We start from the raw sequence: 72,089 nt of genomic DNA, 5'->3' as shown, positions 1-72,089 counted from the left end.
TGGTTCACACCCATCATACCAACTCCAAAATTATGGAGTAGGAAAGTTAAGGTTTCATGTATAGAGCCAGAGACAGATGAGTTTTTAGCAAGATTACCACATCATTCCTGCAAGATTGGCACAGAGTTGCAGCCATTAGATTGGTTATAGGCAGTGTTTTTGGGGGGAAGAGTACATTTAACAATTTTTTTAAACAGAGGCTGTAACAGTCACGGATTTTCTTTATCTACTCTCCGTGAAGCTGGACAACCCAGGGGAGCTTAATCTATCACAAGTATCATTAATTAAGAAAGGCAGAAGGGGGCCTGGCGTGGTGGCTCATGCCTGTAATCTGGAGGCTGAGATGGGCAGATCACAAGGTCAGGAGAACAAGACCATCCTGGCTAACATGGTGAAACCATGTTAAAAATCTACTGAAAAAAAAAAAAAACAAAAAATTAGCCAGGCGTGGTTGTGGGTGCCTATAGTCCAAGCTACTTGGGAGGCTGAGGCAGGAGAATGGTGTGGACCTGGGAGGAGAAGCTCGCAGTGAGCTGAGATCATGCCACTGCACTCAGCCTGATGTTGCTTAATTCTCCCTAGTCTTTTTACAGAACACGGAGAATTAAAAAGTGAGTTAATCTATAATCTGAGAACAGAAGTTGCTACCATATGTGACTCAGATAACAGTCACATCTCTCTCATGGCTTAAAGTGCTCTTGTGGGGGAGTGCCATGGCTTAAAGTGCTCTTGTGGGGGAGTGCCATAGCTTTTAAATTATATTTATTTTCACAATAAACATAGTCATAGGCATAGATGCAAACTGTTAACAATAAATGAGATATCCTTCAGGAATCAAGGATATAGACATGACAAGGATGAGGTTAGATCAGAAGTTTAATAAAGGAAAGAAAGCCCTATGCCACAGAGAGGCATCCCAAAAAAGGGTTGCAATTTCACAGCTGAATATAGAGCCTTTTATAAGAAATCATTGAGGGATGAGTGTTTCATTTGCATAAGGTGTGAAGTTCTGGTAGCTCCACCCCATCCTCCTAGTGCACCCACAGGCCTTTAGCTTGAGTTACTCCATATTGTTTTGTTCTCCTTACTATGCCTGTGTCAGGGGATGGAATTTTCCATTGCAGGCAAGTCTAGTCAAATCAGCTATATAGACCTTCTTATCTGCACGGCTGTGGGCATGTCTCAGTCAAGCTCCCCGGTGTAAGTTCCCTTATCTGTGCCTGCAGGCTATTCTTTTGTTTAAAAGAATTCAACCATTTAACCTTGGAACAACTCTAACTGGCTGCTTAATGGGTTTCTTCCTTTTTTCCCTCTCAGTACTAGATGCTCTAGGCAGAAATCTTGACCCCCACTAGATGATCTAGGCAGAATTCTTGACCCCCAAGCTCATCTCCTATCTTCAACATATGTAAGGATAAGCTTAGTATTCAGCAAAATAACTGAGAGCTGGTGAGGGCTACTTTGCGGGACATTTTCAAGTTCTGTGCATTTCTCTTCTGTTAGGAGAGTATCAAGGAGATTCCACGTGAAATTGATTGAAGGGACGTCAAGTGTCTCATCCAGTTTGGGCTGCAATAATGAAAATACCATAGACTGCGTAGCTTCTAAAAAGGATAAATTGATTGCATACTCTTCTGAAAGCTGGAAGTCCAAGATCAAAACGTGGTGGATTTAGTGTCCCGTGGGGACTTAGGTCCGGTGAGGACTTAGGTCCATAGACAGTATCTTCTAGCTGTATTCTCACACAGTGAAAGAGGTGAAGAAGATCTATTGGGTCCCTTTTATAATAGCACTAATTCCATTCATGTGGGCTCCACTCTCATCACCTTCTATCTCCTAATACCATCACCTTGGAAGTTAGGACTCAAGATGTTATTCTGGAAAAACACAAATATTTGGAGCATAGCATCAAGAGACCTTCTCAGTGAATCTGGGGGTCACAGAATAGAGAGACTATAGGCTGCTCTTCTTTGAAGAAGGTGAATGATACTAGGTTGTCTGCAAGTTTAGTGAAGGGTGAATAAAGAGGTGAGACTGCAAGAACACAGGCTTGGCCATCTGGTGTTGTTGGGCAGCACAGAATGATTGCCAATTTCTTTTGGCCAAGTGGGCTCTGAAAGATGACAGCCTTGATCACCCAGATGGGACACTGACAAAGTTTCTCCCTTCTGAGAATGTGACACTACAGGAAAAATAGAACCAGAAGTATAGTCAGAAGCTAGAAGCCAGAGATGTGGGTGTTGCAATAAGTCCTATAAAAGCAACAATGCCCCAAGGGGAAAAAAAAAATATGTAAGTGAGTATGACATCCTTCTTGAAATATCTTTGCAAACTTGATAAAGTTTGACAGATGAATGGAAAGTGAGATTGTTTTTGTTTGTTTTGAGTTAGGGTCTCATTCTGTTGCCCAGGCTGAAGTGCAATGGCTCGCTCTGGTTCACTGCAACCTCTACATCCCAGGCTCTAGTGATCTTCTCATCTTAGCTTCCTGAGTAGCTGGCACTATCGGTGTGCACCACCTTGCCAAGCTAATTCTTTTATTTTATTGTATAGGTGGGCTCTCACTGTGCTGCCGAGGCTGGTCTTGAAATCCTGAGCTCAAGCAATCCATCCCAAAATGTTGGGACTACAGATGTGAGCCACTGCATCTGGTCTGGAATTTTCAAATATAATGAGATATTGAAATTATACTTTAGATTGCATTGGCCATTTAAACATACATGAATCATATTATTCACCAATATCTTGAATAGTCCAGAAAATATTTGAAGTGTGCCTGAAATATCACCTACAGAAAAGATATGAAAATGTGATAGCATGACAAACTTATATTTTCCCATCATTTTATCCAGTGACTCAAAGAAAGAGAGAAGCCTGCTGAGAGACATACTGAGAAGAAAAATGTAAAAAGACTATTCAAAGAAGGTTGAGTGTCAACAAGGAACTCTTATTGGGACAAGAGAGAAAGAATAGATGTCTCTTCTTGCAACAAGAAATAGAAGAGTAGTTGTGAACTCCAGGGAAAATCACAATCATGCAATGTTTCCAAGTAATGTGCTGGACTTTAAGAAAGAAGGATATGACTGTCCTGATACATGAACTCTTCTTAAAGCAGTTCATGTTGAATATCGTGGGACTAAATCACATGGGTTTCTGTAGATTCATTCATACTCTCTGAGGTCCACTGGTAAATATCCACACAAGGATTATTCTCAATTCTATTGATTGGTTTTTAATTTTCAGAATTAACTTTATTGGAAACCAATAGGAAGTCATTATTTTTACGGATTAAAAGACATCAGTTTCAAACATTAATTAATTAATGAATGGAAAAGCCAATGTAAATTAAGGAAGGAAAGAGGGGATATCAAGGAAAATATATAATGCTTACTTTGCTAATCACTTAAGAGTAAGATGTTATATCCTACAGTCCAAATGTAATGGTTCAAGAAATAAACATAGAAAAAATTACTTTTAGATTCAATCTTTCAAAAAATGCAGAATTATAAAAGTTATGATATTATGAGCAAGTATTATTTGTCATTGTTATGTTGGAGTAAATAAATATACCTTAATGTTTGTAAAGATGTTGGAAGTATCATCTTGGCTCAAGAAGACTTAAAGAAAAAATGATGAGAAATGATTAACGTGGTGAGAGAACTTGGCATGAGGGCAGGTGAACAGTTTTCCATTCCATTATTAGTCTTTTGTGTGGCTAAGCTTTTTTTCCCATGGACATCCCAAAATATTAGTTTTAAATTGTATTTGAAGTCATTCTCCTTTAAGAATTTTCCTCCCTCCAGTGAGTAAAGAGGGGCTTAGAGGACATAAGTCACTTGCAAGTAACTTGCCTGTCACCGTGTGATATCCTACCTTGTTTTAACCTGAATCGACTCTCCCTTAGCTGAGAGAAGTGGACAGACTCCATTTTGCCTCCTTCACTTGCAGCCCCTTACCCACCCCCTTCCTCAAAGACTTACCTTGTGCAAGCTGACTCCCAGCACATCCAGGAATGCAATTACTGATAAGATACTGTGGCAAGCTATATCCGCAGTTCCCAGGAATTCACCTGGTTGATAGTACTCAAAGCCCCAGTGTTTGTGTCCAGTTGATAGCGCCCAAAGCCCCCGCATCTATCGCCTTGTGATAGATTTAAAGCCCCTGCACCTGGAACTGTTTGTTTTCCCGTAACCGTTCATCTTTTTAACTTTTTTTGTCTGTTGTGCTTCTGTAAGATTGCTTCAGCTAGGCTCCCCCTTCCCTTTCTAAACCAAAGTATAAAAGAAAATCTAGCCCCTTCTTTGCGGCAGAGGGAATTTTGAGCACTAGCCATCTCTCGGTCACCAGCAAATAAAGGACTGCTAAATTAGTCTCAAAGTGTGGCGTTTCTCTACAACTCGCTCAGTTACAACATTTGGAAGTCCCGGCGAGATTTATTTGCCATCAGATGAGTGCTGAATTCATTCCAGGCTCCCCTGGACAGACAGTGGTCTTATAGGGGAGGTGCCACCTGAAGACTTTCCAAGGCACCATAGGCCACCGTATTCCGGAGGGGGAACGGATCGACTGCTGGTGCATGCCCACCAAATTCAACTCCTGAGTCCTCAGTCTCTGGTCCTGGGAAGGTAAGTCAGATCTGACTCTGTTTCTTGGGAGGGAAATAGCCCTATTGAGGGCCCTCCCTCAGACTCTGTCCACACTCCAGGACACTGGAGGGCAAAGTCCTGGTTTCTGTCAGGCTTCTCTGTTAAGACTCTCACACTCCCTCTCTGTCTCTTCTTCTTCTCTCATGGAAGTCTCAAGGAGACCTCTGTTTAAACGGGTATAAAAAATTATAATAAACTCTGAAGGAGTGAGTGAGTGAATGTGGAGTTCAAGGGCTTTTCCTTGAATTTCAAGTTTGTAGCTCCATGGCAAAAGCTACAGAGTTTGAGTGGGCCCTCACCTGCGGTTCCGGGTGACCTCATAAGGCTTAGGGTAGCAAAGGGCATAGCTCGACCTGAGCTGGGGGTTTATACTGGCCTGCCAATGCCAAGAGGAGCCTAAGTCCCTGCAAGGGGAGTGGCCAGGCAGGCATCTAACTAATCACATCACAGAAGCCCCTCATCTTGTCTGTCTATAAAAACTTTCAAAACTGTTTATATACCCCAGTGTCTATTCTCCTGTCTGGTGTTTGCCTAAGTTTCACATGTCAGGTCTTCAATACTGCCCAAGATGACTGGGCAAGGACTTCTTCAAGGTCCTTAGTACAGATTTTCTATCCCAGGAGTTCAAATCTTTCATTAGTCATTTGGGCTGGCCATCCCAGTCCTGTCTTTTCTGTCAGAAAAAAATCAGGTGTTGTTATGGGGAGGTGTATGGGAAACAGTCTCTCGTTTGGGATTTCTGGCACCATAAAGGTTGCTGGCATTTGGATTGCCATACCCCAAACCCCAATGACTGAAACACCTCCTCCTTAGATCAGTGGGGGATTCAAAATAGCCACCCTGCAAATTTCCTTGCTCACCTTTTCTGTCATCCTGTAACTTTTCCCATGCCCTTGGATAAGGCACTGTGCAGAGAAACCTACGCCTGTACTGCCTTATTCCATCTGGACTCTTATTCTATCCCTCTGTAGCTACTCTCCTACCTTAGGAAAGATCCAAGTGGCCCCTTTCCTACTCATCCCCATCCCTTACCCCGTACATCTCATTTTCCTGTGTCACAGCAAGTCCAGCACCTCCAAGACTTGGCTCTGCTCGCCCTCCTAAAACCCTTAAAAGAAAAAGCCAAGTTTGAACTTTTTGCCTTTGAGTCATGAAGACACCAAAAATATTCAGGCTATAAGTCAAAAAGGAAGGAGGGATCATGTAGGTCCCACAGGCCTCAGACCCACCTCTTGTCCTCTCCCTAGATCTCAAAACCTAAAGAGAAAGAGCTTATGTGGCAAGAAGTGTTGGCTATAGTTGCTTTCCTACTTCTTCTGGTTGTAATATTTCTGTTCTGATACTACAGGCCCCCGGAGAGTGAATTTCTCTGTCCATGCTGGATTTAATATTTCTGCTCAATCCTTGTTCAATTGCTTCCAGAATGGGAAGCTCTTCTTCCTGGCCTCATAGAGATTGGAGCCCTCTCCAATGTATGTTACAAAATTTCTCCCTGGGCTTCTCAGAGGATTATGGGGTTTGCCTTAAAAAAGGCAAATTCTGGACACTCTGTGAAGTAGAACGGCTACAGTTTGGAACTGGGTGTCCCCCAGAAGGGTCACTGAATGTGTGTGGCAGTTCGTTGCTGGAACTCCCAGTCACCCTGATCAGTTTCCCTACATTGATCAATGGCTGAGCTTGGTCTGGGGCCCTTCCCCTTGGCTCCACTCATGTGCTGTTCATAATCCTACCTCCAAGGTCCTTTTGAGCCAGGCCTCACTGTCATTCTGACCCTCAGCCCCCCTCAGCTCCTCCTGTACTGCCTTTTTCTGAAGAAGAGGAAAGTTTTTCTCATGCATTTCCACCACCCCATAACCCTCCTGCTCCACCAAAATCTTGCCTCGTTTCTTTGACTACATCCCCTGTGGCCTCTCTGCCTACAGCCTCCTGATTATGACCGCTGGAGAATAAAGCTAATCCTCTCCTATTGTATCTACAGATTGTGTTTCCTTGAGTCTGGGCTGAGTCAAAATCCCCAGGACTAGCAAAGCATCATCTGCTGTTAGTTGTAGAACTCCTGGTCACTGCCCTGCCAGTCCAGGTAAAAAAACTATCCTATGAGTCAGCTGGCTAGAGAGGGAATCAATCCCCATATTCAGGGGCTATTACAAGCTGATATACTCACAGCGTGTTAGTTTGCCTGGAATACTCCATTTTTGTCAGTCCAGAAACCTGGAACAAATAATTACCAGCCTGTACAGGACTTGCAGCAAGTTAACAAGTGGACAGTCACTGTCCATCCAACTGTCCCTAACCCTTACACTTTATTCAGCCTGCTTCTGCCAGAACATCCAGTATGTGCTGTCCTTGACTTAAAAGAGGCTTTATTTGCTATTTCTCTGGTCCCCAAATGCCAACCTATCTTTGCTTTTGAGTGGACAGATCCTGGCTTGGGAGACACCACTCAATTAACCTGGACTCAGCTACCCCAGGGTTTTAAAAATTCCCCCACACTTTTTGGAGAAGCCCTCCAACAAGATCTCATACCATTCTGAGCCAGTCACCCTAACTGCACTTTTCTCCAGTACGTGGATGACCTTTTATTAGCTGCTAAAACTACTGACAGCCGCCTGCAATATACTAGAGACCTGCTTTGCCTTCTCCAGAAACTCGGGTACTGGGTTTCAGCTAAGAAGTCCAAGCTTTATCTCCCCAGGGTTTCCTACCTGGGGTATGAGACAGACAAGGGAAAAAGGGCACTCACCAGTGCTCAAAAGGAAACCATCCTGCAGATCCCCACTCCCATCACCAAGAGACAGGTACATGAATTCCTGGGGTCTGTAGGATACTGTCATCTATGGATATCAGGGTTTGCAGAAATCACCAAGCCCCTAAACTCTGTTATAGGAGAAAATGACCTGCTAGCTTGGACTTACACAGAGGAACAGGCTTTTCAATACTGGAAAAAACCATTAACTGAGGACCCTGCTCTAGCCCTCCCAAATAATCTCAAAACCATTTCACCTTTTTGTTCATGAAAGCCAGGGAGTCACTAGACGGGTACTCACTCAAACTTTGGGGCCATGGTGATGCCCAGTGGCCTATTTGTCTAAGAAACTGGACCCGGTGGCCTCCAGGTGGCCAAGATGTCTGCGAGCCATAGCAGCCGCAGCAAGCCTGGTTCAGGAGTCTGATAAACTGACTCTAGGTAAAAATTTAACCCTTATGGCTCCTCATGCTATAGAGACATTGCTACAAAGTGCTTCTGCCAAATAGATGTCAAACGCTTGCATCCTGCAGTATCAAAATTTACTGTTAGATCAGCCTCGTTTAACTTTCTCTCCCACAAGGTGTTTAAATCCATCTACCTTGCTCCCTAATCCAGACCCTACCACACCTATCCATGACTGTGAGGAACTGTTAGTGACTATAGAAATTGGCTGACCTGATCTCCAAGATGTGCCTTTAAAGGAGGCAGACACCACCACATTTACAGAGAGTAGCAGCTTCCTGAAACAAGGAGTATGAAAGGCTGCTCCAGCCATTACTATGGAAACAGATATACTGTGGGCCCAGGTGCTGCTGGCAGGCAACTTGGCAAGGAGGGCTGATTAGTTGCCCTCACTCAAGCCTCTGATAGGGTAAAAATAAATGCATTAACATCTACACTGACAGCAGATATACGTTTGCTACTGTGCATGTACACAGAGCCATCTATCAGAAGCATGGGCTACTCACCTCAGAAGGAAAAACTATCAAAAATAAAGAAGAAATGTTGGCCTTGCTTGAAGCTGTTTGGTTCCCTCAACAGGTGGCTGTAATTCACTGTGAAGGACAACAAAAAGAAGATATGGTCGTTGCTTGTGGTAACCAAAGAGCAGATTCTGCAGCTAAAGACAGCTCAGTTTCCAGTCATGCCTTTGACTCTGCTGCCCTCTATATCCTTTCTGCAGCCTGACTTTCGAGACCACCCAGAATACTCCCTAGAGGAGGAAAAAGAGGCTTCAGATCTTCAGGCCAGTAAAAATCAGGAAGGTTGGTGAATTCTTCCTGATCCCAGAATCTTCATGCCCCAAGTCCTGGGGGAGACTTTAATCAGTCATCTGCATTCTACCACACATTTGAGAGCAATACAACTGGCCCAGCTTCTAAAGAGCCATTTCAAGATCCTCCACCTTCAGGGCTTAGCTAACCAAGCAGCTCTCTGGTGTATAGGTTGTGCTCAGGTAAATGCCAAGGAATGTCCTAAACCCAGCCCAGGCCACCGCCTCTGGGGAGATTCACCAGGAGAAAGGTGGGAATTGACTTTACAGAGATAAAACCACACCGGACAGTGTATAAATACCTCCTGGTGCTAGTAGACACCTTTTCCAGATGGACTGAGGCATTTGCCACCAAAAACGAGATTGCCACCATGGTAGTTAAGCTATTACTCAATGAAATCATCCCTTGACATGGGCTGCCTGCTGCCATAGGGTGTGATAATGGACCGGCCTTCACCTCATCTGTAGCTCAATCAGTTAGTGAGACATTAAACATTCAATGGAAACTCCATTGTGCCTATCAACCCCAGAGCTCTAGGCAGGTAGAATGCATGAACTGCATCCTAAAAAGTAATCTTACAATATTAATCCTAGAGACCAGTGAGAATGGGGTAAAACTCCTTTCTCTAGACCTTCTTAAAGTAAGATGCACCCCTTACCAGGCTAGGTTTTCACCTTTTGAAATCATGTCTGGGAGGGCTCCTCCTACCTTGTCCAAACTAAGAGATACCCATTTAGCAGAAATCTCACAGGCTAATTTGTTACAGTACCAGCAGTCTCTCCAACAGGTATAAGACATTATCCAGCCACATGTCTGAGGAGCACATCCCAATCCAGTTCCTGACCACAAGGGGCTCTGCCACTCTTTCCAGCCAGGTGACCTGGTGTATGTTAAAAAGTTCCAGAAAGAAGGACTTACTCCTGCCTGAAAAGGACCTGATACTGTCATCCTCACCACACCAACAGCTCTAAAAGTAGATAACATTCCTGCTTGGATTCATCACTCTTGCATCAAGAAGACTAACAAAACCCAGCAAGAAACATGGGTCCCCAAGACTGGGAGAGGCCCCTTACAACTGCACCTAAGTCAAGTGAAGCCAGTAGATTAATTCTTTATCTCTTTTGTTTGTTTCTGCCTGTTGTGCCCTCTGCTTCTTCCTACTCTCTATTCCTGACTTCTTTCATGACAGGAAGTATGTTTGCAAACACCACCTGGAAGTCGGGGACCTACAAGGAAGTCTCTTTGGCAGTCGATTTATGTGCTCTGTTTCCAGAGCCTGCTCATACGTTCGAAGAGCAACACAATCTGCCAATCATAGGAGCAGGGAACATCAACCTTGCTGCAGAGTTTGGACACTCCAGAGGTTAGACTGGATGTGGAAGCTCCAAAGGTGCAGAAAAAGGACTCCAGAACATTGACCTTTACTTCTGTCCTGGAAATCACCCTGACTCTAGGTGTCAAGATTCTTACCAATTTTTCTGCCCTGACTAGACATGTATAACTTTGGCCACCTACTCTGGGGGATCAATCCGACCTTCAACCTTTTCCATAGCTCATGCTTCCCATCCTAAACTGTGTGCAAGGGGAAACTGCAATCTTCTTACTATAACCATCCATAACCCCAATTTAGCTCAATGGCATTATGGCATGTCACGGGGATTAAGGCTTTATATCGCGGGATTTGATGTTGAAGCTGTGTTCACCATCCTATGTTCCAAAAACACCCAGACAGGGTCAATTTAACTGTTCCACCACCACTCCTGGTTGCTAAACCTCAGCTGCAATGACAACACCTCCAGCTCAGCCTGATATCCATTCTGGGTGGGGTACATCAGCAAATAAAGGACTGCTAAATTAGTCTCAAAGTGTGGCATTTCTCTATAACTAGCTCAGTTACAACAACAGGACCAGTTTAAAAGGGGGCAATGAAATAAGCCAGGTATGTTTAATTTCAACGTCCGTTTTTTTTCTTTTCATCCACAATTATATCATCAATAAAAATATCTTCAGAGATTCAAAAAAAAGCCATTGATTTTTGTTATATTTCCTGAATAAATTCTGAGATCAGGTTAGCCCTTGTTCTCCTTACTTGAATTTTGGCATATGGGCTGCGCACAGTAGCTCACGCCGTAATCTCAGCACTTGGGGAGGCCAAGGTGGACAGACCACTTGAGGTCAGGAGTTCAAGACCAGCCTTGCAAACATGGCAAACCAAGTATCTACTAAAAATACATAAAGTTGGACAGGCATGGTGGTGGGCACCTGTAGTCCCAGCTACTCAGGAGGCTGAGGCAGGAAAATTGCTTGAACCTGGGAGGCAGGGGTTGCAGTGAGCTGAGATCATGCTACTGAACTCCAGCCTGAGTGACAGACTGAAACTCTGTCACAAAAAAAAAAAAAAGAAAAAGAAAGAAAAAAGAAATGTTGGTGTGTGTGAAAAGAAAATTTGGATTTAGGTAAGGAGACTTTATTTTTTTCTGGATAGGATGATTGCAACAGGAGAGAGAAGATGACAATAGCAGTCAGGTAAACTCTTCTTTTATGATATCTGCTGGCAGTTCACAGGTTAAGTGGAAAATAAGCTTTTCTTTTATGGGTATGTAGGATGAAATGGTAACGGTACCAACTAGTAGGTGAGAGGATGTTTTAACCCAGGCCACCCTTTTCTCAAAAGGGCCTCTTAACAGTAGGCAATGTGCTTGTTAACAAATGTTCCTTTAGCAAGCATTTTGCTTGACTAATGTATGGGGAAGAAACCATTCAGTTAGTCATTGAAAAGTCAATGAATTCCCACCAAATGGTTCCACTAGCATGTAGACCTCAGATATGGGGGAACTAAGGACATAACTCTTGCCAGTATTCTTTGTTTTAAATTTCTTCCTGATGAGATTGGAGGAAGTCACACCCACAGACCAGAGTTAACATTCTTTTCTGCTGAAGGCAATTTTTTAGATAAAACTTTCCCTCCTTAACCAATCAGAAATCAGAAAATATTTCAATCCAGCTGTCATTTTTGGGTGGCCCACTTCAAAATATCCTGCCTTTTTAATTCAAACTATGGGATATCAGGAGGTTTCTCTTTAAATAGCCTGATCAATCCTTTATTGTTTAATTTATAGCATTCCCCCTACATCCCTTTTTCCTTTTTCTCTCTTTTTTCTTCCTTTCTCCCTTTTTTACATGCCCAGACATGCCACAGTACCAGGCGTTGCCAGCTCACATTCCTTTCACTATTTAGAAACAAGACTAGCTGTCTAGCTCATCACAGACACTGTTTTTTTCTCTCCTTTATGTGCCCAACTTATTTTAAAAAAAAAAAAAAAAAGTTCAGATGTTTAGCCAACCAGGATTAGTTTAGAGAGTATGACCCGACCCTGGCCAATGGGGAAAGGGTACATACGGGGCAGGACTTGTCACACACATCTGTGTGAAAAGAACAATAAACAGGCTTTGTGTGAGCAATAAAGCTGTTTTTTTTCACCTGGGTGCAGGCAGGCTGAGTCTGAAAAGGAGTAGGCAAAGAGAGTTATGGGTGGGGCAGTTTTATAGGATTTGGGTAGGTATTGCAAAGTTATAGTCAAAGGGTGTTTGCTCTCTTGCAGGAAGGGGTGGGGGTCACAAGGTGCACAGTGGGGGAGCTCCTGAGCCAGGAGAAGGAATTTCACAAGATAAGGTTATCAGTTAAACAGGAACGGGCCATTTTCACTTCTTTTGTAATTCTTCAGTTGCTTCAGGTCATCTGGATGTATACGTGTAGGCTTAGACTCAGAGGCCTGACATGACTTGCATCAGGAATGATGTCTCTTGTGCCCCTTTATTCAGGTGTGCTCTATTGGCTACTGGCCAAGGAGAAGCACCCCTCTGTGCAGAAATAAAATGGCTTTGCTAAGAATCCTTTGTTTGAGTGTCCAGTTTCCTTAGGATTTTGAATATTATTCCCATTAAAACCAACGTATGATCTCCATGTATTCATTTACAATGTTACCTGTGACTTCTGCATTCCTGAAATGTACTACTGCCTTTAAAAACCATTACTTGCAAGCCACCGGGAGGTTAGGTCTTAAGTGAGAACTGCCCAATTCTCTTTGCTTGGTGTCCTGCAAATATAAACACCCTCCTTTCTGCTGCTTCAAAACCTCAGTGTGAATGTTTGGCCTTACTGTGCCAGGCAAGGAACCCCTAGATGGGTCCAGTAACACCACCAGCATTTTGTTGGAATCATAAAGACTGAGTAATCTTCAAGATCAAGACTGCAGAGCCTCAGAGCTTGTCTGCTGCCGATTATAATTAAACCCTACTCACAATCCCTCCTTTCCCGTGCTTAAATCATGGAATGAGAGACATTTGAGACACCAGGACAAAAATCTTGGAAATGCCAAATACATGTAGTTATCTACTTCTCATATGCTCTTTCCAAAACAGAAGGTGAAAAATTTTAAAGTGGTTGATATTCCCAATAGATTCCAAGTTTATCATATCTGTCTGAAAATGTTAATCTGTGATTACCCTATCAAATGTGCCCATAAGTCTGCAGTATTTTATTTATTTATTTTTTAGGGCACTTTCCTTCATAATTCTTCTATTGTGTGAATAATTCTCCAAAAATAAAATAGAAGATGGAAAAATAAACCTCAGTAAAACACAGGAAAGTAATTGTTTCTGTGATTCTCAATGCATATTAAACAGAAAAAAAAAAGCAGTTGAGTTTTGAAGAAAACAGATGTTGAAAATATGTGACTTCATTAAGCCAGAGATCAAATTAATTGCTATGAAGGCAGTCCACTGAGGTAGCCAGGAAATTAATGAAAGCAGGTTTTCAGTATTGAAAAAAAGAAAATGAAAATTATGAGTTAGGCACAATTCTGTAAGTACGGTATTTTAAAAATACATTATAAAATTTACAGTGTATATTTTCAGGTTTCATCAATGCATGTGTCAAGATGCTGGCATAATTTTATTGATCCTAAACATCAAACTACTTTGGAAAAATATCAAAACCTGTAGAAAAATACATTAATTTAGAAAAATGAATTAGAAAACTGAATAAATTTTCCATCATGTCTCAGGGTTACAATAATTTTATCTTCAAAGAAAAGCAATCATCACACCCTGAAATAATGGATGGATACCCAAGGCATATGATAGTTTGCCTCGTATTTCTTTCAGAAAATGAATAAAATTACTGAAAATTGTCCTGTTATATACAACTTAGAGTTATGTTGAGAAAGACAATACTTTCTCCTTCATAGACTCAGTAGCAGAGGGATGTCATAGAATTGTCGATAAAGTCATAAGGGTTCCCTTCTATAAGTGTAATGCCAAAGGGTCTTGTCTTAGCCATGCCAAAGGATTGGTGTGGCGGCAGCCTGTGGTGAGAGAGAGATACGGATAGGACTGAGAGAAAGAGGTTGTAGGCTTTATTAAGCAGAGTAACAGTACTAAGCTTCCACAGCATGGAAGGGCTCCCAAGCGGGTAGCCAATGTTAGATTTTTCAATCACCTTTTAAACTCTTTAAGGCGGGAAATACATGTGGACGGAAGATGTTACCAGAGCGAGAAACAAAGACAATTAACGTGTCTCAGATCTTGAAGAAAACCAGAACTGCCACTGTTTTATCTACTTGATGACCTTGCAGAGTCAAGGCAAAGGAGTCAGTACCTCACAGGATTTTACAAATTGTGTTTCCAAATAATTGGAATTGGGAGAATAGATAACCTCTGCTTGTCACAGAAAAACAGGCTTTTAATATTCCTTTTAGTTTCAGGGGATGGGGAAGGGAGAGAGGACACAGGGAAGCTTACAACAAAATTTTCACTGTTTCTAGCTTTCTTGGGGAAGAAAACACATGTACAAATTCTGATGTTAGGAATATTTTAAACATATGTCTTCAATATTATTCATCCAGGACCAAAGTATGTCCTGATGCAGGAAATAAGTGAGTTTCACAGCTTTCTGAGCCCCTACTCTACCCAGGAAGCCCAGATGGCACCTCCTCTCATAAGCATCAACTCCCCTTGAAAGTGGCACAGTTAAATATACAAACAAGAATAATATTAATGCCAATTAATAGAGATATTGAATGGAATTTTGCAAATAAAATACATAACCTAAATTGACAGCTTCCATAGGCCCTGGGGAATGACTTCAAAATACACTGCCTACTTGCTTTTCTCTTTTCTTTTCTGTTAACAGACTAAGTTGCAGTAAACACTCAGCTTTCTCTGTCTCACAGAGCCACACCATCTAGTCCCATTCTGGAAAATGTGGGTAGAATACTGGGAAGAGGGTACCTTGGAAATATGCCTCGGGTTTTTACTCTTCTCCTTCTCTTTCTCCTTGAAATTTACAATCTGTGGACAGTCAGTACTACTCAGATGTTTGTGTATGTTTCTGTAGATGGATATGCCAGATAGATAAGATTGATAGATGATAGATAGGTGAGATTGATAGATGATGGATAGATGGATAATAGAAGATATATTTAAATAATAGATATAAAATATAGATAATTGATAATCGATGTATATAAGCTGGATGATAGATGGGTACATAAATGAGAGAGATAGATGTTGGATGGATGGATAGACAGTGGAAATGCTATTTCAATAATAGATATGACATATAGATATTTGAAGAAAGTAATAGATATAGATGATGAATGGATACATGAAGAAATGATAGAAAATATGTTTAGATGCCAGCGATGAATATAGCTTATTGATAATAGATAATTGATAAATGGATAAATAGGATAGATAGGTAGTTTAGCTAGATAATATAAAACACACATAATATATATATAATTTAGGATATTAATAAATATTTAGTAACAAGTGATGCTGGATTGAGGGACAGAGAGATAACAGAAAAGATACTTAAGTTTTATATAAAATATTGATTATTGATGATAGAGAATATTTGATGAAATAGAGGATGAATGATGGATGAACAGGAGATATGAATGAAAAGTTAGATGGATGGATAACAAGATAGGTGGTAAATATTCACTTCTATAGCTCACTCTTTTTCTATGCAAACAAACGTACACATACACACATACACACTATATATGTGTATACCTCTATATGCAAATTTTTTTTCTGTTTTTTTTTTTTTTTCAAGATGCAGTCTCACTCACTGTCTTGCCCAGGCTGGAGTGCAGTGGCTTGATCTCAGCTCACTGCAGCCTCCACCTCCTGGGTTCAACTTGTTCTCCTGCCTCAGCCTCCAGAGTAGCTGGAATTACCAACAGGCACCACAATTTCCAGCTTTTTTTTTTTTTTTTTTTTTTTTGGTGTGTGTGTATTTTTAGTAGATATGGGGTTTCACCATGTTGGCCAGGCTGGTCTTGAACTCCTGGTTTCAAGTGATCTGCCCGCCTTGGCCTCCCAAATTGCTGAAATTAGAGGTATGAGCCACTGTGCCTGGCCAATATTTTTCTTGTTATGTTTTTGGTAAAACACACTTGGGTCAAAAATTGTATGCAATTACAATATTTTCAGATTCCATTTCACTACTTGCTGTAACATTCCAGCATTGAATTTCCACCTATTTATTTAAAGATGTTTTCCCTTGCATCACTGCTCTCTTTAAACCTTTTGAACCTTGCAAGACTGAGTGCAGTAGTAAAGTGGCCTGTTCTCAGTGTTTTGGCTGGTGTTTGAATGGATCTGCCTGATGCACAATGAAGAGGCATTGCATCTCACATGGTTTCCAAGAAGGCAGTGACTACCTGAGTCACTATAAACAGGAAGGGAAAAAATACGTTTGTCCTGACAGATTCCTAGAGAATTCAGCGTATCATTGCTCAGATTCAATTAAAGACAAAAATCTTTTTTCTCTTACAGGAACACACAGTCTCAGAATTTATATATATTTTTCCTATTTGCATTTATTGCTCATTTAGATTTATAATGTTTCTGTTTTGTTTTGTATTTGCCTCTCTTGGTTTTAAGTTTTACTGTGCGAGTAACCCTTCTCATTAACTCATCTATTAGCCCATTCTCTTTTTTATCTCTTCATACGTTTATGAAATTCCCATTCATTCTGTTCTTCCATGTTTAGCTTCAACACTTACTTTTATAATAAATATTTTTATTATTGGTTTTGAAATTATTTTCTCCTTGAGTCAATAACTTTTAGGCAAATCTTTTGTCAGAGTACACCATCAAGAGATTTAATCAGTGCGGATAACTGAGGTGGTAGATTTTCAGAGAAGTTGGCTGTACTAAGTGTTTTCTTCACCTTCTAGAAAACCATTAAACAGAATTCTATCCATTGAACAGAAATCCAGCCCTTGAATATTCACTACTGATTTTTATTTATGAAATTTTTAAAAATTAGGAAATAAAAATATAAAAATAAATTTTAGTTTCAACTCTACCCACAATCAAAAATTAATTTCAAAATTTAATTTACATTCATCTGTGCATTGCTGCCTTTATACAGATGATGAATTAAGAGAACTTAGTTAATTCTGTCCTTTAGTCATGGATTTTTATAGTGTTATTGTCTCTACTTCCCAATTGGCCCTCTTACCTGTTTTATTTTTAATTGATTTTTAAATGAAATAGCACATTTTATTTGAGGACAGAAATTGGTCCTAAGAATAACATTACTTGCCTGAATCTTTGGCATAGGTACAAGGGCCCTACCTGTGAAGAGAAAAATATATGGAGGTTCAAAGGTAAGAAGAATATTTTCCTGATCCTATAAATGCCCATTTTTTTTTTTTCCAGATAAAGGTGTTTTATACAGCAATGTATTAACCTTCTTTATGTCTTCGGGTTGACATGCATAAGTGTGTTAATACTGACTATTAGGGTATTTATAAACATTCAGTCATGGGGTATTTTGTACAGTGGTAGTGCCATGGGGTATCGAGTGGCATGGGGATTGAGTGCAGTGGCACAATCATGGCTCACTGCAGCCTCAATCTCCCAGGCTCAAGCAGTCCTCCTGAAGCTGGCTACCAAGTATCTGGGACCACAGGTGTGCACCACCATACCTGCCTAATCATTGTTATTTTGTATCTCTGTGTCATCCAGGCTGGTCTCGAAATTCCTGGCCTTGAGCAATCCTCTTGCCTTAGCCTCCCAAAGTACTAAAATTACAGGTATAAGCCTTCACGCCATGTGAAAAAATGCTTTTCATTCAACTTAATTCAATGAGATTTTATAGAGTCTAAACACCACTCCTAAAACAACCTCCACCACGAAAAGATATACTACTTCAGTGTAATATAGAAAGATAGAAAGATATATAGATAAGGTAAATAGATAGAATGCATAGGTATGGTAATGAGAAAGATAGGTAATACCTAAGAATAGATGATAGGTATAGTAGATGATAGCCAGATAATTTGATGACAGATATACATCATGATGGTGATGGATAATATATGGAGACATACGGTAGATAAATATAGATATAGACAATAGATATACAGATATTGTCTGTGTAATAATTAAAACAGCACATACTAAATTTTCAAGATACAATACTAAACTAATGACAAACAAAAGTGACAATATGTGATTGTTTAAATAGAAAATCTCATAAGTAACATTTAGCAGAATATTGATCAACTGTTTACCCACATACTCTGTCACTAGGCAAGTAACACAAGGGGTTCATTGAAGTATAATTAACATGAACCAAACTGCACGATTAAATGTTTTACTTAAAAAGAAATTATTTTACCAAATGTATTATGAATTAAATAATGAAAAAATAATAATTGTATATCCAATTTAAGTAAAAAATACAAGAATCAGGGAAACCTAAAGTGAGGGGAAACCTTGGGAATAATTTATTCTAACTCTGATACTTAGATAGCAATTATTTTTAACTTTGTTCTAACTTTATGGGTTCATTGTAAGAGTTTACAATGCTGAATTGAGATGTCAAATTCAAGTAACCTAGAAAAGAATGTAATGGACTGATTTACTCCACACCTGTCTCACTCATCACCACAGAACTGAAATTACAGATACACATATGTAAAAAAAATTGATTGCATAAAATGTAATATCATGATCTCTTGAAGTTGATTCCAGGAACACATAATATTTTTCTTAGTGCTGGAATATTTTTATATATAATTTACACTCACTAATATATACACCATCATCTCAATATGTTCACTTATTTATAGATACAAATAAATTCATAATATATTATAAACTTTCATGCACAGAACTCTTAGAAAACTGGAATTCAAAGGTACTTTCTTGATGAGGGACAGAACACTAAGAAAACCTATAGCAAACAATGTTTGTTGTATTTAAGATCAGGAAATGCAATAATGCTTTTTATCAGAGCCTCTCTTCTTTATTTTGCTGGATAGAAGAGGAAAGAAAGAACAGTTTTATGAATGGAAAAGGAGGAAAATGTCACTATTTATCAATCATATGATAATACATAGAGAAAATCTACACAAATGTACTGTCAAACTCATATTGGTCAAATCAACATGAATATTTAATAGTGTTGTTAGACATAAAATCAGCTTTTAAAAATCAATTTTCTTATCTTCAATAGTAATAATCATTTAGAAAATGCAGATTATCATATAATTTATAAAGACAACAAACAAAAATTTTACTTGACAAAATATAATTAGACTCAATAAATAATGATGTCAATTGTCTCTTAATTAACCTATGGAGTCAATAAAATTTAAATAAAATTCCCAAAAAGATGTTTTGTAGAAATCAATAAGCTAATCCAAAAATTTATATAGAGAGACAATTGCATGAGATACACCAAGAAACCCTTTATGGAAATGATGAAGGTGGAAGATGTGTTCCACGAGATTCCATATGCCTTACTGCTAAATCTTAGAAGAGCATAATATTGATGCTAGGATAGGTTTACCTACCAACAAAAAAAAAGTGAACCCAAACAGACATTTATGGAAACATAATTTATTCATGAATGAAGAAAGGTAATCATTTTAGTAAAGTATCTTGTACAAATTATAAAATTTAAATAAGTAATTAAATTAAAAAATAATTACAGGTTTGCTTAGACCTTAAAGCCTGATATTAGAACTTTAAAACTTAGGAGCAATTAAAAACCTTAAAAATATCAAAGTGTTTGAAAATATCTTTATCATACTGTAGCGGGATTGATAAGGAATCAGAAAGACTGATGGGGTTGAGGAGGATATTTATTTTTTAGGTGCACCAGTCCAGTCAGATTAACATGCAAAGGACTGAGCACTGAACAAAGAGGTAAGTTACATTTTAAGCATTTTGTGGGTTGGGGGTAGATCTGTGCAGGGATAAGCATATTACAGAAGTGAGAAACAAAGACAGTTATTCAATTAAGACATGCATTACATCATTTCTACTTTTCAAGGAAAAACATGTTTTATGACTTGAGTTTATCTGTCTAGTGACCTTGCAACTGCACAGCTAGAGAAACAGGATCTTCGCCATGCCTGGGAAAGTAGGAGAGAGATAAGGCTCACTAGTGACAGAAAAACAGGCAGTTAATTTATAAAGTACTCCAGCTCTTTCTCTTTCTCGGCGATTTTTTTTTTTTAACATATAACAGAGTTTCTGCTTACATATTATTTAATTTCCTTTCATTCCTGCTCCAATACTAGATGATTAAGTATATAAAAAACTGGGCCAGACATGGTGGCTCAGACCTGTAATCTCCACATTTTGGGAGGCCAGGGCAGATGGATCACCTGAGGCCAGGCATTAGAGACCAGCCTGGCCAACATGGCAAAAAACCTATCTACTAAAAATACAAATATTAGCTGGCTATGATGACAGGTGCCTGTAAGCCCAGCAACTCAGGAGTCTGAGGCACGGGAATCACTTGAACCTAGGAGGCAGATGTTGCATTGAGCAGAGATTACAGCAACACACTCCAGCCTGGGCCACAGAGTGAAACTCTGTAATCTTAAAAAAAGAAAAGGAATATAAAAAACTATAACCAAAGTTAAAAGTTTGATTAATTCAACTACATTAAAGTTAAAAATTTTGCCCATCCAATGTTAAAATAGAGTGGTATGTGATGCATCTAATTTGGAGAATGTATCTTCAATATATTTTATCAGCAAATATACCAATAACATATATACATGCATATACTATGCTATAATAATGGGAATTTTTCAAACAGGTGGTGTAGAAAAGTTATCATTTGGATTTTATAAAAATATAAAACCATAAAATTTGTTCATAAAAAATTATAAATTTCATTAACAACGAGGCATCATTTCTTACCATATAGTTGGCTGAAACACTGTGATGTTGAGGCTTAGATCAGTTTGAACTTTCTCTCATATCTACTTGGATTATAAATTGTTACCGTGCTTTCAGAATACAGTTTGCTGTCACTCTACAATGTCTGTTCTAAAAATGAACCATAAGTGTAGAATTCTACTTGAATGCATATGTAACAGATACTCAGGAACTCCTTACACCATGAAATGCATATAGGGGTATTTCTAACAACGTCTTTTGACGGAGCTAGAAAATATAATATTCATCACAATCAATTGAAGTTCATTTCAGGAATGCACAACATTTTTCCTAGTGCTTGAATATTTTTAAAATATAATTCAAACATGTTAATATATCAACTATAATCTAAATAGATTCACTTATCAATAGATGCCAAAATATCAATAAAATATTACAAACACACATGCACAGAACTCTCATAAAAGTGAAATTCAAAGGAGCTTCAGAAGGCTGAAAAAAACTCAAAATGCACACATACTTATCAAAAAGAAGATGGATAATCAATTTGTGTTAAATCAGTTACTCAGAAATATTATACAGCAATGAAGATTACTAGACTTCATGATTATGAATCACCCTGAGTGAATCTCTGAAAAATACCATGTTCAAGGAAAGAACCTAAGGAAGACACTATAAACAGTATGATTCTCTTACATAACATTCAAATTCAAGCAAAACTTAAGAATGTATTCTCTAACAATAGAGTAGTGCTAGAAAAGTTAGCAGGACATTCAGTATAGTTGTCTCCTTTGATGAGGAAGGAAAATATTGATTGAAAACAGAAATTAGGCAGAATTCATTTACATTTCCATTCCATACCTCAGTGTCTCTTCCACAGGTGTGTGGCCTCAAGCAATCCACAGGGTCCCGGGGTTCAGAGTGCCCCATGCTAGGTTTAGAGTTCTGCTACTGCTGTCTTGAAATTCTGAAAGAATTAATCTTTGCACTTTCCTTTTATATGTGGAATGCAATGAAAGAAGAGGAATGCATGCACATGGTTAGAGGAGATATGCAGCATATGCACTTCTGCCACTGTTCTTTCCTACCCAATTGCATACAGTGTTCATGAACCCTCTTGGGCACAGAATTCTGCTGGACTGGCAATAAGGGAAAATTCAGTGAGATTCACAAAGTGAGGTTATTACTTCTATGACAAAGTGAGTGCTCTTGCATCCCAGAGAGGTCATGCTTTGTGTACAAATTAGAACTTACTTTAAATATAGATAAGTGGCAATGAAATTCTAAAATATCCCAGAACAAACAAGAACTCTATCCTATCTCTTATTCTTCTTGCTGTGTCAGGCAACCACTTATGTGGAAAATGATGTTATAGAAGACATGGGGATGAGAGGACAACCTGTGGTTCCTGTTAGTTACATGCCTCCCTTATCATCAGTGAGCTGAAGGTACAGTGTTGCTAGAATATGTCAATATCAAGAAGTAAAATAAAATCAGCTGAGTTCATTTTGTGTAGCACACTTCCCCTGTTCTGGTAAGAATGCAGTAGATACTTATGCATATGCTACAAAATAACAGCTTGTGTAATTTCAGTGATTCTGAATACATGTCAACTGCTCAGATACTGGAGTTCAAAATTGGCATTACACAATATAAAGGTAAAAATGGAAAACCATGCCAGTGACTATTTTATTTTTTCCTTACTTAGAACAACATCAAATATAAATTTATTTTGTGAAGACATGACAAGTTGAGAAAGATTAGAAAAAAAGGGAGAGACAGCTTTATATTTTAGTAGTGTTAATAGTTCTATGAAATTGGCCTACTTCTAATAAAAAGAGTCAAATAGTAAATATTTTCATCTCTGTGAGATACATAAACTCTGTTGTAGTAACTGAGCTCTGCTATCATACCACAAAAGCAGGCACAGACAATATATAAATGAATGGGCATGGCTGTTTTCCAGTAAAACTTTATTTACAGAAACAAGTAGTGGGCTGGATTTGGCCCACGGAACGTAATTAGTCCGTGGATGTCCTTAGGTAAGAAGTCCACTGTAAGACTTCTTAGCAATTCAAACAACATCAGGGGAAACTCTCCTAAAACCTTACAAATTTTTAAACATTTCTGAGTTTCAGGCTAATGAGTCATTTGCATGATGCTGGGCAGTAATTGTAGATAAATTTATAGCAACATTTTCAGTGTTTCAGAGTTACAGATGAAGGGATTGACTCAGGTAGTTCCACTATGGATCATTGAGTCTATTTTCATGCTGCTCTTTTGGCAAAGTATAGGAAAAATGCCAGCAGTCTAGTGATATAGAATTTCTGTTTCTTGAAGCTATGGGTTATAACTTTCTGAGAATTGTTTCTCTAAAAAAAAAAAAAACACTTGAGAGAGTCACGAGCATGAATGTTTCATGCTCTCCAACTGCAGAATCTAGATAGTTTCTGCTTCTATGTTAGTTATATAGAAACCTGCAGCATGGTAGGACAATTGAATACAGAGATCAAGATTCAGGATAGTAAATCTCTATGCCTTGTGCAGAGTTTTGCTTTTGCTAAAGGGAAGAGTAAATCATATGGGTGTGTAAAACTCACCACTGGAATCACCTTTTTTTTTTTTTTCTTCAGGAGTTCAGAACTGATGAAAGGGTCAAAAAATAGATGATGTTTTGATTTTCCACAGGATTACCCAACATTTCTTCTGACAGTATTTGTCAGCTATTTCTTTCTCAGGCGCCCAGAGGAAAGTCTTGAATTTAGCCAAAATTTCTCTATAATATCTTTGTTGTTGCCCCATGGGTTTTAGGAAGCAGTATCCATCTTGTGCCAAGAAAGGCTAATCAAGGCAACTTCCTGAAGTATAAGCTGAGATGGGCGGGGCGGGGGAAGAGGATTAATGCAGGACTGTTACAGAAATAAAGAAAAAATCTGCAGCAGAGCAACAACTCCAACCCTTGCTGGAATGTTTCGTTCAGACACTGAACGAAACACCTTCGTCCAAGGTGCCCAGAAATCAACATTTAATATACTGTGGGATGCATAGAGGAAGCTGTCCATATGTTTCTTTTTTTTGAAGTTTTAGGCATTTTTTTTTCAGTTCAAAGGTTCTTTTAACCGTAATAAGTTCAATTAAACAAAAATACACATAAGTACTACTAATAACATGAGTTGGCAAATTGTGAAATGTAAATTTAAAATGTAACAACAAACACACGTGTATGTTAATTTGATATCCATTTATAAATTTACATATAAGCTTGTATATACATTAATATACATAAAGTTAAAATATATTATGTATATGTAAATATACTTATGTATACTTTTTAAATTTTATTATTATTATACTTTAAGTTTTAGGGCACATGTGCACAATGTGCAGGTTCGTTACATATGTATACATGTGCCATGCTGGTGTGCTGCACCCATTAACTTGTCATTTAGCATTAGGTATCTCCTATTGCTATCCCTCCCCCCTCCCCCCACCCCACAACAGTCCCCGAGTGTGATGTTCCCCTTCCTATGTCCATGTGTTCTCATTGTTCAATTCACGCCTATGAGTGAGAACATGTGGTGTTTGGTTTTTTGTCCTTGCAATAGTTTGCTAAGAATGATGATTTCCAGTTTCATCCATGTCCCTACAAAGGACATGAACTCATCATTTTTTATGGCTGCATACTATTCCGTGGTGTATATGTGCCGCATTTCCTTAATCCGTTCTATCATTGTTGGACATTTGGGTTGGTTCCAAGTCTTTGCTATTGTGAATAGTGCTGCAATAAACATACATGTACATGTGTCTTTATAGCAGCATGATTTATAATCCTTTGGGTATATACCGAGTAATGGGATGTCTGGGTCAAATGGTATTTCTAGTTCTAGATCCCTGAGGAATCGCCACACTGATTTCCACAATGGTTGAACTAGTTTACAGTCCCACCAGCAGTGTAAAAGTCTTCCTATTTCTCCACATCCTCTCCAGCACCTGTTGTTTCCTGACTTTTTAATGATCGCCATTCTAACTGGTGTGAGATGGTATCTCATTGTGGTTTCAATTTGCATTTCTCTGATGGCCAGTGATGATGAGCATTTTTTCATGTGTTTTTTGGCTGCATAAATGTCTTCTTTTGAGAAGTGTCTGTTCATATCCTTGGCCCACTTTTTGATGGGATTGTTTGTTTTTTTCTTGTAAATTTGTTTGAGTTCATTGTAGATTCTGGATGTTAGCCCTTTGTCAGATGAGTAGGTTGCAAAAATTTTCTCCCATTGTGTAGGTTGCCTGTTCACTCTGATGGTAGTTTCTTTTGCTGTGCAGAAGCTCTTTAGTTTAATTAGATCCCATTTGTCAATTTTGGCTTTTGTTGCCATTGCTTTTGGTGTTTTAGGCATGAAGTCCTTGCCCATGCCTATGTCCTGAATGATATTGCCTAAGTTTTCTTCTAGGGTTTTTATGGTTTTAGGTCTAACATGGAAGTCTTTAATCCATCTTGAATTAATTTTTGTATGAGGTGTAAGAAAGGGATCCAGTTTCGGCTTTCTACGTATGGCTGGCCTGTTTCCCCAGCACCATTTATCAAATAGGGAATCCTTTTCCCATTGCTTGTTTTTGTCAGGTTTGCCAAAGATCAGATGGTTGTAGATACGCAGCATTATTTCCGAGGGCTCTGTTCTGTTCCATTGATCTATGTCTCTGTTTTGGTACCAGTACCATGCTGTTTTGGTTACCATAGCCTTGTAGCATAGTTTGAAGTCAGGTAGCGTGATGCCTCTGGCTTTGTTCTTTTGGCTTAGGATTGACCTTGCAATGCGGGCTCTTTTTTGGTTCCATATGAACTTTAAAGTAGCTTTTTCCAATTCTGTGAAGAAAGTCATTGGTAGCTTGATGGGGATGGCATTGAATCTATAAATTACCTTGGGCAGTGTGGCCATTTTCATGATATTGATTCTTACTACCCATGAGCATGGAATGTTCTTCCATTTCTTTGTATCCTCTTTTATTTCATTGAGCAGTGGTTTGTAGTTCTCCTTGAAGAGGTCCTTCATGTCCCTTGTAAGTTGGATTTTAGGTATTTTATTCTCTTTGAAGCAATTGTGAATGGGAGTTCACTCATGATTTGGCTCTCTGTTTGTCTGTTGTTTGTGTATAAGAATGCTTGTGATTTTTGCACATTGATTTTGTATCCTGAGACTTTGCTGAAATTGCTTATCAGCTTAAGGAGATTTTGGGCTGAGACAATGGGGTTTTCTAGATATACAGTCATGTCATCTGCAAACAGGGACAATTTGACTTCCTCTTTTCCTAATTGAATACTTTTTTTCCTTCTCGTGCCTGATTGCCCTGGCCAGAACTTCCAACACTATGTGGAATAGGAGTGGTGTGAGAGGGCATCCCTGTCTTCTGCCCATTTTCAAAGGGAATGCTTCCAGTTTTTGCCCATTCAGTATGATATTGGCTGTGGGTTTGTCATAGATATCTCTTATTATTTAGAGATACGTCCCATCAATACAGAATTTATTGAGAGTTTTTAGCATGAAGGGTTGTTGAATTTTGTCAAAGGCCTTTTCTGCATCTATTGAGATAATCATGTGGTTTTTGTCTGTGGTTCTGTTTATATGCTGGATTACATTTTTTGATTTGGGTATGTTGTACCAGCCTTGCATCCCAGGGATGAAGCCCACTTGATCATGGTGGATAAGCTTTTTGATGTGCTGCTGGATTCGGTTTGCCAGTATTTTACTGAGGATTTTTACATCGATATTCATCAGGGATATTGGTCTAAAATTCTCTTTTTTGGTTGTGTCTCTGCCAGGCTTTGGTATCAGGATGTTGTTGCCCTCGTAACATGAGTTAGGGAGGATTCTTTCTTTTTCTATTGATTGGAATGGTTTCAGAAGGAATGGTACAAGCTCCTCCTTGTACCTCTGGTAGAATTGGGCTGTGAATCCATCTGGTCCTTGACTTTTTTTGGTTGGTAAGTTATTGATTATTGCCACAATTTCAGATCCTGTTATTGGTCTATTCAGAGATTCAACTTCTTCCTGGTTTACCCTTGGGAGGGTGTATGTGTCGAGGAAATTTTCCATTTCTTCTAGATTTTCTAGTTTATTTGCATAGAGATGTTTGTAGTATTCTCTGAGAGTAGATTGTATTTCTGTGGGATCAGTGGTGATATCCCTTTTATTATTTTTTATTGCATCTATTTGATTCTTCTCTGTGTTCTTCTTTATTAGTCTTGCTAGCGGTCTATCAATTTTGTTGATCTTTTCAAAAAACCAGCTCCAGGAATCATTAATTTTTTGAAGAGTTTTTTGTGTCTCTATTTCCTTCAGTTCTGCTCTGATGTTAGTTATTTCTTGCCTTCTGCTAGCTTTTGAATGTGTTTTCTCTTGCTTTTCTAGTTCTTTTAATTATGATGTTAGGGTGTCAATTTTGGATCTTTCCTGCTTTGTCTTGTGGGCATTTAGTGCTATAAATTTCCCTCTACAGACTGCTTTGAATGTGTCCCAGAGATTCTGGTATGTTGTGTCTTTATTCTCATTGGTTTCAAAGAACATCTTTATTTCTGCCTTCATTTCATTATGTACCCAGTAGTCATTCAGGAGCAGGTTGTTCAGTTTCCATGTAGTTGAGCGGTTTTGAGTGAGTTTCTTAATCCTGAGTTCTAGTTTGATTGCACTGTGGTTGGAGAGACAGTTTGCTATAATTTCTGTGCTTTTACATTTGCTGAGGAGTGATTTACTTCCAACTATGTGGTCAATTTTGGAATAGGTGAGATGTGGTGCTGAAAAATATGTATATTCTGTTGTTTTGGGGTGGAGAGTTCTGTAGATGTCTATTAGGTCTGCTTGGTGCAGAGCTGAGTTCAATTCCTGGGTATCCTTTTTAACTTTCTGTCTCATTGATCTGTCTAATGTTGACAGTGGGGTGTTAAAGTCTCCCATTATTATTGTATGGGAGTCCAAGTCTCTTTGTGGGTCACTCAGGACTTGCTTTCTGAATCCGGGTGCTCCTGTATTGGGTACATATATATTTACGATAGTTAGCTCTTCTTGTTGAATTGATCCCTTTTTCATTATGTAATGGCCTTCTTTGTCTCTTTTGATCTTTGTTGGTTTAAAGTCTGTTTTATCAGAGACTAGGATTGCAACCCCTGCCTTTTTTTGTTTTCCATTTGCTTGGTAGATCTTCCTCCGTCCCTTTATTTTGAGCTTATGTGTGTCTCTGCACGTGAGATGGGTTTCCTGAATAAAGCACACTGATGGGTCTTGACTCTTGATCCAATTTGCCAGTCTGTGTCTTTTAATTGGAGCATTTAGCCCATTTACATTTAAAGTTAATGTGGTTATGTGTGAATTTGATCCTGTCATTATGATGTTAGCTGGTTATTTTGCTCATTAGTTGATGCAGTTTCTTCCTGGCCTCGATGGTCTTTACAATTTGGCATGATTTTGCAGTGGCTGTTACCGGTTGTTCCTTTCCATGTTTAGTGCTTCCCTCAGGAGGTCTTTTAAGGCAAGCCTGGTGGTGACAAAATCTCTCAGCATTTGCTTGTCTGTAAAGTATTTTATTTCTCCTTCACTTATGAAGCCTAGTTTGGCTGGATATGAAATTCTGGGTTTAAGAATGTTGAATATTGGCCTCCACTCTCTTCTGGCTTGTAGGGTTTCTGCTGAGAGATCCGCTGCTAGTTTGATGGGCTTCCCTTTGTGGGTAACCCGACCTTTCTCTCTGGCTGCCCTTAACAATTTTTCCTTCATTTCACCTTTGATGAATCTGACAATTATGTGTCTTGGAGTTGCTCTTCTCTAGGAGTATCTTTGTGGAGTTCTCTGTATTTCCTGAATCTGAATGTTGGCCTGCCTTGCTAGATTGGGTAAGTTCTCCTGGATAATATCTTGCAGAGTGTTTTCCAACTTGGTTCCATTCCCCGCCATCACTTTCAGGTACACCAATCAGATGTAGATTTGGTCTTTTCACATAGTCCCATATTTCTTGAAGGCTTTGTTCGTTTCTTTGTATTCTTTTTTCTCTAAACTTCCCTTCTCGCTTCATTTCATTCATTTCATCTTCCATCGCTGATATCCTTTCTTCCAGATAATTGCATCAGCTCCTGAGGCTTCTGCATTCTTCACATAGTTCTAGAGCCTTGGCTTTCAGCTCCATCAACTCCTTTAAGGACTTCTCTGCATTGATTATTCTAGTTATCCATCCATCTAATTTTTTTTCAAAGTTTTTAACTTATTTGCCATTGGTTTAAATTTCCTCCTGTAGCTCAGAGTAGTTTGATCATCTGAAGCCTTCTTTTCTCAACTCATCAAAGTCATTCTCCGTCCAGCTTTTTTCCATTGCTGGTGAGGAGCTGCATTCCTTTGGAGGAGGAGAGGCACTCTGCTTTTTAGAGTTTCCAGTTTTTCTGCTCTGTTTTTTCCCCATGTTTGTGGTTTTATCTACTTTTTGTCTTTGATGATGGTGACATACAGATGGGTTTTGGTGTGGATGTCCTTTCTGTTTGTTAGCTTTCCCTCTAACAGACAGGACCCTCAGCTGCAGGTCTGTTGGAGTTTGCTAGAGGTCCACTCCAGACCCTGTTTGCCTGGGTATCAGCAGCCATGGCTGCAGAACAGTGGTGGCGGTAGAACAGTGGCTATTTGTGAACCGCAAATGCTGCTGCCTGATCGTTCCCCTGGAAGTTTTGTCTCAGAGGAGTACCCGGCCGTGTGAGGTGTCAGTGTGCCCCTGCTGGGGGTTGCCTCCCAGTTAGGCTGCTCGGGGGTCAGGGACCCACTTGAGGAGGCAGTCTGCCATTCTCAGATCTCCAGCTGCGTGTTGGGACAACCACTACTCTCTTCAAAGGTGTCAGACAGGGACATTTAAGTCTGCAGAGGTTACTGCTGTCTTTTTGTTTGTCTGTGCCCTGCCCCCAGAGGTGGAGCCTACAGAGGCAGGCAGGCTTCCTTGAGCTGCGGTGGGCTCCACCCAGTTGGAGCTTCCCGGCTGCTTTGTTTACCTAATCAAGCCTGGGCAATGGCAGGCACCCTTCCCCCAGCCTTACTGCCACCTTGCAGTTTGATCTCAGACTGCTGTGCTAGCAATCAGCAAGACTCCGTGGGTGTAGGACCCTCCGAGCCAGGTGCAGGATATAATCTCCTGGTGTGCTGTTTTTCAAGCCCGTTGGAAAAGCTCAGTATTAGGTTGAGAGTGACCCGATTTTCCAGGTGCCATCTGCCACCCCTTTCTTTGACTAGGAAAGGGAATTCCCTGACCCCTTGCACTTCCCGAGTGAGGCAATGCCTAGCCCTGCTTCAGCTCCTGCATAGGGCACTGCACCCACTGTCCTGCACCCACTGTCTGGCACGCCCTAGTGAGATGAACCCGGTACCTCAGATGGAAATGCAGAAATCACCCATCTTCTGCGTCGCTCACACTGGGAGGTGTGGACCGGAGCTGTTCTTATTCAATCATCTTGGCTCCACCCCCATATATACTTTTTTATAATATATAAATGAATACCCATCTCCATATTTAAATTACAGCTTTATGTTGGGCACGGCAGATCATGCCTGTAAATCCCAGGACTTGGCGAGTTTGGGATGGAAAGACTGCTAGAGCTCAGGAATTGGAGAGCAGTCTGCACAACATGGTAAATCCCTGTCTCTACCAAAAATACAAAAATTATATAGGCATCACAGTGCATGCCTGTGGTCCCAGCTACTGGAGACAGCGGCTGAGGTAAGAGGATTGCTTGAACCCCAGATGTTTAGGTTACAGTGAGTCCAGATCACACCACTGCACCATAGCCTAGGCCACAGAGCAAGATCCAGTCTCAAATAAATTAAATAAATAAAATAAAATAAAATAAAATAAAATAAAATAAAATATATTACATCTTTATATGTGTACCTAGTTCTGTTTAGTAAAATTATTATAAATAATAATAATATATGCAATATACTTACATATCACTGTATTAGTTCATTTTCAGACTGTTTTAAAGAACTACTGGAGACTGGGTAATTTTTAAAGAAAAGAGGTTTAATAACTTAGAGTGCTGCAGGGCCTGGGAGGCCTCATGGAACTTATAATCATGGCGGAAGGGGAAGCGGAAGCAAGGCACATCTTCTCATGGCAGCAGGAGGGAGAGGGAGCAAGGAAGTGCCACATTTTTAAACCATTAGATCTCGTGAGAACTCACTATCATGAGAACAGCAAGGGAAAAATCCCTTAGGATCCAATCACCTCCCATCAGGCACCTCCCTGGACATGTGGGGATTACACTTCACAATGAGGTTTTAGTGGGAATGCAGAGCCAAATGCCATCAATAATATGTAATTACATTTATTTATACATGTACACTTATATATTTATATATACACTTGTATATATGTAAACATACATTTATGTATTTATTTACAAACTTGTATACATCTAAATTGATATACAGATGGTCTTCACTTAAGATGGTCCCATTTACAACTTCTGGACTTAATGGTGGTGTGAGAATAGCATGCATGCAGTAGAAAGTTCTGTTTTCCCCTCTTGCCAGGCTACAGGGAGCCAGTTCCCACTCAGCCTTGCAATCACAATGGTTCATAGGCAAAACTCTACAGTCTTCTGTGTTGCTAGAGGAGTTTGCTCCATGATAGGTTATACAAGCGCTTTGAGCATGTTTAAGGTATGCTAGGCAAAGCTATGTTTAGTAGGTTAGGTGTATTCAAAGCATTTTCAAATTTTGGTATTTTCAACTTGCTATGGGTTTATTGGGACATAACCCCATCATAAGTTAAGGAGCATTTGTACATAAACTTGTGTTTGTGTGTGTGAGTGTGTGTGTGTGTGTGTATACACACCTACACATATATATGTATATGGTACATATCTATAACTTGGATCTACGCATATTTCATATGTTTTTGAATATTTAATATATACATTTTAAGCCAATACATACATTTATATGAACATTTAACATATACGGTTAGCCGTTGAGCAACATGGGAGGTAAGGAACAAATCTCCATCCGACTCTCATGTATAGTTGAAAATCCATGTATAATTTTTGCTCCCGCAAAACTGAAGTATTAATAGTATACTGTGGATTGGCTATTACCAATAATATGAATGGTCAATTAACACACATTTTGTACATTATATGTATTATATACTGTATTTTTATAATAACGTAAGATATAGAAAAGAAAATGTCATTAAGAATATTCCAAGAAAGAGAAAATACATTTATTATTCACAAAGTGGAAGTGGATCATCTTGAAGGCCTTCAGCCCCATTGTCTTCACCTGGAGTGGACTGAGGAGGAAGAAGGGAAAGGGTTGGTCTTGCTATCTCAATGGTGGCAGAGGTGGAAGGAAATCCACATATTAGTGACTCACACGGTTCAAACCCATGTTGTTCAAGGGTCAGCTGTATATGCATATACACACATACATACACATTTATATTTAAATTATATCATTATATACGTAGCTACTTGTGTTCAGTAAAATTAATTTTGTTACACTCTTGAATGTTTTTTGTTATTTACATTTCTTCCATATGTTTCATGATTTCAAGACACAAAAAAATAGACACAATATTCTGACTGAATAATTATGTTATGGGCATCCAGGTAGTTCTGTTTAGACAGTTGCTAAACCACCAGCTACACAGACACATTTTATAGAATTGCTATATAAAAGGAGATACATTAGATTATTTTTATGTCATTAATTGATATACAACATGGGCATTTTTACCCAAGGGCTTCCTCTGTCATAGGATGTTTACTCAATTTATGTGAACAAATTCCAATTTGCAGTGGTGTGCCCTAAAAGCCAAAAAGAATGCAGTGAATTTTAAATCTAGTGTGTTTGATGTTCTAAATTTGGAAAATATTTAAAAAATGTTCATTGTTACAACAATTCTTACATGTGTGTATATATGTGTGTTTGTCTGTGTGTGTGTATAAAATAAATGTCATATATATACATATACATTTATATATTCATTGCATTTGTGCTTTTTATTACATATAATGATTATTGGTAAATTTGAAGCTTGTTTGATGGCAGTCCCCTCCCTATAGCTGCCAAGGTGATGGTGGATTGTTGCTTTCAACAAATTTCACTTGGTAAACTTCAACTTTACCAATAATAATTTTATTTAATGAAAAAAGTAATGTAAAATTAATATTTTAAAAATTCATCTCTAATCTCTGTTTTTTCAAGGGTCAACTGTACATGTTAAATGCTTATTAAAATGTATATATTGTTCAAAGGTATATATAAACGTGCATGACATTTGTTTTATTATATATACACAAATCTATATACATACATTTACACATACATACTGATTATTCTAACAGTGCATATGTACATATTGATATAAATATGTATATATAAATGTATATGACATTTTTCTTTATGTATATACACACATAAGCATACCTATATGTAACATGCTGATTTACTATAACAGAGCACATGTATATGTTGATATAAAATATATATAAATGTATAGGACATTAGTTTTACACATATATACACACATACACATACACAACACACACATTCTAATTATAACAGTGCACGTCTTTTAAATGTTTTCCAAATTAAGAACATCAAGCACACTATATTTAAAATTCACTCTATTCTATTTGCCTTCTAGGGCATTCCTTTGCAAATTGAAACTTGTTCACATACACTGTGTAAACATCTTGTGAGAGAGAAAACCACTGGGGACAAATGCTGAAGTTGTGTATCAATCAATTATATCCTCATAATGTCTTCCAAAGTACATTTTTATATTGTCAGTAAAAATATATGTATCACTAAACTATAGCTGGTGAATATTTTTAAAATTTACTTTAGAAGTACATTATTATGTACATCTTTTTGTAATTATTTTATCGCCCTTTTAGATAGAGCCAATTTGTATAACTGTAATATATCTGGTATGCATACACTATGAGCTATTAATCCTTAATTACTCCCTTTCCCTTGATCTAAGTCATTTCCACTTTTCCTCTTCTACAAACAATATGGCAAGAAACAAAATTATTAATGCCTCTTTGTGTACATATGTGAGCATTTATTTGGTGGCATTTTGTTAATGCTCTTTATAAATATTAAGCTTATTTGCCTCAACAAAAGTCTAGTTGCCTTAATTCATAAAATGAAAATCTAAAGCCTAGTTACTAAATTGCTCAAATCACACACCTAGCAGGAAAAAAGCTGAGATCAAATCCAACCTGTCTGTCCCAAAAACCCCAATAATTAAACATGTCTTGCCTTCTTAAAGGTACTGTTGAGTAACAAATGCCATTGCAGACTTTCCATTTCATTAGACAATACCAAATGACTTTTCCAAAATTGGGTACAAATTCCCTTTTGCTACAATTCTGCAACAATGAATACAGCAGACATTTGAATTTTTGCTAAGCTAATGGCTGGGAAATTCCCTTTCTTTGTTTAAATTTTTCATGGCTTTGATTTCTGGTGGATTGGAATTTAATGACCTGTGTTTATTGAATGATCTGTCAGGTTTTCCACATTAGGGGAATTAGGCTTGTCTTGTTTTGTTTGTTTGTTTGTTTCTTTGTTTTAAGACCCAGAGACTGGAGTTCCTGTCACCCACCCTAATTTAGTGTTTTTTTTTTTTTTAGTTGAATGGGTCGAAATGAAATTTGACAATGATACATATTTACTTTTATTTTCTAATTATTAAAAGTGGCTCTTTCAACAGGCATTCCCAGAGGAAATGGGAAAGCTTTGTGGAAATATGAGAACAAGGCTGTGAAAATCTCATTTTGCTTCATTGAAAGCTGACACGAGATAGATAGTACCTACTTTTAAATTTAATTTTCCTCATACTTGTCAGTAAAAAATGTTTCTTATGCTTGAAAAGTTCCTTGCCAGAATATGTTATCTGTGAAGGTGCAAAACTCATTATAAAATGGATGGCTCAGCATTATACTTGTATAATCATGTCACCCCAGCAAAAGCTTTAAAGCCGTGAGAAATGCTATTTTACTTGCCCACTACAAAACTTGAATGACATAAATTGAAACCATTTATATGTATAAAGACACACACACACACACACACACACACACACACACACACACACACACATAACACTTCTATTCATTTTAATTTTATTTTATTTTATTAATTAATTTTGAGACAGCCTGTTGTCCAGGCTGGAGTGCAGTGGAATGATCCCTGCTCAGTGCAGCCTCTGCCGCCCAGGTTCAATTGATTCTTCCGCTTCAGCTGGGAGTAGATGGGACTACAGGCACCCACCATCATGCCCAGCTAACTTTTGTATTTTCAGTAAAGATGGTTTTTTCTCATGTTAGCCAGGATGGTTGGTGTCAGACTCCTGGCCTCAAGTGATTCGCCTGCTTCAGACTCCCAAAGTGCTGTGATTACAGGCACGAGCCACCGCGCCCAGCTTCTACTTGTTTTAAAACACCTCGTTTGCTCATTTTATACCTTAGATATAAATTTTATCAAGGACTGCTTTTTTTGTAAGCAGTCCTAGACAGTCGTAGATAGCATTTGTATTTATATTAAAAATAATATATGTATGCAATATAAATAAATTTATATTTATAATATGTAATATAATATATAAATATAATTATGTTATTTAATATATAATATAGTATATTTATAGTATATATAATAATTTACTATAAGTATATTTATAGTATATATAATAATTTACTATAAGTATATTTATAGTATATATTATATTTTTATTATATAAATGTTTCATATGATAGATAATATGAGTATTGTGTATTTATATTCTCCATTTATAGAGAATATAAATATTATCTATTATTTATGTAATAGAAATATAATTATAGTAATAGATGTTTATATTATAGAGACCATATAATTACCGTTCAAGGAACTGAGACTACAGGGGTGAACTACCAAGCCTGGTTAATTAAACTTATTGTTATTTATATCTATAAATAAATAATATAAATATAACAGATATATATAAAAATAGAACTATATTTATAAATAATATAAATATATTCATATTTATAGTATCTATGTTTATAGATAATATGTATACACACACATCAATAATTAAGAAAATAATTATTTTAGTAATATACTAATACTATAAAAGTAATACTCTTGCAAATAATTGCTTATGTATTTGGAACCTTATTTAATCTTCTTAGCTTTCATTTGAAAACATGTTTGTCTGTGTCCTGTGAGCGTATTTTCCTATTCTATTTTTATGTACAGATCAACTCTGTCTCAGTCTGCTTTGCATTGCTATAAAGAAATACCTGAGCCTGGGTAATTTACCCATTTATAAAGCCTGGTGTTTACCTGAGTCACGATTTTTCAGGCTGTATAAGAAGACTTTTCTTCTTGTAAACACCTCAGGATGCTTCCAGTAATGGCAAATGTGAAAGGTAAATGGAGAGTCATATGCAAGGGAGGAAAAGACAGAGGAAGAGGGGTGCCATGCTCAGATGAACTATACAGTAGGGACTCACTCCTTGCAAAGGGCACCAAGTCATTCATGAGGAATCCACCCCCATGACGCAAACACCTCTCACCGGGCCCCACATACAACGTGGGGATAAAATTTCAATATGAGTTACGGCGGATCCAATATCCAAACTCTACCGATGCCTAACTCAGTCTTGTAGAACAGCAATTGTTTTATTATGCTAAAGATTTTGTGCTTTAGGGATTCTGAAAGGGTTCGTTGTATATGGCTGTCTTTGCCTGTGGTGTTTGGAGTTTACAAAGTTGGGGAGGCACTCTGTGGCTGAGGAATAGAATGAAGTGAAGGTTTCATCACTCCTATGTGTGTGGATGGATGCTGGCTCAGTAAGAGCTCTCAGATGAAATGTACAAAGCACCTCCCCGAAGTGGCTTAGGCTTCATTTTACAATCCAGCCTCAGACTGTACATAGTGTCACTTCCTCTGTTTTCACATCCTTGCTCAGATTCCAGAGGAGAGAGCGTCTTTTTATTTATTTATGTATTTATTTATTTACTTATTTATTCAATTAATTTATTTTTGAGACATGGTCTTGCTCTGTCTCCTAGACTGGAGTGCAGTGGTTCTATCATGGCTCACTGCAGACTCAACTTCCTGGACTGAAGTGATCCTCCTGCCTGAGCCTCCCAAGTAACTGGGACTACAGAGGTGAACTGCCGTGCATGCATGGTTATATTTTAAAATAATAATAGTTATTATTATTACATTGTAGAAAAAGGGTCTCACTATGTTGCTGGTCTCCAGTTCCCGGCCTCAACAATCCTCCCACCCTGGCCTCCCAAATGCTATTATTTCAGGCTTGAGCACACACACCTGCCAGGAGAATCTTTTGTCTGAGAAGAATCTTAAAGTTTTAAAGTTGCTCTATGTGAAGGGGCTGTGGAATGGAAGAAATGCTCTGAACACCTTTGGTAAATAAAATTGATCACAAGGAATATGTTTGTGAAGTTTTGAAAAATGAGTTTATTTGAGACATGCATGTGATTCTAACATTCTGATTTCTTTCAGCTCCACTTGCAAATTTTTCTGTTCAGAATAAAAGTAGGTAATGATAGATAATCTATAACACTGTAAAATAGTGGTAATTTTTCCCATCATGATGTTAAAATTTCCTCAAGTAAAGGATAGTTTCATCAAAATAGTGGCCCTATCATTTATTCTGTATTATTACATAGCCCTTAGTTGAAACTTACATGGAAGAAATTTCTCCATTCCAATCACATTCTTGTCCTAGCAGGCTACTGAAAACCTTTGTTTCAAACTGAGAAATCAATCTTAAAATATATATATAAAATAAGCATAAAATGTTAAACCAGAAAAAATGACCAACGGCTTTTTCTTAATGAAAAATTAAGAAAACTTAGGCAATAAACACTTACGTTTGTTTTTGAGACAAGATTTCACTCTATGACCCAGGCTGGAGTGCAAATGGGATGATTATGGTTCACTACAGCCTTTTTCTTTGGAGATCAGCAATCATCACACTTCAGCCTCCCAAATAGCTAGAACCGCAGGCATGTGCCACCACGCCCAGCTAATTTTCAAAAATAAATTATTTTTAGAGATGAAGTGTCACTATGTTGTCTAGGCTGTTCTCAAATGCCTGGCCTCAAGCGACCCTCCCACCTTGATTTTCTAAATTGTTGGGATTACAGGTGTGACCCACCATGCTTGGCCAAAACTAATTTTAATATTATCACCCTGCTTTTTTTTTTTTTTTTTTTTTTTCTGTAGGAAACTTTTGCCTAACCTAGAAACAGCATCAACATTTCTTAAAAAAAAAATCAAGCTATACCCTTGTCAATATGGGCAGATATACACTAATGATCTAGACCAAGAGGCCACTTATTAAAGAATATCCTATTATTGGGAAAAAAGAAACTTTAAGGTAACATGGACAAGAATCCCATTCGGGAACACATTTTGAAGTTTGATGGTATTTAAGCGCACGATTAACCACATTATACATAGCGGAAGCCAAAGTTCCTAGTATGGAAAGAATGGAGATACAAGTATGTCCCATTATAATGAGGAAAGGCCCAAGACAAGGAAACAGTGTGCAAGGTTCAAGAAAAGTGTAATTTTTCACACCCATCAGATGCTGACATTCTTGGAGTGATACAGAGAACAGGAAAAGCACATGATGGATTAGGCTAAATCCGTTTTCTCCTTTCTAGCCTTAATTATTTTTGCTAAAATCAAACTCTGGGATGTCAGTCTCTCCTAATTCTACCTGGGAAATGCTGTTCATGCATTTAGCATCCAGTTAAGAGACAATGTGGTGGTTAGGGATGTTGCCCAAGGTTGGCACACAGATATCAAAATCCATATTGTACCTGGATTCCTGGTTGATGTTTTAACATTTCTTCTCACTTTAGTGTCCTCATCTATAGATCAACCCAGCCAAATTTCTCCTCCATCAGCTTGCTGTGGTAATTTTTTTTAAAAAATATTTATTTATTTTATTTTTAGAGACAATTTCTCATTCTGTTGCCCAGGATGGATTGTAGTGTCCTAGATTTCACTGCAGCCTTGACATCCTGGGCTCAGGCAATCCTCCCATGTCAACACCCCCAGAGTAGCTGAGTCTACAGACATACACCATCATGCATGGCTAATTGTGTGTGTGTGTGTGTGTGTGTGTGTGTGTGTGTAAGACAGGTGTTTGTTATGTTGCCCAGGAGGGTCTCAAATTCTTGGCCTCAAATGATCCCGCCTCCTTTCTCTACCAAAGCAGTGGGATTACAGGCATAAGCCACTGCATCTGGCCAGTTTATAGTGATGATTAATCTCCTAACTGATGCCTTAAACTGCCTGACACATAGTTAACCTTCCGGTCATGTTGCTTATTATTACTCCTATAATCATTTGTATTGTTATTTATGCCATTAATTTTTCTTCTACTTGAAGTCTTTCTCTTCAATTACAAAATAAATGTCATTTCATGTTAAAGAATTTCAAAGCACTGTCGATATGACATATGATTTTCTCAATGGGTATCAAAGAAATAATATATACTTATATAATCATATTTAACAATCTATTACTATAAAATAGTTGTTTTAGAATTCTGAAAAAGTTATCTTTAACTAGAGGAAAATTTTATAGAAATGGTGAAATTAAGTTGGGCTGTATAAAAGAAAATTAATATGTTTTTAGTAAACTAATATAAAAATTCCAACGGACAATGTTTAAAATACTAAATGAATTTTGCATATAACACCTAAAACATACATAACATGTTTAATGGTGATTGTAAAATGTTATGATTTTCCAAGTGATTGGCATTAAAATGTTTTCACCGTTAAAGTCATTCATTTATGTAGCCCTCATGTTCAGGGATTGAAAATAATTAGCTACAGTGCAAAAACGTGAATCAATTTTATTTTACTTCATTAAATTTAGGTAGAACAGGAGACAGGACTGTTGTTATTAATGAGAATACTACTACGGAACTGGTACGATTGTAGACAAAAAGCGCAGGAAATTTGTGGTATTGCTAGCTTCAGGAAAATTTTTAAAAATCATTTAGGACTGTTAAGTCCATATGTAAAATGCTATACCTCTTCTTTCAAACCATCACAAAAAGTACACCATGAAGTCTAATGTTGAAGGCAAGTACATTTGGGATAGGTGTGTTCTCGGTGTGCTATTTGAAATACGAGTAACATCAATGTTAGCAGAAGCAGTAACCTTTCATTTCTTTGGTGTTCAATTCTACCACTATCACTCTTTTTTGTGTCACTACACATGGAGGGTGTATTAGTTCATTCTTATGCTGCTATAACGAAATGCCTGAGACTGGGTAATTTATAACGGAAAGGTTTAATTCACTCACTATTCCGCATGGATGGAGAGGCCTCAGGAAACTTACAGTACTGGTGGAAGGCAAAGGAGAAGAAAATACCTTCTTCACAAAGTGTCAGGCTGAGGCAGGAGAATTGCTTGAACCCAGGAGGTGGAGGTTGCAGTGAGCCAAGATGATGCCACTGCACTCCAACATGAGCAACACAGTGATACGCCATCTCAAAAATAATAAATAAATAAATAAATAAACACATACATCCATAATAAGGAGGAACTGTCAAACACTTATAAAGCCATCAGATCTCCAGAGAACTCACTCACATCATGAGAATGGCATGGGGGAGCCTCCACCGTGATCCAATCACCTCCCACCAGTCCCTTCCTCAACATATGGGGATTATGAGAATTACAATCCCAGATGAGATTTGGGTGAGGACACAGAGCCAAACCATATCAAAGAATTAACTGTGAGCAATAATGACCCTGATAGCTCATTATTATTTTTAAAAAAACACACAAAAACTGATGCTTCTCTATACTTACTCCAGGACAATACCATTGTTTCACCTCCAGAGCTATAAGGCTATTTAATATGCATATATTCACATATTTAATGATTTTTTTCACTTACATGCATGCATAATGATGCGCACACACAGAGAGATAAATCTACCTTCATTTCTCATGCTACAAGTTCAAATCTATATGAGAACTTTGATGCTATGTTTTTATGACATGTGTATTTGCTAATTCCTGTGTGTGTGTGTGTTTGTGTGTTTGTATGTGTATTTATACATATGTGTGTTTTCCTGTGTCATTGGGTGTGTTTCTTGTTATTCTTCTACTTTTTTAATTCCAGCTTGTTCCAACATTATTCTTTTGAATCTAATGTGTCTGAGGTCCCTCTAAAATCTGAAGTTAGAAATGGATATGCCCGCCTTAGGATAGTGAGATTTATTCAAGATTTCCAAATTGCATAGCCAATGGGAAAAAGAAAAATACAGTGACTCTTTTGCTGCTTGCCAACTTGACCTTCACAGAATTGAAGACTGCCTTCTTGGAAGCATTTCCTTTTCCATATGAAAAAGCTCTGCATTTCTCCCCAATTTCACAATAATTAAATAAACCTAGGCATCTTCTAGGTCTGTAAGGCACTTTGGGCAAAAGTTCCTAAGAAAGGGATTGTGCAATTGCTTCCCAAAAGCCCTCGTCTAGGCAGAATAAATCAGCCAGCTCTCCTGTGATGAAAGAAACACACAACAGAGAAGAATGTGGGGTTTGATAATGTTAGTGCTAAGAATACCTCGAAACATTTAAATACAAATTCAGACCCCCAGAAAATGGTATCTTTCCCCTCCAGGAACCCCAAAGTAGTCTGATTCACCTCCTTTACTAAATCTAGTTCCATAAACTTGACCCCTTTAGCATCATCCAAAACATCTCCTAGTACTTCAATGTCTTAACCAGAAGGTATACAACTAATAGAATCGTAAAAATTACAAGGGTCCAACCCAACAGTAATGAGGCTGGTATTCAGGAAATCACACTAAAGAATGCTTGATGGACTTGCTGGAATTTGTCAGGGAAACATTAACTATTGGAAGAATAATAAACCTTCCCAAACTTAGCTGTGCCGGGGGGAATTATTTTTATTATCCAGGAAAGCAAACAAATGTGGACATTATCTCTACCATCTAAGGCCACTCACTACACAAATATCCTGGAAAAGTGTAGTACAGAACAAAAGCTCTTTCTTTATATTTTTGTGCTTTTTATTTGTTTCTTTGTTTGTCTGAGACAGAGTCTTTCTTTGTTGCCCGGGCTGGAGTACGGTGGTGTGATCACAACTAACTACAGCCTCCACTTCCCAGGCTCAATCAATCCTCCTGCCTCAGCCTCTTGAATAGGTGGGATTAGAAGCATGCTCCCCCATGCCTACCTAATTTTTCTATTTTTTATCGTGAGATGGGGTCTCACTATATTGCCCAGGCTGATCTTGAACTCCTAGCCTCAAGCAATCCTCCTACCTCAGCCCTTCAAAGTGCTGGGATTACAAACATGAGCCACCATACCAAGGCAGATCAAGGGTTGTCATGACATTGCTTGCAAGTCATGCAAACACATCAGTGACTGAGAGGAAATCAGCTTCTAGAAACCTGAAAGAAATGGGGTAGATAGAAAAGGTCACACTGGGATCACCAGTCATTTTAGGTTGAGAGACACTGCATGCCTAAGCTGGTTCTGCAAGCAGGAAGGCCATGATGGAAATCTCTAATCTCAATCCCCTGCCATCTTTTGAAATCTTAGTTTAACCCACATGGAAGCCTCAAGTCAATGGATCCTATTATTATACAAAACTCAATCCTGGGCACAGGGTAGGGTGGAGAGACATAAACAGTTGTGGCAGAATCTATGTTCTGCAGTCACTCTACTCATCCATTCAACTTCACACTGCCTTCGTAAGGATCATCTGAGGTGATTTTAGTATAATAACAGCATCTGGATGGAAAAGAATGGGTCAGGCAGGAGACTCAGTTCTCTTTTATTAGTCTAGCAAGAATCCATAATTGTTTCCCACTCCTGACAAATTTGGGACAAAATCCTTCTTCTCCTTTGAACTCCAAACACTGACCCTATCTATTATTCAGTTGTGACTCAATATAAACCACAGCAACGTGATAGTCTTATTGTCTAGGTTCAGGCAAAAGTTTCAGATTTATCCACTTGCATATATATATGTGTGTTTTTCTCTTATCTCTCTAATAGCATTATTTAAATGTGCTGGATTTGATGTTAGTCCCTTGGTCTCTCACTTTAGTAGCTGGACGTAACATTAAGGTAAATTACTGAGTGTGTCTAGATCTGCATTTCATCACAAGATAGCACTAGCATTTATGCAAATTTCCAATTATATATTGCTAGTTTCTAAATGTGTGTACCTTCTGAATTTTTTTGTTGAAGACTTAATCATCAAATTGATGGCATTATGAGATGAGGTGTTTGGAAAGTGATTAAATCATGAGGACAGAACCCTCATGGAGATTTGTATCCTTAAAAAAGAAGAAACAACCGGAAGTCACCGTCTATGTACAGAAAATTGGCCCTCACCAGAAATTCAATCAGCATTACTCTTGCACTTTCCAGACTCCTGAATTATAAGAAACACATTTTTATTGTTGATAAGCCACCCATTTTATGCCTGAAACACATTTGTGTTTAACATGTTAGCAAGGGATAAGATCCCAGGTGTACTCAATAAGTATTAAGGCGAAAGAACAGCACTCAATGGTAAATTCTTATCATTGATGTTTCATTAATAGTTCTCAATCAAATGCTAACTTTAGGTCTCCATGTCTAAATAACTAAACCCCAATAAAAACCCTGGACATCAAGTCTCAGGTGAGCCTCTCTAGTCAACAATGCTTCGTAAGTATTGTAATACGTTGTTGATGTGATACATTGTTGATGTTACACATTGTTGCTTATAAGTCAAATCAAAGGGGACAACTTGTGCCTTGTTTCCTGAACTCAGCCATATGCCCCCTTTTCTTTGTTGATTCTAATCTGTAACGTTTCACTGTAATCATCCATAACCATTAACATGATAGATTTTCTGGGTACCATAAGTTCTCCAGCAAATCATCCTACCTGCGGATGAGCTGACACAATAACCAACCAGAAAATTTGAAATTTGCAAAAATGTTTAATGATCTTGATTAAAACTAAGCATTAACCTCAAGAAAACATTAAAGATTATCTTCTTCGCATTTAAATTCTGGATTAATTTTAATATGAGGTTCCCTGTAAATATTCATTCTCTGTCTATTCAAAGAGGGTAGTTAATTTTTACTGATTCCATTGCAAACTCACATTAAAATATTTCTATACTTAGTGAACATATACAGTAGAGATTCTGTTTTGTGTATCCAAATCATTTTATGAAATAAATCTTATTTACATATTTATTTATCTCAATTGCTAACTTATTGGTTATAGTTCATATGCCATGCAGTACTCTGTATTAGAAGTAACAGATTATTCTTTGACAAACCTGAAAAAAACAAGCAACGGGAAAGGATTCTCTATTTAATAAGTGGTGCTGGGAAAACTGGCTAGACATATGCAGCAAGCTGAAACTGGATCCCTTCCTTACACCTTATACAAAAATTAATTCAAGATGGATTAAAGACTTAAACATAATACCTAAAACCATAGAAACCCTAGAAGAAAACCTAGGCAAAACCATTGAGAACATTGGCATGGGCAAGGTCTTCATGACTAAAACACTGAAAGTAATGGCAACAAAAGCCAAAATTGACACGTACAGTCTGATTAAACCAAAGAGCTTCTGCACAGCAAAAGAAACTATCATCAGAGTGAAGAAGCAACCTACAGATTGGGAGAAAATTTTTGCAATCTATCCATCTGACAAAGGGCCAATATTCAGAATATACAAAGAACTTAAACAGATTTACAAGAAAAAAAGTAACCCATCAAAAAACGGGTGAAGGATGTGAACAGACACTTATCAAAAGAAGACATTTATGCAGCCAACAAATATGAAAAACAGCTCATCATCACTGGTCATTAGAAAAATCCAAGTGAAAACCATCTCACACCAGTTAGAATGGCAATCATTAAAAACTCAGGAAACAACAGATGCTGGGGAGGGTGTGGAGAAATAGGAATGTGTTTACACTGTTGGTTGGAGTGTAAATTATTCAATCATTGTGGAAGACAGTGTGACAATTCCTCAAGTATCTAGAACCAGAAATACCATTGAACCCAGCAATCCCATTACTGGATATATACCCAAAGGATTTTAAATCACTCGACTATAGAGACATGCACATGTATGTTTATTGCTGCACTGTTCACAAAAGGAAAGATGTGGAACCAACACAAATGCCTGTCAATGATAGACTGGATAAAGAAAATGTGGCAATATACACCATGGAATACTATGCAGCCATGAAAAAGGATGAGTTCGTGTCCTTTGCAGGGACACGGATGATGCTGAAATCCATCATTCTCAGCAAACTAACACAAGACAGAAAACCAAACACCAGATGTTCTCACTCGTAAATGAGAGCTGAACAATGAGAACACATGGAGGGGAACATCACACATCAAAGCCTGTCTGGAATTGGGGGACTAGGGGAAGGACAGCATTCAGAGAAATACCTAATGTAGATGACGGATTGATGGGTGAAGCGAACCACCATGGCATAGGTATACCTATGTAATAAATCTGCACGTTCTGCACATGTACCCCACAACTCAAAGTATAATAACAATAATAATAAAGAAATAATAGATTACACATCTTGATCAATTATATTAACTTTAGTATAATTTCATCTGTTTAATGAGTATAAGATAGTCTTTTCCATTTGTTTGTTTGTTTGTTTGTTTGTTTGCTTGATTTTTAGCATCAGGGCCACATGCTGTCATCCCAGCTGGAGTACAGTGACATGATCCTAGCTCACTGCACCCTCAAACTCTTGGCCTCCAGTAATCCCCCCTCCTTAACCTCCTAATGTATTGGGATTAGAGGTGTAAGCTACCATGCCCAGTCAATATAAAATGTTCCTGACTGGAAACTTCTATAAGTATTCACAAGGCATTTCATTTTTATAACTACCAGTTTCCTCTCTTACATCCTGTTTCCAAAACAGAAAGTTTCTAGTATTATGACTTATAAACTACAGTTTCCCTTCTATGTCACAGTTCTGATAATGTGTTCTTTTATGTACTTTATGACATATATAACACTACATCGATATTTTGGAAAATGATTTTTAATTTTGCTTATAAAATAAATATTGTATAATAAACAGTATGTTAACTCTCTTCTAAATTTCCTATTTTTTCCTGAAATGTAGTGGTTCTCATCTTGAGAAGTCTAAATTGGCACTAATTTACATGAAAAGAACTCCCTATTGACTTACTGTGGCAAAGAGGTGATATGTAAAAATTAAATCCACAACACATATAGACATTTGTTCTCTAAATCATTCATGGGCAGAAATCATAAACACAAAAAGAGCTTAAGTCAATGGAGGTTTTATTTTAATATTTAGCTGAAGTATTTTTCTATTACAGTATTGAAATAGGAGTGTCTGGCATTGTGTCAGCTAGATTTAAAAATAGCTAACTAAAGACAGGAACAAAGTCCGAACATGATTAATAAAAGGTATTAAAGAAATGGCAACAACTTTAGAAAATGCAGTGATAATCTGAAGAATATTATGGTTATGCAAGTGAAGAAATAAAGAAAAAGTATTTGCAGTTTCTACTGGGATCATGAATTACCTCAGATAAACTGAAATTTAACATAATGTCAACAATAACATTTTTTTATTCGTAGGCTTTATCCATTTGATAAAACTCAAAGGTAGACAAGATATAATCAATATCTCAGAAAAAAATATACTTTTATTCCATTTTATTATAAATTTTACACTTAAGTGCCAAGGTTGTTTATCCAAGCGCTTTTGTAATGCAAAACATACAAATGTTAGTTTGCTAGAGTGGCATAACAAAATAACACAGACTGGCTGGTTTAAACAAAAGATATTCTGCTGGCTGTAAGTATGAGATCAAGATGTAGACAAGGCTGGTTTCTGCTAAGGTCTCTCTCTTTGGCTTGTAGATGCCATCTTCTCCCCAGGTCTTCACATGGTTGTCCCTCTGTGTGTGTCTGTGTCCTCATCTCCTATTCTCATAAGATACCCAGTCCCATCCTATGGGATTAGGACTCACCCTTGGGACTTCATTTTATCCTAATCACCTCTTTAAAGATTCCATCTCCAAATCCAGTCACATTGGGAGTTAGGACTTCAACATATATATTTTGGGAATGGTGTAAAACGCGTTCCACAAAAATATATGTAATCCATATGGGGTACCAGTATAGAAATTAACAAGACTTTTCTCACACATTAGTCATTGTGATAAAAACATCAATATTTTACCTCCATATATTAAAATTGCATCTTAATACATAATTTAGAAATATTTGAAGTAGGGGCCAGGCGTGGTGGCTCATGCCTATAATCCCAGCAATTTGGGAGGATGAGGTGGGCAGATCGCTTGAGATCAGGAGTTTGAGAGTAGCCTGGCCCTGTCAGTACTGCAAATACAAAAAATAGCTGGGGAAGTATTATGGTGGGCACTTGTAATCCCAGCTATTTGGGAGGCTGAGGCAGAAGAATTGCTTGAGCCAGGGAGGGGGAGGTTGAAGTGAGCCGAGATCTCGCCATTGCACTCCAGCCCAGGCGACAAAACGAGACTCTGTCTAAAAAAAAAAAATACATACATGTATATGTGTGTGTATATACATATATACACACACATATATAGTCTATAGGTCTAAATATGTGTGTGTATTTATGTATATATATAAATATATGTATATATTTAGACAGAGTATATATAGTATATATTTATGTGTGTGTATATATATATACACACAGGTATATATATGTGTGTGTGTATCTATATATACACACACACATATATGTAGAGAGAGAGAGACAGACAGAAAATGACAATCTCTTGACTATTTTTTTCTCTGCAATATGCCACCAATCACAAAAGGAAAATTAGGTCTTGAGTAAGGCTCACTTTAGAAATGATGTTACTCTTGGCAAGTTGTGGTGGCTCATGTCTGTAATCCCAGCACTTTGGAGGATGAGGTGGGCAGATGACTTGAGATCAGGAGTTTGAGAAAAAAAAAAAGCTGGGGGAGCGTTATGTTGTGCGCTTGTAATCCCAGCTATTTGAAAGACTGAGGCAGAGAAATTGCTTGAGCTGTGGAGGTAGAAGTTGAAGTGAGCCAAGATTGCTCCATTGCACTCCAGCCTAGGTGACAAAATGAGACTCTGTCTAAATAAATAAATAAATAAATAAGAAGTCAGAAAACGGCAATCTCTTGACCATTTTTTTTTTTTTTCTGGAATATGCCACTAATTAGAAAAGGAAAATTGGGTCTTGAGTAAGGCTCACTTTAGGAATGATGTTACTCTTGGCAAGGTGTGGTGGCTCATGCCTGTAATCCCAACACTTTGGGAGGCGGAGGCTAGAGAATGGTTTAAGGCCGAGAGTTCAAGACCTGCCTAGGAAACATAGAAAGCACCACTGTCTATAAAGGATTTTCAAAGTTTAGGTGAGCGGGGTGGTGCATGCTTGTAGTTCCAGTACTTGGGAGGCTGAGGCAGGTGAATTGCTTGAGCCCAGGAGGTTGAGGCTTCAGTGAGTTATCATCATACTACTGCACTCCAGACTGGGTGACAGAGCAAGACCATGTCTTGAAAGTAAGGGAAAGTGAGGGGTGAGTAGCGGAAGGGAGGAGGAGGAAAGGGGGAGAGAGAGAGAGAGAAAGAAAGAAAGAAATAGAAAGAAAGAAAGAAACAGAGAGAGAAAGAAATAAAGAAAGAAAGAAAGAAAGAAAGAAAAAAGAAAGAGGAAGAAAGAAAGAAAGAAAGAAAAAGAGAAAGAGGAGGGACGGAGGGAAGGAAAGAAGGAAGGAGAGATGTGATGTTACTTTAGAGCTTTGAATATATAAAAGCAAATAATGAGGACTTGCTTACTAACTACATCAGAAAATACTTTATTAGTTATTACTACAAATGGATCTGCACAATATGCAGTATAGACAGAATAATAGACTATGCACATCCAACAAATATCCTGGAGGTATGCATTGTCATTTCTCCTATAGATTTCAAGCTCCATGCTCCATCTTTCCATTGACTGGTTCTCTACTGGGATTATTTGGCCCCTTAGGAGATATTTGGACACTTTTCAGTTGCCCAAACTGGGGAACAGTACTATTGATATCCAGGGATTAAGGCCAGGGATATATGTCCTAATTACTAATCTTTCGTTTTGTTTTTATTGGAAATCAATTTCAAATTAACTTATGATTGAAATATATTATAGTAAAGTGTCAAATCTTGAGTCAGAAAGATTGCTTGAGCCCAGGAGGTCAAGGCTTTGCTGAACTAAGATCACACCACTGCACTCCAGCCAGGGCAGCAGAGTAAGACCCCAGCTCTAAAAACATAATAACTAAAAAAGTGTTTAATCCTTTGTTGATTTGTAATTGCATATACAGAAGAGGAGGTCCAAACTCTTCAATAATTTCTTCTTACTTAACAGAATAACTCAGTCCCTTTTGTTACTAGAGTTAAAATAAGTTATTTTTTTTTTGCGATTTTTCTTGGTTCTGGATTGAAATCAGTTGAGACAACATTGTGTTTAATAGAAACCAAATGAGTAAAGTGAAAAGTAACCTGTGTGTTTGCTGTGTCCAACTAATTCATGATCTGTGTAGGAGTGATTATTTCCTACCAAAAAAAACAAAACTGAGATTTAATGGTATTTTTTTTAACTTACTCATAGGGCCAGCAGGAAGTAGGATAATTTCGACTGCCAAAAGTTCCATTAAAATTTTCACAGGCTACATTTCCTCTCAGATAAAATGTCATACGTTTGCCATGTATCATCAAAAGTGAACTCTTAGAAGAACAGACTTGTATTCTGACATGCAAGCTTTGAAATACATTCCCTAACACCTATATGGCCAGTTTCATTCCAATTCCATGTAATTAAACTTAATCTTAGATCAGTTCCTACTTAAATATTTTTAGGAATCCACAGAGTGCAACCAGTGAAATTGCATGTGGTTCTTGTCTTTAAAAAATATTGACCTCAAGCTTAACTTACTGACATCACTCTGCACTAGATTTTCACAATTCTGCCTGTGAATTTAATACCCATGTGCAATATTTAATGTAAATATTTTCCCCCTATTTAGTTTCTGCCTACTGGTAATGTATACATCTTTTATATTAGTAATGTGTTATTTATCTTTCTTATAATATTTAACACTTGTGTACATATATTATATATACCTGGGTATACATAATACAGGCACACTCTCTACACGGGTAATGGGATCAGTCAGACCCCAAACCCCAGCATCACACAATATACCCTTGTAACAAACCTGTAGATGTACCCCTGCATCCAACATAAAATCTGAAATTTAAAAAATGTATGTATTTGTTCTACACTCTTCCTTAGATAGACTGTATATTTCTTGAGGCAAATAATGCTGTCACAGATTGGTTTGCTCAATAAATTATTTTTTATTGAGACTAAACATTTCACGGCACAATTTTTCTCCAACATTTTTTTGAAGATTTGATGTCATAAATCAGAATTGAATAGCTTTATCTCCTCCTGCGTCACCATCTGTAATCTTTGCTATCTACTGTAGCCTCAGTAATTTCTCTAGGGGTCCTTCTTTAATTTTCTTTTTTCTGAACCTATGGCCATTGTCTGAACATCATTTCCTCGATGAGCCTGCACTTCCTAAAATGTTAATCCATAATAACATTTTGAAATTTGGCATTATACATAGATTTCATTAGAGTTTGCTCTACACCGAACCCAAACTACTTAAAAAACAAATCCAAAAGTACATTTTTGTATCCAAGTGCTCTTTTATTCCCTGAATAAATTTCACTGGTACAGTCTATGGAAAAATGTGTATCTTGCATTTTTCACTTACCTAAGCTTTCAGTTAGTTTTCCTGCAAGCAATCAAAATACAGTTAAGGTTTCCTAGCAATAGGGTGAAATGGGGCATTTAAAGTCAAGAAAAACACCACAACCTACCAAGTAACAGAATAAAACTTTGTCAATTCACTTAGATATTGTGGGTCAGAGTCAGATTCATGTGTTACTTATATAACCTCCTTTTATTTGGGCTGAAAGGCTGTTTCTTATCAAAATAATAAGTGTGATTCAATTGTTGTAATGTTTTTGCAAATCTTTTCTGGCTGCTATTTAACATTTTGTTAAAATTGTATCAGTTGTAACAACGGGATCAATTATAACAATTGCATCAATTTTAATAATTGTGTCCATTGATACTGATACAGACCCCTTCCAGATACAATGCATACCTCTTCCTGGATTACTATATTGTCAATTTGAAAAAGGCTCTTGAAAATAATCTTTAAAGATAAAATTATACAAACAGCTCAGAATCACTGCCATTTGTAGCCACAGCATATCTAAGGTTGATTTGATTAGTCAAACTGCAACCGTTTCAACTTACGATCTTTAGACCTATGTTCATGACCTGTGTTCATGATAAATTTTGTATAATCATGTTATCTCTTCATTCGATCTAATAAACCTACGTAATCCTTGCTTTAATTCAACAAAAGGTACATTCGCATTGCAAATACTTTGAATAATTTGTTTTCTCCTCCTCTTTGGAGAGTGTCCTTTAATCAGTTCTTCACAATTTGGAAGTATCCACCTCAGAAATGTCTAGAAGACCTGCTTACCTTTTAATGGTATTAAAATTACTCTTCCTTAGCTTAAATTCAATTTTCTGTCTCATGCTCAGCAGGCTTTTCCTACAGTTGTTCATGTTCTTGCTTTCATCCTTCTCATATACAATTTTTAATTCCTAAATTACTATGGCTGTCCCTAATATAAGAAAAACATTATTTTCAGCAATACGTTGCAGTGTGTGAATATACTTTACTTCAGTTCCTTTCCACAGCTATGAAAATGTATATAAAAATTCATGAAACATAAAGTCGTACTATGTTTTTAACTAGAATAAGCCTACTCATGATCTCTTCCTACAAAAAAATATATTTTTTCTCATCATTACTTTCATAATGATTAATCCTTCTCCAAGTGTTTCTGTTTGACGCTTCTAATCTTTGTGTTAAATTATAACACAGGTAAATATTCTAGTTGTAATTTAAAATGACAACTCTGAATATAAATGAAAATATTTAGAGGTGAACATATGACTTTATTCTAAATGCTTTCAACAGGTATTGTAAAATAAAATGGTAACGTTTTCCTTATTTGAGTAAAATTTACAGGAATAGAATATATTCAAAAGATCCATTGTAAGTTCTTCTAAAGAAATCTGCAAAAATTTCAAAAAGAGTTTTACAGTTACTTATCATTTTTCCCATTGTTTTTGGTAACAAAATCACAATATTTTAGAAAAGATTGAATCATTGTGAAGTGAAAGGAAATGGAATGATGTATAATGCCTCACAAACCTTTTGTTTGTTTGTTTGGTGGGGGTCAAAAGAAGAGTTTCATGGAAGTAAAGGTATAGTTTTACAATTGTAAGCTTGCTTTCTAAATAATTCACAGTTGTTTTATCATGGCGTTTCTGAAGAACTTCTCTCTGACGTGTCCCAAGTTCTGACTTAAGTAGATATTCCAGCAGAAATACCCACTAGATAGTTATTTCTTTGGATGGTTTCATCATCATGTAGTTCTAGTTTCATCCAGCCTGACAAGTCCCTGGGAATATTGATGCAGCCTTGTTTCATTTTTAAATACACTCACTTTATTCAATTACAATATGCAGAGAGAGAAGCGCACAAATCATATGAATACAGCTCAGCGAACTGCCACCACATCAGGATGCTGGAAAAGCACTATGCAAATCCAGGCATAGAATGATGGAAATATATACTATGTTCTTTTGCAACTCTGCCTAAGTGTTTTATTCAACATTATGTTCACCAAATTTATAATTCTGTCTCACTTGGCACTGGCACATTCATTCTTCTTGCTCTGTAGCTTTCCCCAAATCTCTTTATGGATCTTTTGTTGATTGTTACCTTGATTGTTTCCATGTAGGGATTATTAACAAAATGCTATCATGAAATGTATTGTATGTGTGCCAGTAGGTTTACTGTGTACAATATTTTCTTGGGCACATATATTGGAGTGAAAATTCCAGGTGCTAGGGAATTTATTCATTCAGCTTTAAGATATTTTGCTTTTGCTTTTGCTTTTGCTTTTATAGGCAGGATCTTGCTCTGTCACCTAGGCTGGAGTACAGAGGTGTGGACATAGCTCGCTGCAGTATAGAGCACCTGGGCTCAAGTGATCCTCCCAACTCAGCTTCCAAAGTCGTTGGGAATACAAGTGCTCACCACATGCACGGCTAGTTTTTTAGTTTTTGTAGTGTCTGGTTCTCACTATGCTGTCCAAGCTGGTATGGAATTCCTGGCTTCAAGTGATCCTCCCACCTAAGCCTCCCAAAGTGCTGTGATTACAGGTATGAGCCACTGTGCCCAGCCAGCATAAAGTTTTATGTGCTAGTTCAGGAGATACACATTCTGACCTGTTTTGTCAGTTTTGTTTTGTTTTGTTTTGTTCAAGTGAGTATTTACTGCCATATCATGGTGGTTCATATCCCTTCCCTTGTTGCTAGACATTTTTATTAAGTTTATTGGGAAATCAGACATGCTTTTTTAAAAAGCTAGTAAATTATTCACACATTTTCATTTGGAATCCATTATATATTTTGGACAAAAACACAAACCCTTGTGGAATATATTCACCACATCTATAAAGTTTATTTGTTTTTTTTTTTTTTTGAGGCAGGATCTCATTATGTTGCCCAGGCTGGTCTCGAACTCTTGGGCTCATGTCTCCCACCTCAGCCTCCAGAGTAGCTGGGATTATAGGTGCACATGCTCTGCTGGGCATAAACTTCTATTCCTGTCATGGCACCTTTTGCAGAACAGAATATTTGGAGTTTAAGTAAGTACAACTTACTAATTCCTTGATTAAATTATGATGAAACACATTTGCATCTTCTTTGAAAAACTCCTACTTACTCTAATGCCAAAAAGAACTCCTACAAATACCTTCTAAAAACTTTATTTTCTGTTGCACAGCTAGATTGACATAATCAATACTTGGAATCATATGCTTTTGTTTCTGTTGTTTTGTTTTTCTTTTTGTGCATAGCACTAAGTGGGACCACCTGAGTCCCTCAAATTGATATCCTGCCAATTATTGAGAGATTATTCTAACAGCACTGAATTTTTCAGAAAGCAAAACATGGTGTAGATGGCTGGCCATGGTGGCTCATGCCTGTAATCCTAGCACTTTGGGAGGCCTACGCAGGTGGATCAATTGAGTTCAGGAGTTCCAGGCCAGCCTGCCCCACATGATGAAAACCCATCTCTACTTAAAATAGAAAAAATTAGCCAGGCCTGGTGGCGCATGCCTATAATCCCAGCTACTCAGGAGGCTGAGGCAGGAGAGTCATTTAAACCTGGGAGATGGAGTTTGTAGTCAGCTAAGATCGCACCACTGTACTCCAGCCTGGGAGACAGAGACAGCATCTCAAAAAACCAAAAAACAAACAAACAAACAAACATAAGCAAAAAACAAACAAACAAACATAAAACCAAAATTAAAACGAAACAAAACAAAAACCTGATGTAGCTATCTGCCTCTTTCTGGCTTATATGTGCTTCCAATTTCAATAGAACATTGCCTATCACCTTCCCAGCTTTCATGCTTTAATAAAACAAATGAAAGATACCATATTGGAGAGGCCAATGAAGTGGCCTCCTGTCAAAAATCAGGTAGAAACGGAGGCCCTGATTGCTATAGCCCTGAAAAAATGAACCCAGAATTAATGAGCCTTCCTGTGAAATCATACACCTGAGTTAAAATTTGGCTGTAGTCTATAAGAAATCATGAGGCAGAAAACCCAGTCAAACTGAGTTCAGGTTCTTCAGGCTGTAGAAACTGTGAGATGGTTTGCTGTGTTGTTTGCAGCTACTAGTTTGGGAAGCTATTAGGTACGCAGCAATACTATTTTTAGTGGATGATGCAAAGATTCAATTTTCCACCCTTAAATTATCACTGTTTTGAACTAATATTATCCTTCATCACCTCCAGGCAAAACGCTGGAGTTAATGTAGGATTTACTTGATGTTCGTTTGGTTTGGTTGGTTTCTCCCTGGAGAATATCAGTCCTGTAATGACTTTTGTTAAATACACAAAATCAGTGTTTCTAAATATTGTGTCTTATTTCGATTGCTTATAAATGGAAGGTAGTGCTTGCTTTAGCAGCATATATACTAAAGTTGGAATGATACAGGAAATATTAGTATGATCCCAGCACAAAGATGACATGCAAATTCATGAAGCATTCAATATTTTTCAGTATTTGACAGATCAATGAGATAGAAAATTAACAAGGATATTCAGGACTTGAAATCGGCTCTGGATCAAGTGGACCTAGTAGACATCTACAGAACTCTCGGCCCCAAATCAACAGAATATATATTCTTCTCAGTGCCGCATGGCACTGATTATAAAATCTTGCACATAATTGGAAGTAAAACACTCCTCAGCAAATGCTAAAGAATGGAAATTATAGCAGTCTCTCAGACCACAGGGCAATCAAATTAGAACTCAGAATTAAGAAACTCACTCAAAACGACACAATTACATGAAAACTGAAAACTCTGCTCCCAAAGTACTCCAGGGCAAATAATCAAATTAAGGCAGAAATCAAGAAGTTCTTTGAAATTAACAAGAACACAGAGACAATGTACCAGAATCTCGAAGACACAGCTAAAGCAGTGTTAACAGCGAAATTTATAGCACTAAATGCCCGCATCAGAAACCTGGAAATATCTCAAATTAATACCCTAACATAACAATTAAAAGAGTTACAGCAGAAAAAAAAAACTAATCAAAAAGCTAGCAGAAAACAAGAAAAACCTAAGATCAGAGAAGAATTGAAGGAGACAGAGAAAAGAAAAAATCCTCCAAAAACATCAATAAATACAGGAGCTATTTTTTTGAAAAAAGATTGACAAAATAGATCACTAGCTACACAAATAAAGAAGGAAAGAGAGAAGAATCAAATAGACACAATAAAAAATGATAAAGGGGATATCACCACTGATGCCACAGAAATACAAACTACCATCAGAAAACACTATAAACACGTCTATGCAAATAAACTGGAAAATCTAGAAGAAATGGATAAATTCCTGGACACATACACCCTCCCAAGACTAAATCAGGAAGAATTCCAGTCCCTGAATAGACCAATAACAATTTCTGAAATTGAGGCAGTAATTAATAGCCTACCAACCCGAAAAAGCCCAGCACCAAATGGCTTTGCGGTTGAATTCGACCAGAAATACAAAGAGGAGGCAGTATCATTCCTTCTGAAACTATTCCAGCAATTGAAAAGGAGGGACTCCTCTCAAACTCATTTTATGAAGCCAGCATCGTCCTCATACAAAACTGGGAAGAGACACAACAAAGAAAGGAAACTTCAGGACATTATCCCTGATGAACATGGATGCAAAAATCCTCAGTAAAATACTGGCAACCCAAATCCAGCAGCACATCAAAAACCTTATCCACCATGATCAAGTTGGCTTCATCTCTGAAATGCAAGGCTGGTTCAACATATGCAAATCAATAAAAGTAATCCATCACAGAAGCAAAACCAACAACAAAAAACAAATGATTATCTCAGTACATGCAGAAAATGACTTTGATAAAATTCCACATCCTTTCGTGTTAAAAACCTTCAAAACACTAGGTACTAATGGACACATTCCAAAATAATAAGAGCTATTTATGACAAAGCCACAGCCAATATCATATGAATGAGCAAAAGCTGGAAGCGTTCCCTTTAAAATCCGGTGCAAGACAAGGATACCCTCTCTAACCATTCCTGTTCAAAATAGTGTTGGAAGTTCTGGCCAGGGCAATCAGACTAGGAAAAGAAATAAAAGGTATTCAAATACGAAGAGAGGAAGTCAAACTGTCTCTGTTTGCAGATGACATGATTGTGTATTTAGAAAACCCCATCCTCTCAGCCCCCCAAACTCCTTAAACTGATAAGCAACTTCAGCAAAGTATCAGGATACAAAATCAATGTGCAAAAATTACAAGCATTGTTATACAGCAACAAAAGACAAACTGAGAGCCAAATCCTCAGTGAACTCCTATTTACGATTGCTACAAAGAGAGTAAAATACCTAGGAAAACAGCTAACAAGGGATGTGTACTTCTCTCTTCAAGAAGAACTACAAACCACTGCTCAAGGAAGTAAGAGAGGATGCAAACAAATCAAAAACATTCCATCTTCAAGGATAGGATGAATTGGTATCATAAAAATGGCCACATTGCCCAAAATAATTTGTGGATTCAATGCTATTCCCATCAAACTACCATTGACATTCTTCCCAAAATTAGGAAAAACTGTTTTAAATTTCACATGGAGTCAAAGAAGACCCCATATAGCCAAGACAATCGTAAGCAAAAAGAGCAAAGCTGGAGGCATCATGCTACCTGACTTCAAACTTTACTACACAGCTGTAGTAACCAAAATGCATGATACTGGTACCAAAACAGACATATAGACCAATGAGGCAGAACAGAGACCTCAGAAATAACACCACACATCTACAACCATCTGATATTCGACAAACCTGCGGAAACAAGCAACGGGGTAACGGTCTCCTATTCAGTTACAGGTGCTGGGAAAACGGTCTAGTCATATGCAGAAAACTGAAACTGGACCCCTTCCTTACACATTATATGAAAATTAACTCAAAATGGATTAAAGCCTTAAACATAAGACCTAAAATCATAACATCCCTAGAAGAAAACCTAGGCAATACCATTGAGGAACATAGGCATGATAAAAATGCCAAAAGCAATTGCAATCAGCCAAAATTGATAAATGGGAACTAATTATACTGAAGAGCTTCTGCACAGCAAAATAAATTATCATCAGAGTAAACAATCAACCTACAGAATGGGAGAAAATTTTTGTAATCTACCCATCTGACAAAGGTCTAATATCCAGAATTTACAAAGAAATTAAACAAATTTACAAGAAAGAAAAAGTCATCAAAGAGTAGGCAAAGGATACGAACAGACACTTCTCAAAGAAAACACTTATGTAGCCAAAAAACATGAAAAAAAGCTCAATATTATTGATCATCAGATAAATGCAAATGAAAACCACAGTGAGATACCATCTCATACCAGTCAGAATGGTGATTATTAAAAAGGCAGGAAACAATAGATGTTGATGAGACTGTGAGAAATAGAAATACCTTTACATTGTTGATGGGAATAGAAATTATTTCAACCATTGTGTAACACAGTATGGTGATTCCTCAAGGATTTAGTGCCACAAATATCCTTTGATCCAGCAGTCCAATTACTGAGTGTATACCAAAGGAATGTAAATCATTCTACTATAAAGACCCATGCACACTTTTGTTTATTGCAGGTCTATTTACAATAGCAAAGACATGGAACCAACCCAAATGCCCATCAATGATACCCTGGATAAATAAAATACGGTACACATAAACGTGGACTACTATGCAGCCATAAAAAGAACAAGATTGTGTCATTTTCAGGGACATGAATGAAGCTGGAAGCCATCGTCCTCAGAAAACTAACACAGGAAAGAAAAACCAAAAACGACGTGTTCTCATTCTCTCGTTTTGTTTTTTGTTTGTTTGTTTGTTTTTGTTTTGTTTTGTTTTGTTTTTTGGAGATGGAGTCTCACTCTGTCGCCCAGGCTGGAGTGCGGTGGCGCGATCTCCGCTCACTGCAAGCTCCGCCTCCCGGGTTCACGCCATTCTCCTGCCTCAGCCTCCTGAGTAGCTGGGACTACAGGCGCCCGCCACCACGCCCGGCTAATTTTTTTTTGTGTATTTTTAGTAGAGACTGGGTTTCACCGTGTTAGCCAGGATGGTCTCCATCTCCTGACCTAGTGATTCGTTCGTCTCCGCCTCCCAAAGTGCTGGGATTACAGGCGTGAGCCACCACCGCGCCCGGCCATCATTCTTAAGTGGGAGTTGAACGATGAGAAAACACGGACACAGGAAGGAGAACAACACACACGGGCCTATAGAGGGGTGAGGTGGGTAAGGGGAGGGAACTTAGAGAACAGGTCTTCGCCCTGTTTCCTCACATGATTGTCCATCTGTGAGTGTCTATGTCCTCACCTCCTAGTCTCATAAGATCCCACGTCCCATCCTATGGGATTAGGACCCACCCTGGGGATCTCATTTTATCCCAATCACCTCTTTAAAGGCCATATCTCCAAATCCAACCACATTGGGAGTTAGGACTTCAACGTATATATTGTGGGGATAAAGTTTACTATTCCATAATAATATGTGTAATCCATACAGGGTATCATTTTAGAAGTTAACAAGACTTTTATCGCACGTTAGTCATTGTGATAAAAACACCAATATTTTACCTCTAAATGTTAAAATTCCATCTGTATACATAAGTTAAAAATAAACATATTTGAAGTAGAGGCCGGGCATGGTGGCTCATGCCTGTAATCTCAGCAATTTGGGAGGTTGAGGTGGGCAGATCACTTGAGATCAGGAGTTTGAGACCAGACTGGCCCTGTCTCTAATACAAATAGAAAAAATAGCGGGGAAGCCTTAGGGTGTGCACTTGTAATCACAGCGATTTGGGAGGCTGAGGCAGAAGTATCGCTTGAGCTGGGGGGGAGGAGGTTGCAGTGAGCCGAGATCGTGCCATTGCACTCCAGCCTAGGTGACAAAATGAGACATTATAAATATATATGAGCTTTAATCATTCGTAGAACTGCTCTCTAATCATGTCAATTTTATCCACAAGTGTGTTGACTCAGAGTTCTGTTGTTAATTGTAAACTAATTGTACACATATTGTTAATTGTATACATGTGTATATATATATATGTATCTATGTTGTGAATTGTATACATGTATATATGTGTGTGTGTGTGTGTGTGTGTGTGTGTGTGTGTAGACAGAAAATGACAATCTCTTGACAATTTTTTTTTTCTGGAATATGCCACTAATCAGAAAAGGAAAATTAGGTCTTGAGTAAGGCTCACTTTAGGAATGATGTCACTCTTGGCAAGGTGTGGTGGCTCATGCCTGTAATCCCAACACTTTGAGAAGCCGAGGCTGGAGAATGGTTTAAGCCCAAGAGTTCAAGACCTGCCTGGGAAACACAGCAAGGACCAATGTCTACAAAGGATTTTCAAAGATTAGATGAGTGGGGCGGTGCATGCCTGTAGTTCCAGTACTTGGGAGGCTGAGGCAGGAGAATTGCTTGAGCCCAGGAGGTTGAGGCTTCAGTGAGCTATGATCACACCACTGCACTCCAGCCTGGGTGACAGAGCAAGACCATGTCTTGAAAGTAAGGGAAAGGGAGAGGTGAGGAGGGGAGGGGAGGGGAGGAGAGGGGAGGGGGAGGGAAAGGGGAGAGAGAGAGAGAAAGAAACAGAAAGAAAGAAAAAAAGGAAAGAAGGAAGGAAGGAAGGATAGAAAAAGAAAGAAAGAGAGAAAGAAAGAGAAAGAAAAAGAAAGAAAGAAGGAAAGAAAGAAAGGAAAGAAAAGAAAAGGAAAAGAAAGGAGGGAGGGAGGGGAGATGTGATGTTACTCTAGAGCTTTGAATATAAAAGCAAATAATGACTTGCTTATTAACTACATCAGAAAATACTTTATTAATTATGAAGACAATGGATCTGCACAGTATCCAGTATAGACAGAATAATAGACTATGTATATCCTACAAATATCCTGAATGTATACATTGTCTCTTCTCCTATAGATTTCAAGCTGTATGTTCCATCTTTCTATTGACTGGTTCTCCACTAGGGTTATTTGGCCCCTTAGGAGATATTTGGACACATTTCGGTTGCCCAGACTGGGGAACGGTGCTATTGATATGCAAGGAGTAAGGGCAGGGATGTGCTAACCATCCTAGCATACACAAGACAGCCTCTACCCAGCCAAGGACCATCCAGCCCCAAATGCCAATACAGCTGTGGTTGAGCAATTGCACAGGGAGTCTCCTATAATTTCTTCAGCAATTGCTCACATTCGGCTCATTTGACTGACAACTTGACATAACCAAGGGAAAGAAAATTCTCCCTTTTCTCCTTTTATAGCTTTCCCATAACTAGTCCAATCTAAATTTGTATCCAATGAATCCCAGTGACCAAATGTAGAACAAGGGGGAATTCTCCCCTGTTGCAGTGCTTGTTGCAAATTTGAAGGATTAATTGTATCATTATGTTATGTGGTAATTAATTGGCTCCATTTTATGTCTTCTCAAACCTAGCCATGGGGAATCTGTGCTTCCTGGCTGGAAAACCCCTAATGAACATTCTAAAAATGCCCGATGAGTCATTGTTCTCTTTTACCACTTCAAGGAGGAACTGAACAAATTTAATGTCAGTTGGTGTAGTTGCCGTAATAGGTGGATTGCATTTCAAAACTACTTTGGGCAACAGATTTTAAATAATATAGAGGTAAAAGAGTTTAAATGTATCCTGTGAAAGTCCATAATGAGAATCTTCTGTTCTCTCTTTCTCCATTATTACAGTGATTTATAGTGAAGAATAAAATCTAATAAATAATGGTTGCTTCAACTAAAGCTTCATTTTAATTGAAAACTCGGGCACAGGCCACCTTGGAAAATATTAAAATAAAAAATGTGACTCCTTAACTACTGACTGGTTTTTAAAACTTACTTCTGTGAGTGATGCTATTAAATAAACCCTGCTGTTTTTATTGATGGGCTCAAACAATACTAAAAAGGGTATCTTATTAATGTTGGGCTTCACTGAGGATGGTGGCAGAAATATTACTTGGAAATATTAGGGAAAGTTATAGGGAATAGTCACAAACCGTTCTGGAAGTCTGAAAGGTCACATAGTTTGTAGTAACTGAACGGGCCGAAGGCAGCCAGTTCTCACCTTAGAGCATTAGATCATAGAGTAAATACCATGGAAAATAGAAGCTTCCCCAGTTAAGTCTGTTTATCCTACCTCCATTAACTAACCTTTAAGCCAGATGGCCCCCTGGGGGGAGGTTGACCAAGGATATTGCCCCCTAATGGTATTTACTTTAGACCCCGGTACCTGAGCTTTAATCATTTGTAGAACTACTCTCTAATCATTTTAATTATCCACAAGTTTGTTGACTCAGAGCTTCTGTTGTTAATTGCATACAAAATAAATGCCTGAAGTTTGAACTGTTCAGGGCCGGCTGCAGTGACAAACCTCTCTTGGTATGTATGCCATCAGACACTCAGCTGGATTGGCAAAGCAGAATTTCCATGTGTCAATGTACATTTCCTTCATCCATCGTTTGGGTCAGGGTCTGCGGCCAGACCCCTGCAGCTAATGCCCTCTTATGAGGAGCAATATGTCATATTATCCTTTTGGAAAACAATTTTAGTGTTTCTTTTTCTTTTCTTTTTCTAAAATAATGCAATCATTTAAAGGCTAAATAAACCACATATTTCACATGTCATGTGTATGTATACATGTGTGTGTGTTTATATATATATGTATAAATTTTAAAAAATGAATAAAAATTAAACAAAATAAAAACATGAAGGATTTAAAATATGATCATTTTCCAAACAAAAAAGTCTCAAAGCAATGCATTTAGTAAAATCCCGCTTTGTAAAAACAAATACAAATATATCCAAGACATATTTGTCCTCCCATTTACATGTAGTAGAAGTGTTTTTCAGTCCCTAAGAGATAAAGCTTTTCAACATAAAATCATTGGTGTCCTAGAAATGTAAACTCTTATAAACAACCTAGATGTCCGCAAGTCTTCCATTCTACTTTAATATTTCCATGTTACTATATATATATAAAGTATATATTATATAAAGTGCATATATATTTATATATAAAGTAGGATGGAAATATATATGGAAAGAAATAGTATTTCATTTTATATCAAATTATCCATACCTTATATCTCATATATATTATTAATGATATATGTATTATGTATACATTAAATTTGTGTGTGTGTGTGTGTGTGTGTGTGTGTATCTCCTCAAATTTCTACCTAATATTTACAGAGTCTAGTCTCTATCCCAAAATGTCCTAGGAACTCATTAAATAAAGTTTTAAGGGTTGCCAATTTCCCATTATGGTTAATTCTTACTTTTGAAATCCTTTGCTCACAATCTGGAAAGTAACACTGATAACTCATTTAGCAATCCTCCAGTTTGTTTTAATGAATTAAAGTTTCACAAAGTAATAGAGGGTGATATTCATAAAGAACAATCATAGGTACAGGAATGTGGCAATATATTATGAAACTTCCAAGTGAGTTTGTGTGGCAGATGGGAAATAAGATTGAACATTACAGTGGAAGTAGATTTGAAGGATTAATTACAATGGGTTGGATGGCAGAGGAGAGAAAGAAAGAGCAGAAGAGAAATATTGCAAGTTACAGGTTAAGCACCCCTTATCTAAAATGTTAGAGACCAGAAGACTTTCAGATATTGAATTTTTAAAATTTTTGGAATATCTGCATATTCACTATGAGATATTTTAGGAATGGGACTCAAGTCTGAGCACAACGTTTATTAATGTTTCATGTACATCTAATACACATAGACTGAAGGTAATCTTATATAATATTTAAAACTAATTTTGTGTGTGAAACAACGTTTATGTATGCTGAACCATCAGAGAGCAAAGATGTCATTATCTCAGCGAACCATGTGGACAAGAGTCTTCCAAACCCTATTGTGAGCTGCACATGCGAGGGATCTAAGTTGCACGCTTCATGTGAAAACCTAATGCCCGATGATCTGAGGTGGAACAGCTTCATGCCCAAACCATGCCCTGTCCCCTCCATCCATCGAAAAATTATCTTCATAAAACCGGTCTTGGGGGTCAAAAAATTGAGGACTGCTGATACAAGCAATACCTTTCTTACATTTATGCACAAGTAAGTACTTAGCAGTAAAAATGTAACATAGCATTAATACAGTGGAATATTAATGTGTTCAGAGTAAATGAGCTGCACAGTAGCACTGTACGAATTAAAGAAAGAAGAGAGAAACAGAAGGATGTCTTTAGAGTCAACAGGGGCAGGTTTATTTTTAATAAACCTCACCGGGAAGGCTGGCTGAGTTAGGTCAGAGCCACCCTTTCTGTGTCTGTTCCCATGTGTATCTTTCTGCGGCTGCAGGCGTACGACCCAAGACTGCTTTTAGCTTCCCTAACTTAGTGCACCTGAAGGGAAAAGAATGTGCTCATTAAGGCCCACTGTTTTACTGGGGTCCATTGTATGAGGGTGAAGGTTGGCAGTTACCCAAGAGACTTTCCCTGCTACCTCCTCTGTGCCTGAGCTGTCTTATCTGTGTTTTATTGCTCTTTCTGCTTGTAGTTTGAAGAGAAGTGATTTGCTTGGAATGCATGAAGCTAGAAAGGGAGCTGGAACTTAAAATCGTGGTGTTTGTGTGAGATGACGGTACTCCTGCTCTGTCAAGCACCACCAGAACACCTGTATCCGATGTTAAACAACAGAAGCAACAGACAACTGCAAGGTGTCCAGAGTCCACCTGTGATGCTGTGTTTTGGTTAAAGGTCAACTGTATTTTTTTAATGAGAAGAAACTGTAAGTGGTGATCACTGCAACATTGTACTCTTCTGTAAGATGCTGTCCAGTTTCTCCTAGTGCTTGATTTTCGGTGGTATAGACACACATAAACACGTCCTGTTTTTCTTATCACTGTTACCCATAGGGCAGGCTTTGGACATTTTTAACAATATGTTTACACCACAGAGCAAAAATAAGCACAGAAAAAAACCACAGAGAGTAATGCATGTAGGGCGTCCTGTGGGACAACTTCGGGAATCTGACGTTGGTTCACACAGCTGAACAGATGTCCATTATCTTTTTTTTTTTTTTTTTTTTTTTTTTTTTTTTTTTTTTGACATGGAGTCTCCGTTGCCAGGATAGAGTGTTGCTATCTCAGATCACTGTAACTTCCACCTCCCGAGTTCAAGAGATTTTCTTGCCTCAGCCTCTTGAGTAGTTGGGATTACAGACACCTGCCACTGCACCTGGATAGATATGTTTTTTTGAGACGGACTCTTACTCTTTCGCCCAGGCTGGAGTGCAGTGGCGCGATCTCGGCTCATTGCGGGCTCCGCCTCCCGGGTTCACGCCATTCTCCTGCCTGAGCCTCCCAGTAGCTGGGACTACAGGCGCCCACCATCACACCGGGCTAATTTTTTGTATTCTCAGTAGAGACAGGGTTTCACCATGATCTGCTTGCCTCGGCCTCCCAAAGTGCTGGGATTACAGGCGTGAGCCACCGCGCCCAGGCACACCTGCATAATTTTTGTATATTTAGCAGAGATGTGGTTTCACCATGTTGTCCGGGCTGGTCTTGATCTCCTAACCTCAGGCAATCCACCTGTCTCAGCCTCCCAAAGGGCTGATATTACAGGTGTGAGCCACCGTGCCTGTCCCTCCTGTCCTTTTATTGCCCTTTGTGGGTATGCATACATGGGAGTAGTGTGGCATGCCTGGAAAAGATATACTGCAGCTGATGGGAGCTGCAGGGGTGGAGAGTGAGGGTATCTTTCTTCCTTTAGTGACACTGAATAAACTGTGTGTTCTGCACCTGTGTTTTTACTGTCACCTATCACATGAGGTCAGAGATGCAATTTTCCACATGTGGTGTCATGTCCATGCACAAAATGTTTAAGATTCTGGAGTATTTCATGTTTCAGGTATTCAAATTAGGGATGCACCTATTACCTGAATTTGTTTATTTTGCCTGCTCTCCAAGAGAGGAAGGTGTTCGTTCATGTAGGAAATATCTCATGTTTCGTTTCTCTAAGGCCTTACACTTGTGACAACTACATCAAAGACTACAGTCTTGGGTTGAGGGCATTCTATGGGCTATGGGTCAAACTTTGGGATTCTTATTGATCATGAAACACCACTGGGCTCCATTGCTGAGCCATATTTCTGAAACTGGATGGCCTAGAACTGTCATCCCCAAGAAAGATTAATGCATCACTTATATTCCAGCAGATATGACTAATCCAAATTACCGTTGGTATCATTTTGTGTCCAAAATTGGTTCCTTCTAGTGGGTTCTTGGTCTTGCTGGCTTCAGGAATGAAGCCGCAGATCCTTGTGGTGAGTGTTCACAGTTCTTAAAGATGGTGTGTCCGGAGGTTGTTCCTTCAGATGTTCAAATGTGTCTGGAGTTTCTTCCTTATGGTGGGTTTGTGGTCTCACTGACTTCAGGATTGAAGCCACAGACCCTCGTGGTAAGTGTTACAGCTCATAAAAGTAGTGAGGACCCAAACAGTGAGCAGCAGCAAGATTTATTGTGAAGAGCAAAAGAACAAAGCTTCCACAGTGTGGAAGGGGACCCAAGTGGGTTGCCTCTGCTGGCTTGGGTGGCCAGCTTTTATTCCCTTATTTTGCCCTGCCCATGTCCTGCTGATTGGTCCATTTTACAGAGCGCTGATTTGTCCATTTTACAGAGGGCTGATTGATCAGTTTTTACAGAGTACTGATTGGTACACTTACATTCCTTTAGCCAGACACAGAGCACTGATTGGTGTGTTTTTACAGTGTGCTGATTGGTGCTTTTACAAACCTTTACGCAGACACAGAATACTGATTGATGTGTTTTTACAGAGTGCTGATTGGTGTGTTTACAAACCTTTAGCTAGACCCAGAGAGCTGATTGGTGCCTTTTTACAGAGTGCTGATTGGTGCCTTTTTACAGAGTGCTGATTGGTGCATTTACAAACCTTTAGCTAGACACGGAGTGCTGATTGGTGCATCTTTACAGAGTTCTGATTGGTGCATTTACAAACTTTTTGCTAGACACAGAGCACTCATTGGTGCATTTAAAAACCTTTAGCTAGACAGAAATGTTCTCCAAGTACCCACTCGACCCAGGAAGTCCAGCGGGCTTCACCTCTCAATCCCCCCCTATAAACAGGACAGCCCAACTGCTGTTGGGAATTGGGTGATGACCTCTCCAGCTACTTCCTGCTGGATAGGGGTGAAGAGGGGCCCCTCCAGTTGTGGTGTCCTCCAGAGGCGAGCTCTTTAGGCCAGTGAAAGGACCAATGGGTTGGTCCAGGGGTCCTCAGTAGAAGTTGTTAGTTTAGCTTATTTGGGGCTCCATTTGTAAAACCATCTGTAGCTTGATGGCCTTGATCCTGGAGGAAACAAATTTGACAAGGAGGTTAAAAATACAGGGCCCAAAGGTGAGTAGTAGCAAGATGGCTGCTGTGGGACCTCAAAAGCGGGGAAGCCATGTTGCCCAACTCCAGAGTCGGTATAAGAGTTTGAAAGGCGGTATCTGATTTCAGAAGCCTTTTCCTGTAAACACCTGGTGGCAACTCATACTATCCCTGACTGATTAGTGTAAAAACAACACTCTTCCTCTGTGAAGGTGCAGAGTCCTCCTTTCTCAGCAGTGAGGAGGTCCAGGCCTTGGAGAGTCCCTGCTGCCAAAGAATGTATTTGGGATTGTAGAGTAAGGATAGGTTTTGTTAGTTCTTGCAAACTGTCTGAGAAATCCTTTGAGATGAGAGTGTGTGGTATTAGGATAATACATGTTACACTGTAAAGTTTTAGCAAACTTTACTTTTGTTGAAAACCTTGTAAGTTTGGGCTTTCCATTGTTCTGTGCTATTAAAAAGACCTTATTCAGTCCATATTAACTTAGAATTGCTATAGATGGCTCCTTCCTGATTCCGTAAGTACTTTAAGGTTTGACTGAGTGCAAACAGCTCACAGGTTTGAGCAGACCAGTTTTTAGGCAATTTTCCTAACTCTACTTCTACAAGAGTTTCCTTGTCACTTACTGAATGCCCATTGTGTCTCTTTCATTAATCTTCTGGGAGGAATCATCTATCTTCCTGTCCTGAAGGGGGTTCCTCGTAGGCCTGGTCAGGCCTTTGTATGGTAATTAGTTAAGATTTAGATCCCCTGTTAGGAAACCTGCTGGGTTAAGGATTTTTGATAGGAAGGCTATGGGTTGTCTGTGGCCTCAGTGCTTTGGGGCTATGCCCTTGTTTATGCTGAGAACAAGGTGGTATTGGAGTGCAGTTATTGGGTTATGGAGAAGACCGTCATTATGAATCATAGGTTTTAAATTTACCCTGGCTTTTAAAGGAACAGGGTACCCTGTTTTTTCTTTACTACTTCCATCTCTCTTTCTTTCTCTTTGAATTCTTCTTTGTCTCTCTCTTTCTGACTCCCTCTTTTTCTGTCTCTTGCTCTCACTCTTTGACTTTCTGTCTCTCTCTTTCTCTCTCTCTCTCTGACTCCCTCTTTTTCTGTGTCTCTTCCTCTCTTTCCCTCTGATGTTCTTTCTCTTCTCTCTTTCCTTTCTGCTGGTCTTTCCCTGCCTCTGCCAGATGCTTATGCTGCAGTTCTCCCCTCTCCTTCCCCTTTTTGATGGTTTTGGCAGTGTGAGATGGCCACCTCCTTGGGTTTTTGTGCTGCGTGCAATAATTCAATGATATCCTTGTGATATTTAATAGGGGTTCCCCCAGAGGTTAGGAACTCCCTTTCTTTCCCTAGTGCAGCATGGGCATGTAGGATTAGATAAGCATACTTGTTATCTGTATACCCCTTTACTGTTTTTCCCTTTCCCAGTTCTAAGGCTCAGCTAAGTGCCACTAGTTCTGCTAACTGGGCGCTGGTCTCTGGGGGAAGAGGCTTACTTTCAAGTATGGTTACATCACTAACTATGGTATAACATGCCCTTTGTATCCCAGTCTCCGCAAATGGACTTCCATCGGTATACAGGTTAAGGTCAGGATTAGCTAAGGGGGCTTCTAAGAGATCCTCTTGGGTGGCATAAGTCTGGACTATAATTTGTTGGCAGTCATGCTCGACTGGTTCCCCATTCTCTGGGGGAAAAGTGGCAGGGCTGAGGGCCTCACATGTCTGTATTTGAAGCACCAGTCCCTCAAGGAGTAGTGCCTGGTATCTAAGCAGGTGGTTGTCTGAAAGCCATAAACTTCCTTTGGCACCTAGTATGCCGTTTACATCATGAGTAGTCCAGACAGTGAGATCCTTTCCTTGTAGCCTCTGACACTAAGATGGCCACGGCTGCAACTACCTGTAAACAGTGAGGCTAGCCTTTTTCTACTATATCAGTTTCCTTACTGAGGTATACCACTGGTTGTGGAGTTGTCCCATGAGTCTGAGTAAGGACCCCAAGAGCTATTCTTGTTCCCTCTGTGATGTGTAAAGAGAAGTTTTGTCCTGTGGCAAGGCTTACGGCTGGAGCTTGAGTTTGTTCCTTCCAACACCCAGACTACAGGCTTGATTCCTTCCTCAAGCAGGGGACAACAAATCAGTAACTTGTTCCCCATATTCATGTAGACAATAGCTCCAGCTTTGGCTAATATGTCCCTCCCTAATAAGCGTATGGGATGTTCAGGCATAACAAGAAAGGCATGAGAAAAGAGCAAAGTCTCCCAAATACAACTGAGGAAGTGGGAGAAATACCTGGTTACAGGCCATCCCAGGATTCCTTGGAGGGTAACGGACCTTGAGGACAGCTGTCCGGGACAGGGGATTAACACTGAAAAAGCTGTTCCAGTGCCAGGAGGAAGTAAATTTCCTGGCCTTCAAAGTTTAAACATACCGAGGGCTCAGTGAGGGTGATGACATGAGCTGGCGCTCATCCCAGGCATCCTCAATCTTGTTGTTGGATTATCTGGCTGGGGGCTTCTGGCCCAGAGGACCTTTGCCCTCTGGGGCAGTGTGCCTTCCAGTGATTGCCTCAGCATAGCAGACATGGATGAGGGGGTTGTTGTTTCTCATTGAACAATGTTTTTAAGGTGTCCTTGGAAACCACACTGGTAACAAGCCCCACCAGGTGATTGGCCTGCTCCATTTTCTGTCCTCTCTGAACCACCAAGATTTGTTTGTCTGAGGACCATGACTAAGGCTGCAGCCTTTTTCTGATCTTTCTTTTCCTTTTGGGCCTGTTCCTCTTGGTCCCTGTTTAGAACACTGAGATTGCCAGGTTTAATAATGCCTCCAGATTTTGTTCAGGTCCCAGGGCTCACTTTTGGAGCTTTCTCCTGATATCTGTGGCTGATTGGGTAATAAACTTATCTTTTAAGATCAATTGACCCTCGAGTGAGTCAGGTGACAGGGGGGTATATTTTCTTAAGGCCTCCTGTAGCCGCTCAAGGAAGGCAGAAGGATTTTCTTCTTTTCCCTGAGTTATGGTGGACATCATTGAATAATTCATGGGCTTTTTCCTAATTCTCCTTAGTCTTTCTAGAACACAGGTAAACAGAAGTTTATGACTCCAGTCCTGATGATCTGAGTCAAGGTCCCAGTGGGGATCCATACTGGGGAAAACTTGCTGACCAGTAGGGAATTTGTCCCTTTCTTCAGCTGTCATTCTATCATTTACTTGACTAAGATACCAAGTATCTCCAAACTCTCAGGCTGCAGCTAAAGCCACATTCTTTTCATTAAAGGCCAGGCTTTGATCTAACAATAGCATGACATCTGTCCAAGTGAGATCAAAGGTTTGCCCTAGACCCTGTAGGACATCTATGTACCTATCAAGATCACCTGATGGGTTCCCCAGGTCTGCCTTGATCTGCTTTAAATCAGAGAGGGAGAAGGGGACACGTACCGAGGTTGGGCCAAATTCCCCTCCCCCTACAGCTTGAAGCAGACATAACTGATAGCACGGGGGTGTTTGTGGTCCTTTGGGGATTTATTTGCTTGTTTCCTTCTGGGTAGGGGAGATTAGAGGAGGTTTACCATTAATAGGAAGGGGAGTTATAGAGAGGCTGGGATATGGGGGTAAGTTAAGAGGTCCTCTTGTGGGATATAAATTGCAAGCTTTGCATAGTTGTGGTCTCTTCTTCAGTGAAAAGAAAGCTTGGACATAAGGTATTTTCCTCCATTTGCCTTCCCTCTTACAGAAAAGGTCAAGCTTCAGGATAGTATTATAATTTATACTTCACTGAGGTGGCCATTTTTCCCCATCAGAGAGAGATTACTGGGGCCAGGCCATAGTGCAGAAAAAAATGAGCCACCTCTTTTTCAGGATTTGTGGGTCAAATTGGTGCCAATGGCTTAGGATGCATTTCAAGGGTGAGCCTGTTGATACTTGAGTGTTTCCCATCTGAAAGACAAAAGTGCCCATGGTTTTGGTATGTTTGGTTCTCCCCCTGCCCAAGAACCCGCAGTGGTCCCTGGATACTGCTGATTGGAATAGTTGCACTCACCGATGCAGCAGCAGAAACACCTCTTGCCAATGAACCCGCGATGGTCCCTGGACCCTGCTGATTGGAATAGTTGCACACACCAACACAACAGCAGAAACACCTCTTGCCCAAGAACCCACAACAGTCCCTATACCCTGCTGATCGGAATAGTTGTGCTCACTGGTGCAGAGGCAGAAACACTAGTTTTCCTCCTAGACCACAAGGAGGATCGAGGAAGGTTGGATTCAGTGACCCTTACCGACACATTCTCAAAAAACTTTTAGAGTCCTAAGCATTCTCCTGTTAGTATTGGGACTTTACCCCTGTCCTGTGAAGATGTTATGCCCCAAAAATGAAGTGGAGGGCCATAACCTGAGGGAGGGAAGGGATCTCCAGAATTGGAAGAGTCATGCCTTTTCTCCTCACTTTTATGAATAGGAAGGATACCATTTCTGAAGCTCCCCATATCCTAGGTTCAGGAATAGCTTTCATTAGGCCTGCTAGTCTGAGAATGGATACTAAAATTCCAGATAGTCCCCTGCCCCAACAGGGCTTTTGGCAAAAATTATGTCTTTCTGATTGGTGAGCCCAGGTGCCTAAAGAAGGTAACAGAGTCCTGAAGTTTATACTGGAAATCATTCTTATAAGAGAAACTAGAAAAGCACCAGAGACAGGGAGTGGTTTTTAGAAGCAGTACTAGCCTCAGAGAAGAGAGGCAAAAGGAAGTTTGTCTGACAAGCATTAGGACCCGGGAGGCAAGGGTCAGGATAGGTAGGAGAGATGGGTGAGTCTCACTTGGGTGACATGACTTTGAGAGTTCCGCTCATGGCTGCAGGGTCAACTAACTTGTTGTTGGGACCCTGCAGCTGAATAGCTTACCTCTGTGTCAACCCTCAGCTCAGCGCAG

At 38.6% G+C, this 72,089-nt stretch overlaps 1 non-coding gene across 1 annotated transcript; it reads left to right on the top strand.

Moving 5' to 3' along the window:
- The first annotated feature begins 55,177 nt into the window (after positions 1-55,177).
- LOC129530453 (U6 spliceosomal RNA) lies at positions 55,178-55,280 on the top strand. Its single transcript, XR_008675832.1, has one exon. It is a non-coding gene; the product is annotated as a U6 spliceosomal RNA (small nuclear RNA).
- The last annotated feature ends 16,809 nt before the right edge of the window (positions 55,281-72,089 follow it).

The sequence above is a fragment of the Gorilla gorilla genome, chromosome Y (genome assembly GCF_029281585.2).
Source record: "Gorilla gorilla gorilla isolate KB3781 chromosome Y, NHGRI_mGorGor1-v2.1_pri, whole genome shotgun sequence".
Lineage (NCBI taxonomy): Eukaryota > Metazoa > Chordata > Mammalia > Primates > Hominidae > Gorilla > Gorilla gorilla.
Note: the sequence above shows the minus strand (reverse complement) of the source record. Positions and strands in the feature narration are given on the sequence as shown.